The 71,733-nt window shown below is 46.0% G+C and overlaps 2 protein-coding genes across 3 annotated transcripts; one reads left to right on the top strand and one right to left on the bottom strand.

Moving 5' to 3' along the window:
- The first annotated feature begins 33,519 nt into the window (after positions 1 to 33,519).
- Ina (internexin neuronal intermediate filament protein alpha) lies at positions 33,520 to 44,031 on the top strand. Its single transcript, XM_052172266.1, has 3 exons — positions 33,520 to 34,641; positions 40,692 to 40,816; positions 42,920 to 44,031. Exons 1-3 carry the CDS (start codon positions 33,571 to 33,573, stop codon positions 43,233 to 43,235), a joined length of 1,512 nt encoding a protein of 503 aa, XP_052028226.1. The 5' UTR covers positions 33,520 to 33,570; the 3' UTR covers positions 43,236 to 44,031.
- An 8,313-nt stretch (positions 44,032 to 52,344) lies between these two features.
- Pcgf6 (polycomb group ring finger 6) lies at positions 52,345 to 71,325 on the bottom strand. 2 transcript variants are annotated; one of them, XM_052184314.1, is made up of 11 exons: positions 70,847 to 71,325; positions 69,853 to 69,952; positions 69,661 to 69,757; positions 68,265 to 68,320; positions 68,107 to 68,166; positions 66,006 to 66,114; positions 63,406 to 63,433; positions 62,768 to 62,785; positions 60,829 to 60,927; positions 55,709 to 55,795; positions 52,345 to 53,385 (listed from the first exon to the last, which is right to left on the bottom strand). In XM_052184314.1, exons 1-11 carry the CDS (start codon positions 71,204 to 71,206, stop codon positions 53,329 to 53,331), a joined length of 1,071 nt encoding a protein of 356 aa, XP_052040274.1. In that variant the 5' UTR covers positions 71,207 to 71,325; the 3' UTR covers positions 52,345 to 53,328. The 2 variants fall into 2 exon arrangements, with proteins under 2 accessions (XP_052040274.1, XP_052040283.1); XM_052184323.1 differs by lacking the exon at positions 62,768 to 62,785 and having other exon boundaries at positions 52,346 to 53,385.
- Between the last annotated feature and the right edge of the window lie 408 nt (positions 71,326 to 71,733).

The following is a 71,733-nucleotide window of genomic DNA, read 5'->3' as shown; positions in this document are numbered from 1 at the left end:
CTCATTTGTGGGAAGAGTAGGGTCCTTAGAAACTCCTTAAAGATCCAGGTGTGGAAGCTCACATCTGTATCCCAGCACTTGGGATCAGGACTGCCAAAGTCAGAGGGCAGCCTGGGCAACAGAACAACACACTGTGTTGTATCGGGTAGTTTTGGCCATGTGCTTTACGTTCCTGGCAAGCCGCAGGTACACACCCACCCAGGAGCTATCTCCAATCCACAGATCAGCGACACACACACTAGCTCATTTTCAAACTGCCTTAGTGGCTGTGACTGGGCTCTTACCTTCACTCCTAGCTCAACACCTCGAAATCTGCCCTCCACTTGATTGCCCAGTTAGCTTCTGGGAAGCTCACTGGTCTTCCAGTGACCCTTTCGGGCTGCCCTACCATGAGCCACTTCCCTGTTCTGCCTACATTTTGGAAGATCTCCCCTATAGCTCTGAGTCTATTCTCTCTCCCCCAAGTATCTCGATTTCCCTCTATTCTCTCCTAACCAGCGATTGATCAAGAACCAGTCAGACACAAGGACCTCCAGTGTCAGTACTTGAGGATTCCTGATTAAATCAAAACATCAGAACCACTCCTCTACACTGTCCCTAGAAAACAACACTAACATCATCCATGCTGAGACTAAAGGTGTGGCATCACCACACCTGGTTCGACTTGAACTATTTTGCTGCCCCCTGGCTTTCTTTGATTGGTTTTGGAGGTTTTGGGGGTCTTTTTGTTTGTTTGTTTGTTTGGTTTTGGTTTTTTGAAACAAGATCTCTCAAAATAGCCCAGGCTAGTCCCAGCCTCAGTGGTAAGGCTGCAGGCACATACCACCAAACCCAGCACAACCTCTCATTAATACACTCCAGTCTCAGTCATGCTGGTTTGTCTTGAAATTTTTTTCTGTGGCATGGTCAAGCATCCCAGCTTCACCTGAGTAGAGGTCTGACAGGAACTCGTCAGGCTGCTCCGGTGAGCAGTAGAGGCCGTATCTCCTCATCTTGCCGATGCTACCACAGAAGCTCTGAGTGTTCCTGGACACAGCAAGGGTTTTCACCAAATCTGACCGTACATGATCAAACGTCAAACGCAAATTGAATATCCTGAACTTAGCAAAATGAAGAACTTGCTAAACATCCCAGATAGTGAGCACCTCAGTGTTCAGAGGTGGGTGGACCACATAGGGTTGGAAGACATTTTATCTTCTCCTGACAGCGGATGAAAGAACAAGTTTAGTACTCTGACACCAAGTCCAAGGGGGACTGTGAGCAACCTGGCTACGCAGAATTCTGATTCTGTTGCTGGAAGTCAGTGTCCACCTGGACATTTCGAGGCTCCGGGTATCATAATTAAGGAGTTAAAATAAAGATTCGCACTCCTTGCAAAGTAGCAAGGAGCCTTATTTCAAACGCAAAGCAGTAACAGGATCAGGCCTGCTGTCAAGGGGGATGGCGGGTGAGTGGCCACTCTGGGCTGGGCCACTGAGGTGACTCAGAAGATAAACATGTCAGCTAAGCAAGTCCTGTGGTGTGAGTTTGATACCCTGAACCCACATAAAGGTCAAAGGATAAAACTGACTCAATAAAGTTGTCTCTGACCTCCACTCCAAGAATTCCAGGCCATATGCATCACAATGCACACAACAGTACTCAAGGGCTCTAGTTACTGGTTTAAGGGGAGAAGGAGCTTGTTGCTAAGGGGGATAATTGGAATGGTTCTATTTTGGTTGACAGGCTTGGGTTACATGGCTTTTTTTTTCTTCTTCGAATGTGCCTTCCTATGATACATCTGATTTTATTCAGATGTTCATCCCATTATGCATAGGTATAACATGATAAGTAGAGGTTTTAACTAAAAGTTCATTCAGAGGAAAGCCCACCTTACTGAGCACACAGCCCAAACCAGTCAGGCCAGCCCCTCATTCCTACACCTTGATGGAGAAGTTGTCCCTTTTTTTTTTTTTTCAGAAGGGACATTGTTGCCGGGTGTTGGTGGAGGCAGTAACGGCGGCGCACGCCTTTGATCCCAGCACTTGGGAGGCAGAGGCAGGCGGATTTCTGAGTTCGAGGCCAGCCTGATCTACAGAGTGAGTTCCAGGACAGCCAGGGCTATACAGAGAAACCCTGTATACAGAGAAACAAACAAACAAACAAACAAACAAAACAGAACAGACATTGTTATGAGTGTACCTATAGCACAAACCAAGTGGAGCTCCAAGTTGCTAAGGTATTCCCTATGCTTACCTGGCACCTGATTCAACTACCAACACTATAATTTTTGTTAAGATTCTTAGTAAAATGGAGACTAGATTCTATACATGTATTTGGTTTTTTTTTAAAAAATTTATTATGCCTGTCTGTCTGTTTGAAGAGGGTGTGCATGTGGAGGACAGACGAAAACTTTCAGGAGTCAGTTCTTTCCTTCCACAACGTGGGTCCAGGGATCAAACCAGACTATTTGACTTGGCAGTGAGTGCCTGGGCCCAGTGAACCACAGCACTGGCTCTTGTTCTGTTCTTTGAGAGACCCTTTCCTTCTACCTGACGGGAACTCTGTGGTTTAATACTCCAGTACAACTGGATTCCAAGCTCAAACAACAGTGCTGGGGAGGACCCAGGTCTCTCCTACCTGAAGTCAGCTGCTAGGTTTAACGTTCAGAAAGCCACGAACACTCTTGGAGCGCCTGCTTGGTGAGCCTGCTCTGCAAAGCTTTCAGCTAAAGCACCAGCAGGTGAGAGCAGTCTGGAGACATTCCACTCCCCAGCCTCCAGGGAATCCGACAGCTCCAATTTCTCCTGTCTCAGATCAGGAAGAAACCTTAGATCAGTGGTTTTCAATTATGTCCGCGAGATGGAATTTCCGAGGTAGCTTTTAAGAAACACCTGTGCCAGGCTCTGCCTAACTCACGGAAACGACAGTCTTTGGATTGTCATTTAGGGGCTGTGCTGTTTGCTGCAGTCTCAAATGGAATCTTGGGCCCCCATGCATTAAGAACAGTCACACTCTATCACTGAACAAACCACACCCCCCATTCTCTGCACACCAGTACTGGTGGGGACCGAGTCCTGTTTGTTTTATGGTAGTTTTTTGCTTGTTTTGAAGACACCATTTTATACAGTCTCAGTGACCTCAGTCTTAAAATGTAACCAAGAATGACCTCAGAGAGACCAAAACCGGTTCCTTGCTTCTGCCTCTGCAGTGCTGAGATAACAAACATGAACTTCTGTTGGAAAAGAATATGGTGTCTCAGAAAGAAACCCACAAACGAGGAGACAGTAACCTGGCATGGCACACACCACAGAACGTGCACACTGGGACCAGAGTTTACTTAATTTTTAATCTAATGAAACTGGTGGCTGTCTTTCAGGCGCTGGCGGGGGCTTTGTTACACAATTCTGTCTAGTCACTTAAGAAATTGTTTCAAATTCACCGTGGTAAAGGCTGGAATAGAGAGGGTATAGAGTTCAGTAGTAAACTGCTTCCCTATCACGCCTCAGGCTGCTTGCTGTTCAATGCCTCATAACACAGGGGGGAGTTTGAGGGGGGAGGGAGGGGAGGGGGAGGGGAGAGAGAAAGACATAGACAGACACACAAACACACAAACACAGACACACGCATGCACACACACAGTAAACAGCACAATAAACGAGCTTGGATAAAGTGGCTTGTCGTTCTGTGGCTCTCCGGCCTGCTACACTCTGTGTACCGAGCAAACTTTCCTACTGTGCTCAGGCAGGTGAATTCTTTCATTGCCAATCAATCCCTGGCCACCCTTTGGCGTTCTGTACGGGCATAAGAACACCACCTTTTCACTCCTAGTGTTTCCAGTCTCTAGACCTTTGGGGAGCTGTGCAGGCACTGAGGAGGCTGAAGACTAGTGGCCAGGGCGTCTGCATGGCTGGAAAGCCTCCATGTTGTCCTATGTGTTCAGCGCCGTCCTTGGAGGTGAAGGACCCAGTCTCCGGAGACCCTCGCTCTCCCTCATTTGCTCACAGGACTCTCGAGGATGGGGGTAGTAACCTCTGGACAGGACCATTCTCCAGGACAATCCAAAGTTTGCCCTGTCCTTGTGAACAGGTCAGGGGTGAGGGCCTTCCACAGAAGGAAGAGACTCAGTGGGAAAAGGCCTCCTCCCCTGGGAGCGGAAGGTCCTGGGCAAGGCGACTCAGGCTTGAGATGGGGTGGCCCAAGACTTAGTGTGGAAGGGAGGAAGGAACCCTTTTGTTCTCCTGTGCCCACTCAGTTCCCGAACAGCAAACGCGGCAGTGGCCCCTGGGCAGCACTGTGTGGGCTCTACAGTCCCTCTTCCCCGTGTCTTCGTGCCAGACCTCTTGAGATGACTTCATTCTCCTGAGGGCTGCCCCTTGGCACCAGTTCTAGCTCCTGATGGTACTTAAGCAAAGCTGTCACCTCTACCACAAAAGGTCCATTTCCTGGGTGGGGCACGGTGACTCATAATCCTAGCCCATGGGAGGTGACAGCAGGAGAAAATTCAAGACCAGCTTCAGTTATATAGTTAAGACTGAGGCCAGCCTAGGCTACTGAGGCCAGCCTGGGCTGAATGAGACCCTGTCTCAAAAAAAAAAAAAAAAGAAGCCTTAGTTCCCTTAATGTCTTTGGGATCCCCTGCTCAGGCCTGAGTCACCCCTACCCAGTTTAAAGAAAGTACTGGAAGAAAAACCTCTGAATTCCTGAGATTGGATCAGCTGCTCTGCTGGGGTAGGGGTATGTGTGGTGGTAAAGAAATGGCTATGATTGAGAACCAGCCAAACCTCAAGCAGGGGGAAATGTGACTGCCCCTCCCCCAAGAACCCAAAGTACTCCGTATTCTACCACAGAGACACTCGCTCACCCACGCTCATAGCTGCTCTACAACCATAGCTAGGAAATGGACTCAGATAATGAAAAGGTAGTACACGCGCACACACGCACATACACACACGCACATACACACACATGCACACACAAGCACACACACACACATAAGCACACACATGTACATACACACACAAGCACGCATATGTACACACATGCACATGCATGCATATGTACACACATGCACATGCACACAAGCACACACAGAGACATAGACACACAAGCACACATATGCACATGTACCCACACACACATACACATACACACAGATGCACGCGCGCGCGCGCGCGCACGCGCGCACACACACACACACACACAAGCACATGCACACACATGCACATAAGCACACACATACACACATACAGGATTTTATTCAGCTGTTAAAAAAAATGAAATTATGACATTTGTAGGTAAATGGAGAAAACTGAAAAGCTGTACACGACTGAGGGAACCCAAGCCTAGAAAGACGAGCGCTGCATGTTGTCCTCATGTGCAGATCCCAGCTCTCAATTCTTAGCTTTCTGCATGTCCTACCTATAGAGGTCAGAAAACCAGAAGAAAGCCATTGGGGGAGAGAGGACAGCTGAGGAAGGGAGGATGGTCAAGGTGGGGGGGAACAGAAATGCTTAAGGAAGGAGAGGGTGGGGGTGGGGACGCAAGGGGTTAGGAGGTTAACCAGGCTGAAGGAGGTATGAAAAAAAAAATCATAATATCCAGGAACGCAATTTAAAATGCAATTCCAGTGTTGGAGAGATGGCTTAGCAGTTAGGAGGACCCACCGTTCCTTCAGAGAGTGCGAGTTCAGATCCCGGCAGCCATATGAGGCAGCTCACAACTGCCTTAGGAGTCACTGCACTGGTGGGCAAAGGATCGAGGCCAGGCTGGGCAAGCACTGGCACAGCCTTCTCTCTTGATGGACTCTCGGTGGGAGAAGCTTACAAGATCAGCTCATGGCCTTGCTGGGATGAGAGACCTCTGACTTGGGTAGTCAGGAAAAAGCCAGGAGGGACATGGGAAGAGGAAGGGAAGGGAGGTGATGATGGGGGGGTGGGGTGGGGGTGTGTGCAGGGGTGGGGGTGCAGGGGTGGGGGGAAGTAACTAATATCCCCAACCCAGGGCATGTGCTCAGACGGGAGACAGTGAAAGAAGAGGGCCACTGCTGCCTTTAAAAAAATCATGCAGATACATGTATGCATGTTTCTGTGTGACGGTGCATGTGTATGCATATACATGTGGAAGCTGGAAGACAACCTCGGATGTCATCCTCAGGAATGTCATCTGCCTCCTTTGAGACTGAGTCTTCCCTGGCTGGGAACTCCTCAGTTAGACTAGGCAGCCCCAGGGACCTTGCTGTCTGCCTGTCCAACGCCGAGGTTACAAGGGTACACGATCATACCCAAAAGTTTTAAACAGGTTCTGGGATTGACCTCAGTTCCTGTGCAAGCATTTTACCAATTGAGCCATCTCCAAAGCCCAAGGCCATTTATTTTCAAAAAGAGATGCAGGCAGCCAGTCGTGAGCAGCTCGGGTATTGGGGAAGTAAGCAAGCTAAAGCAGGAAGTTCTGGCCAGAAACCAGAAGGCTGGCATTGCTGAGCTCCAGTGTCATGACAAGATCCGGGGTGTGCCTGCCTTAGGTGGCAGTCGCATCATCCCGTTAGAAGGTCAGGAATGCTGAAGGGATGAGTCTGGTATTTCAACAGTCTCAGCATGCGAGAAGCCGGAGCAGGGGACTGGTGTGAGTGTGAGGTCACGGTGGGACATGCAACCAAGTACAGGTCAGGACGGACTGTAAAATGACATCCTGCTTTAAAATATATATATATATAACCTAGAACCTGAAATAAATGGCCCTCAGAAATCAGAAAATAATGTCTGGTAAGTTTTGTCTTCGGAGAAACTAAAAAAGGACCCAAGTAGGGAAAGTGGCTACAACTTAACCACTCAGGTCAGGAAATGCTGTGGTTTCACTTGAACAAATAGTCCTCAAGCTACAGTCTCCACAACTATCCAAATGTGGATTCCCCAGCAGTGGCTGTGCTCTGGGGCTGAGGAGCTACGTTCTACATTCAGCTGGTCTGGGGTCCAGAAATCATGCCATTAATGAGTCTGAAGACGTGACTCACGGCACCAAGAAGCCATGCTCGACGAGGAAGAATGGTGAGCTGGCAGGAATTCTGGCCGGCTCTATATGGAGCTGAGGAATGCGGAGCTCAATTTACAGGCCGCCCCTGGGAATGAAAACACTAACCAAATGGGTTTTAGAAAGACAAGGCAGTTTTAATGAAAAGGGGTGCCACACCCAGAGCAGACCTGGGGTCTCCCCAAGGAAAAGTCATGGTGCAGAGAGATAAGACTGGCTCTGCATCCATTACCCAGCCGCACCCTCCTGAACTCCTAGGAGACAACTCTGCTGAGCAGATAAATAGTGTGGTTTCCAACAACCACACAAAAGACCTGCACAGAACGAGGTGGGAGGTGGGGGCACTGCCTGTTGTAAAGGCCTGCCTGAGTCACCCCTGACAGGAACCAGTTTCTCATAGCCCCTGGGGTTTGCTTCACTATCTGTGACTGGGCTCCCCCAGTCTCCAGGCAAACGAAGAAAGAATAAATATTAACTAAAGGTGCAGCAGTGGCAGGGTGCCCGGGCACTCCCCTCCCTTCTGCCTCCTTGCCCCCTGTCCCAGAGGCTGGGACCAACTGCTGGGCTCCCAGGTTCACGATCTGCTTGGCTGCTCCTGCAGAAAGAGGGGAGAGGTGAGTACTTCTCTGCATAGCCCTGGATGGGAACCAGCCACTCACGGGGGGGCGGGGCTAAGGAGATGTATATAAGGTGGGCGGGGCTAAGGTGATATAGCTAGGGCCTAGTGGACCCAAGTAGCTGACCCCTCTGAGTGCCAAGTCAGCCAGTGCCAAGGCCCATGATCCTTCCATTGTGTTACACTTTAGCAGTCGTTACGTTGTGTTACATTAACCAGCAGCCAGCTAAACACAGATCACATCAATCACCGGGTGGTAGGGGGAATAATTAGAGACCCAGTGATAAATTATTTGTTAAATGAGAATAATAATTAATACCTGCCTCACTCCTTGGCTATTGAATTAAAGAGATGTTAAAGAAATGACAAAGAAATAAGCTTGTAAATATATATTTTTTTAAATATCTTCCAGGCTGGGGAGATGGCCATGTGTTTGCCGAAGAAGCCTGAGGACCTACATTTAGATACCCAGAATCCACTGTAAAGCCAGTCACAGCAGTGTGCTTTGCCGAACTGCGTCCTGCCTTGCCGCTGGGGTGCCTGGGCACAGCTGGCATGCAGCTCGGGGAGGCGGAACGAAGCCCCCAGAACGGTGGTCTGCTGCAGGATCTGGAGCCAGGGCTGTGGTTCCCAGGCTCCTGTGTACCTGGGCGCCACTGGCGTACTGCTGGGAGCCAGGGAACAGGGTCCCTGGCCCATGCTGACCCTCAGCGCATCCATGCGCTGGACAGGAAGGATGTCGGGAAGGCAGAGCCCAGGGAGGGCGGACCCAGTCTGGTTCTAAGGGAACGGAAGTAGAGAGAGAAGGGCTTCTTCCGGAGTTCAGGCTAGGCTCTTTAAGGTGAACGCCTTCCCCACAGCGATTCTTAGTGAAGAGAGGATCCTTGCTTGTTCATATTGGTTTATTTGATGATGGAAATAGTGCATATACTTCACTGAGGGTGAACCAGGATTAAATACCTTTTGCGGGAAGGAATGCACAGGAGGGGAAGCTAATTGGCGGAACCCTCTGGGGCTTATCTAGCTACCTTGTTAGCGTGAAGTACTTCAGGTTTTTTATGCCACATGACTGATCACCATGGTCCTCAGCGGGGTGGTGGTTACTCTTCCAGGCAGGTAGAGCAGCAGGGAATGGCTCCACTCCTGCCGCTCTCAATTCTGAGATCCCTGGGATCCGAGCTCACTCAGCCTTACCATGTCACACGCCTGTCTGGTAACAAGGTCCCAAAGGCCCTACGGTGCATCCTAGCATTTCTACAGCAAGATGGACAGGAGAATTCCCAGAAGCTTGTGGGCCACCTACCCTGGTGTATGCACCGGGGAACAAGAGACCCTATTTCAAAAAGGTTGGGATGCTAGGACCAACATCCAAAGTTGTTTCTGACCTCTACATGTGCGCCAGGGAAGGTGTGTGCCCACACTCACAGACATGAAAATACACGTGTGCACACACACACAAACCCACTAGACAGACACATCGATATTTTAAAAAGAGAGTGGGGGCCGGGCGATGGTGGCGCATGCCTTTAATCCCAACACTTGGGAGGCAGAGGCAGGCAGATTTCTGAGTTTGAGGCCAGCTTGGTGTACAGGGTGAGTTCCAGGACAGCCAGGACTTTACAGAGAAACTCTGTCTCGAAAAAAAAGAAGAGGAGGAGGAGGAGGAGGAGGAGGAGGAGGACGACGACGACGAGGAGGAGGAAGAGGAAGAGGAAGAAGAAGAAGGAGGAGGAGGAGGAGGAGGAGGAGGAGGAGGAGGAGGAGGAGAGTGTGGTGTCTCATGCCTTTAATCCCAGCACTTAAAACACAGAAGCAGGCAGATCTCTGTGAGTTTCATGTCATCTGGTCAATGTGGCAAGTTGTAGATGAATCAAGTGCTATACATAGTGAGATCCCAAAAATTAAAAAACAAATAAATTGGTTTTTTTAACTTGAGTAATACACTTCAACTTCTGAGCTTTGGGGCCTGACACTTGCCACTCAGGCTGTGCTTGCTATTTATTGATCGAACTGCGACCTTTTGCTATTGATCACACTGTGACCTCTATTCAGTGTTCCAAAAACGAAGCTCTTGGCTCAAAGCCTAAGTTGGGCAAGGAACAAGCTGTTGGGCGATACTGCCCCCTAGCGGTACACTCACCAACTGCACAGAGACTCTGGTCACCCAAGTGTTTCTCTGGGCTCACTGGGGAACTCCTGGAAAACCATAAACTCCTTGCCCCCCCCCCCCCCCCAGCCCCAGGCTCAATCCCAGCCAAGAGCCAGCCTGCTCTCTGTGTGGCTTATGTCTTTGTATTTCCTAAGTGGTACTCATCCGTACTTTAAATCTGGTTCAAATCCTGACTTCTCCAAAAGAACCCTGACCCTCATCTGCCAGAATCTCCCCAAACTTTAATATCTCCATCACTGGGTTAGTTGCTTGTATGAGTTATTTCTAAACTATAGAGGCTTTTTTATATATAATTTCCTTGTTTTACAAAAACTGTTCAAACTGTTTTCAGAGCCTGAGCTGACTATAGATTCCTAAAAGCCATACTGTTTGAGGGCTTACCCAGCGCCAGACCCAGGGCTCGGTGCTTGCCCACACGTGCCCTCGACTATGTTTTGTTGTGGTAACTATTATTCTGGGGTTGCTAGACCCCCCTTGTTGTCTCTGAATATCTATTGGGGTTTCTACCCCACTTCAGACCATATTGTTCCCAGAAAAAGACACAGAAGGCCGGGCCTTTAATCCCAGCACTTGGGAGGCAGAGGCAGGCAGATTTCTGAGTTTGAGGCCAGCCTGGTATACAGAGTGAGTTCCAGAACAGCCAGGACTATACAGAGAAACCCTGTCTCGAAAAACCAAAAGAAAAAAAAAGACACAGAAGGTTTCAGATTTACAATGAGCTTAAGAGCACCAGAGTTGAGCAGATCCCAACCCTCTGTGCTGTTTTGTCTGCTTCCCTATGGGGTCCGTGTGCTCACAATGACCTACCCCTGGTGGCTTCCTCCTCCTCCTCCTCATGGTCCCTATCTCAGACCCCAAGCCCAGGACTTTGCTGCATCCCCTACCTTCTGCCTGGCCCAGGCTGCAGGCATCCTTATTATAATTAGTGATAACTCAGAAGAGATGGGGTGGGCAAGGTTTGCACAACACATGTGGTGTATGTGAGAATTCACTCACCTTGAATTCACTCACCTTAGGGCAACCAGGTCTTGGGAGCACTTGAATACATAGTAGCACCAGACCAACCCCCTATAACTTTCCATGACCATTTTAATGCAATTCTACTGCAAATTTGATACTATCTCAATTTATAGCTGGAAAAGAAGGAACCCTTGAAGAGGCTAAGTGCCTTGCTCTGACTGCACAGCTAGGGAGGAGTGCAGGTCTAAACTACACACCTAACAACAGGTGCAGAGAACCAGTCAAAGCCCTTGAGTCAGCTCTCACGGTGGGGAAAACCTGCCTGCAACTGAGAAAGAATTCACACACACACACACACACACACACACACACGCACGTTTGGTGAGTGCTGTTCCAGTCCATTCTGAATGAAGAAATGGAAAGATGAGCCTTTTAATCAGGCCCAGACTGCCTGAATTTCCAGGAAATGTTTTAAAAACTCCAAGACTTTACCCACAACCTCCCAGAGAGAAATGAGCATTCCAAGTAATGTCTTTTTTTTTTTTTTAAAAATAAATTTATGTGGGACAGAGAAGTGGCTCGGAGGTTATGGGGTCTTGTTTTTCTTTTTTTTTTAAAGATTTATTTATTAGTATATTTAAGTACACTGTAGCTGTCTTCAGACACCCCAGAAGAGGGCATCAGATCTCTCTGTGGATGGTTGTGAGCCACCATGTGGTTGCTGGGATTTGAACTCAGGACCTTTGGAAGAGCAGTCAGTGCTCTTTACCACTGAACCATCTCTCCAGCAGGGTCTTGTTCTTACAGAGAACCTGGGTTCAGTTACCAGCACATGTGGCTCACAACTGTCCTTAACTTGGATTTCAGGGGACCCGAACCCCTCTCCTAGTCTTCTCCTGCATCAGGCACTCACATGGTAGTGCATACACATACATATAAGATAAAATACATATTTTAAAAAGCAAATAAATGTATGTACTCTTTGGACAGGCGTACACACCTGTAACCTCAGCAGTCAGCAGGTGGAGGCAGGAAGATCAGGAGTTCAACGCCAGCTCCGGCTATACAAAGCCCTGTCTCAAAAATTAACAAAGCGAAAGAATGTATGTGAGCAACACTATAAATCACTAGGCATTCACTGCAGAACACTGAACTTTTGTAGCCACCAACAGAGTAAGAGAAGCAGCAACAAAGAGGGAATGGAGCGAGCGAGCGAGGGTCTCAAGTTGGAACAAACCCCGACCACGGCAGGTGGGGAGGGGTCTAGTTCTGTGTGAAAGAAAACTTGGATACTCAGAGCACTGCAGAGGACTGGGGAGGGTGAGCTGGACTATTGGGTCCTGGGCTGTTTCCTCTAGCCCAGGCCTGGCTCCGAGAACCCGGAGAGGAATTATGAAGGGAGAGATGGGCCTGGTTCTCGGAAGCACAGTTTCAATTTATTCAACTATCACGACCTGAACTGACCTGAAACCAGCCTGGGACCCAGGTGAGGTCGCTTACAATACAACCCACTTGACCACACGTGGAAGCCTCGCAGAGGCCGGTGCCGTTTTCTTCTCGCCTTGAGTAGTCTAACATGCCTGGCTCCTCACACCGAAGGGTGCGTTTCACTTTCAAGTGCTTCAGAGAGTAAACACATTTGTTTGTGGGTCTGTGTGCCTGGTGAGAGGCACGTGGAACTGAGTGTGTCTCCCAAGCCGCGTGTGCAGCTGCTGAAGACTCCCCCGAATGGGATGTGGTGAAGATCGGAAGCCTAACCGGAGGTGGAGGTTAGAGCGCGAAGAAGACCACAGAAGACCCTGTGGAGGGATGGGCAGGGGGAGAGGGCGAGGAAGAAAAACAAAGAAGGAAGGAAGGAAGGAAGGAAGGAAGGAAGGAAGGAAGGAAGGAAGGAAGGAAGGAAAGAAAAAGAGGAAAAGAAAAAGAACACCCCCCCCCCCAATATATCCCTGCCCCTGCGCACCAGCCTTGCTGCCCTGGGTTCCTGCAATGCTCGTGCTGGAGCCCACAGACACCTTCACACGCTCTGCCATTGTCTTGGGTTGGATGGATGGCTGAGCGGGTTTCAGCTAGCACCCTCCCTGTCACTACCATCCCTTCGCCCCAGCGCTCACCGGGCATTAACGCCCCCTCCTGGCAGTGGGCTCGCTTTGCCCATCCCCTACCAGTTATATTATTCAGGAAACAAAGACTCTCACATGAGGGGTGAGGAATGGCTGGCTCACCTCTCCCGAGATTCCATGACATTTACTTTTCCTACATTTTCCCATGACTTGCCCTACTGCACCACCTCCAGGCTGCAAGGATCCCCTTTCACAGCCCTGGCCTGAGGCGATGAGTGCCCCTCACCTCACACTCAAGAAACTACTGACAGGGTTCCAGAAAACCTGTTCCAGTTGGATTTGCCGCACCTCCAGTTACAGGAAAGCGGCTTTTCTTTTATTGAGATAGGGTCTTGTATAGCCCAGACTGGCCTCAAGTTGACTGTGAAGCCATGGCTGGACTTGAACTCCTGATCACCCGCTCCTCTGCTTTCTAGGTACCACCATGAAGGTGTGAACTCGGATTTTTTTTCTGACTCATACCCAACTACACAAAATCTCCCCTACCTCCTTTTTATTGAAAATGGACATTTTTCTCGTCCAATATATCTTGATTAGTTTCTCTTCCCTCTTCTGCCATCCTCACCCCACTCCTTTTCGGTCTTCCGTTAGAAAATTTCTAGGAGATAACAACAAAATATAACAAAATAAAACAAAACCCATCATATTAAAATGGGACAAGACAAACCAACAAAAGGGAAGGAGCCCCAAGAGCAGGCACAGGAACCAGAGACCCTCTTGTTCACACGCTCAGGAGTTCTATGACTGTAACACAGCTGCAGAGGACCTAGTGCAGCCACGTGGGCCGAGCTCGCTGCTTCAGTCTCTGTACCTCATAGGAGCCTTGCTTGGTGGGCTCAGAAGGCCTTGTTCTGGTGTCTTCCAGCCCCTCTGGCTCTCACACCCTTCTACCTCCTCTTCCATGGGAAGGGATTTGATGGAAACATCCCATTAAGAGCTGTGTGTTTTAAGGTCTGCCTCCCTCCCCTCCCCTCCCCCCTCTGGTTTTCTATGTATCCACCCACCTACCTGCCTACCTGCCCACCTGTGTGTACTGTCTGGCTGTGTGTCTCTATCTGTTCCCCTATGCTGCAGGAAGCGTCTCTGATGATGGCGGAACAGGCACTGGTCTATGAGTGTAATAGAATATCATTAGGAGTCATTTTATCATTACTTTTTTTCTTTTTTAAGACCAGTTGCATCTGGTTTTACCCTAGGTCTCTAGGCTGTCTAGTGTCAGGTTCTTGGTCACCCAAGCAGTGTCAGATATGGGTTCCATCTTGTAGAGTGGCACAAAATCTTTAAAGTCTAGTTCACACAGTCTAGAGAGACACTCTGGAAACCATTCTGAATTCCACAGCAAGAACTCCACTCTTACTTTCCAAACAGCATGGATTAGGATGAAAGTCATCATGGATGGTACTCATGGCACTCTTTGGAAGGCAACTGGCTTCCTGTGTAGCTTCCTCTCTAAACCATGGACTGTAGAATACAATGACTGGTTCCCAGAAACTTGCCATGGGTTCCCAGATTCACCGAGGTCCAGAGCTGTTCTGTTTTCGATCCTCACAGGCACAGTCAAAGGTGTGCACTAAGAGAACCATCATCACCACAAGGACCATCGAGGTGAAAATGGCCCAGATGATGAAGCCACTGTATGGTGTGATGCTGTGCTGTATGGCCCTATAACAACAGCCACTGTCTAGATGGCCACAGTCACCACAACCACTTGTCAGTTATTCATGTGTGTGTAGAACCAGAATGCATCTCTCGATTTCAACAACCAGTAAGATGGCAAGGCATGGTGAGGCACACCTTCCCTCTCAGCACCTGAAAGGCAGAGGTAAATAGATCTCTAAGTTCACAATCAGGCTGCAGTGCATGGTAAGTTCCAGGCCAACTAGCGCATAGTGAGACTCGGCTTTAAAAATAAAATAGCCAGTAAGTTGGCCACAGTTACCTGCAGGTTGGTGTCAATGAAGCCCTAATGGAGGGTTGTGTACCAACAGTCAGACTCCAAGTACTATCTTATGTTGAGCACTAGGTAGAAGAAGGCCAACCGCAAAAAAAAAATCAGTAGCAGCCCAGACTGGCCATTAGATCTTAAATAGAAAGTGGACACTGCAGTTTGATGAAGGGTTCCGCTACAACCAGAAGGTTGGCCAACATGAAGAAGTTGTGGCCCTGATTCCAAGTCCCATCGCCAGCTTGCTGGCTGAGTCCCCATCTGGAAAGTCACTTCCGCTAAGGTTAGGAGGGAAATGAACTCCCCACAGAAGCCCCGGGGCTGTCTCGGATGTGAGCTAGTGATGTGAACTCGCAGGACTGGAAAGAGGGGCAGCTGCCTTGGCAGGGCTGGGCTCTGGGCAATCACGTGGTCTCATGCTGCGGTGCCAGATACAGGTGCCAACACTTGGAGCCACCGATACCCAGATCTCCCTGCCTTCCGCGCTCCTTCCCCGTTTCTGATCTTCCCACAGTGCCTCTGAACCAGGCAGCCTGCAGGATCCCCGTGACTTTATGGATATCGTATGTTCTCTTCTTTTTGTAGACGCCCTTTACAAATCAAAGAAGTGCTCATCCCAGTGTTTTCATTTTGAAAAAGAACTAGATTCTGTAAAGCCGTCTTTTCTGGGTCTACTGAAATGATCCTGCATGGTCTGTTTCTTTTATTAACATGGTGTGTCACACTGGTTGATGCACCGCTAACTCAACAGGCTAAATCTCATTTGGTCACCACATACAATTCTCCTAGTGGGCTGACTGATTTAGCTTTCTAGTACTGAAGACTTCTGCATCAGTGTGCAGAAAAGGGGGGCAGTCTGCAGTTATCTTTTGGGTTTGTCTGACTGATGACATTGAATACTAGCCTCCTATAATAAGTAAGAGCATGCTCTCTCCTCTTTTGTGTTCTTTCCGAGAGTCTTAAATTGCTACTGATTTTCCTTTAAGCATTTAGAGAATTTATCAATAAATAATGTACCTGATATTTTATTTTCTGGAAGTTGATTATTGATGAAACTCATTGCTTAGTATAGGTATATTTAGATTTTCTATTTCTTCATGTGTCAGTTTAGAACTTCATGTGTGGTGAGATTTTTTTTTTTAATTGTTGGACAAAGTAGTAGCTTTTATACTGAGATGGTATGTGTACTGTGATACACGTTCAGGTGTGTGCTTGTGTGTGTAAGTGCGTGTGCATGCTTGAATTTGACTTGCTAATGCCTCAGTGTACCCTGTGCTCTGAATGTCTTCCTGTTACTGCAGATTTGGCAAGAGAACTGAAAACAGACGTTCAATCTTAGAGAAACACTCCTATCCAGAAACTCAGTAGGCAGCTAGATATAAGCTGAACATATTCCAAGCAACTTCAAGCTATGCATGACCATATGGCAATAATTTGTATAATCTAAAAATAAGTGTAGAAGTACTTCTGCAAGACATATCAGCTCAGATTCGATGTCTTTGCTCCCCAATTTTAAAGCTTTAGAGGCAAGTGAAGGACATAGGACTAAAGGACAACAAACAGCCTGGTGGTGGCATGGGGCAGCTGATGCACGGGTAACGCCAGTCACTGTCTACCCCCTGCACACTGCCTCATGCACAGGTGACGTCAGTCACTGTCTACCCCCTGCACACTGCCTCATGCACGGGTGACATCAGTCACTGTCTACGCCCTGCACACTGCCTCATGCACGGGTGACGTCAGTCACTGTCTACCCCCTGCACACTGCCTCATGCACGGGTGACGTCAGTCACTGTCTACCCCCTGCACACTGCCTCATGCACGGGTGACGTCAGTCACTGTCTACCCCCTGCACACTGCCTCATGCACGGGTGACGTCAGTCACTGTCTACTGTATGTAGTACACTGCCTGCTATGAGCTTTTGTCAAAGTGGCAGGTCTTTACCACGAGTGGCCATGCTCAACAGTATATGAATTCCCAGGCAGAAGGCCAAGGTCCAGCTAATTAACACGTATAGGCAGCTTTGGGGGTGAATAACATGAAATGACTGGATATTGATTGACAAGGGTCAGTCAATATCTTTTGCAATAGAACCAAAATCTTTTACAGGTTGTTGATTGGCACAAAGAAATAAAGACAACCTATCTTATGACAGAGACAGAGACTTAGCAGAAGTCTGGAGTTTGCTTCTGATAAGGCATGAAGCTGCTGGTGGTAAGTGCCAGGTCACACAGAAGGCGACCACCACACAGAAAGTCACTATGCTGACATGATGACCCAACATCAGCTACAACAACCTATTCTCATTAGGAGATATTCTGAAACATGAAATACTTTTGTCCCCTGCCTCTTGCCATACAGCTGTCAGTGAACTTCTAGGTATGAAATTTCTCCGCTTGGAAAGGTTGCTTACAGTAATCCCCATCACTTCTGGTGATCTGAATGAATCTCTCTCATTTGTAATTACAAGACCCTGTTAGGTCCCACAGACAAAGGGACGGCTCCTGAGCTTGGCCCCAGCAGGATCTCCAGTTGGGGAATGGCTGGGAAGGACTCGCAAGTGTGTCACTGGGGTAGGTTTTGAGGTTTCTAGAGCCTTGCACCATTCATTCCCAGTGTGCTCTCCACGCCCCACCCCCATCCCTGCTTCTGGACCGAGGTATGTGCCCTCAACCCTTCCTGTCACCATGCCCGTGCTCCACCATCATGGACTCCAAGCCTCTGAAACTGTAAGCCAGACTAAATGTTTCCTTTGTAAGTTACCTTGGCCACGTGTTTTGTCACAGCAACAGAGAAGTCATGAAGACATTGCAGTGAAGAGGCCGACCCGGAAAGACAGATACATGGATCTATATATACATTCAGTTGTAGAAGAGGCACTCAATATTCAAATGCAGGGCTATGTGAAGCAGATGTTTCCAGGGAGCAGAACTGAGAATGCAGAGCACTGCTTGGTGAGTAAAGGGTTTCTGTTTGCAATGATGGAGATGACGGAGAAGCTTTAGAAGCAGTGGTGCTATCCATACATCGCTGTGGGTGTAACCAATGCCACTAACTGGCAGCTAAAATGGTGGTGCTCGCCTTTAATCCCAGCTCTTGGGAGGCAGAGGCAGGTGGATCTCTGAGTTTGAGGCCAGCCTGGTCTACAGAGTGAGTTCCAGGACAGCCAGGGCCACACAGAGAAACTCTGTCTCAAAACAAACAAGCTATTATCATTATTGTAATAATAACAACAACAATAATAGTTACTACTAGCAGGGCACCTGAGTACCATGCATGCATGTGGAGGTCAGAGGTCACCTGATGAAGCTGGGGCCTCCTCCTCCCTTCACATGGGCTGTAGGGACCAAACTCAGGTCATCAGGCTCTAGCAGCAAGCACAGTATCTACTGAGCCGTCTTCCCAGTCCAGTCTATGTTTTTACTATTAAACATTATTTATTATTTGTTGGCTTTTTTCTTTAACTTTTCTCACTTGTTTGTTTATATGGAGGAGAGGATTAAAAATTTTTTTACATTTATTTATTTACTGGGGAGATGTGTATGCTACAGTGTGTGTGTGTGTGTGTGTGTGTGTGTGTAGGTCAGAGGACAACTTGCTGTGGTAGATTCTCTTTCTACATGTGAGAATACAAACTCAGATTGACAGGCTATCTCTCTAAAAGCTTTGCTTGCTTGCTTTCTTTCTTTTTTTTTTTTTTTTTTTTTTTTTTTTTGGTTTTTGTTTGGAGACAGGGTTTCTCTGTATAGCCCTGGCTGTCCTGGAACTCACTCTGTACACCAGGCTGGCCTTGAACGCAGAAATCCGCCTGCCTCTGCTTCCCAAGTGCTAGGATTACAGGCGTGTGCCACCATGCCCAGCTCTCTTTCTTTCTTTCTTGAAGCAGTCTCTTACAGTTCTGGCTGACTTTGAACTCACACTGTAGCTAGCCACATTCTCCTGCCTCTCCTTTCCCAAGGCTACAAGGCTCCAGATGTGCACCACCTGCACTACCATCTGGTTGTTCTGCTTTGTTTGAGACAGCCTCCCTGTGCAGCCCTGGAGGGTCTGGAACTCAGGTTCTGGGATCAAAGTTATACACTACCACACCTGGCTTGTTTGCATTTTAAAATGCCCTCCTGTCTTTATATTTTACCCTTAAATGTATTTAATTCTGGTTTTGAACTTTTCTATTATTGATAACTTTAGTTTTTGGTTTTTCTTCTTTTCATTTTTCTAATTTCTTATCTTTTCTCCTCCATAATATCCTTCTTCACACCTCTTCTTGTTTTTCCTTTCTTAAAAAATTAATTTGTAAAAACAAATTAATTTGTGAAGCAGGAGAAATGGCTCAGCAGTTAAAGCACCGGCGACTGTGTATAGGAGCAGAGTTTGGTTCCTGGAACCCATGCCAGGCAGCTCACAACCACCTGAAACTCCAGCTCCAGGGATCCGATTCTCACTTCTGGACTCTGAAGTCATCCACATACATGTGGCACACACGCACACACATACACACACACACACATAAATAACACCAACTCTTTTATGGAAAACTACAGTTATTATTAGTAGTAGTGTATATATGCGTGATCTAACACATGTAAACGCGCGCCACGGCACACAAGCCAGAGGGCAACTTTCAGGAGCTGCCTCTCAGATTCTGTGAAGCACTGGTTTTCCCCTCTAAGCCACCTTGCAGGCCCTTACCTTTGTCTTTATCTTTCTTTTCCTCTGGGCATTCCCCCAGGATTGGGAACAGACGTAGGGACAGACGTAGGGACAGGCGACTTGCTGAGGAAGGAAGAGCATCCCCGTGAATGCAGGTGAGCAGGGAGACTGAGAATAACCCCACAGGACCAGCTGTGGCGCTCAGTCCTTCCCAGGACCTCTCTGGTCCCCTCTCTCCCTTGCCCTTCATGGCCTTGTGTGTGTGTGCGTGCTTTGCTTGTTAGATGAAGGCTAGGCGAGGAGCAGCTTCCAGACCTCCTCTGAAAACTGACTTCTTCCATATAATAATCTTTTTTACAACTACTTATTTTTGAGGCACAAGTAAGCAGATCTCTGTGTGTTCAAGGCCAGTCTGGTCTACATAGCAAATACCAGGCCAGCCATGGTTACACAGTGAAACTCTGTCTCAAAACACATTAGCTTTTAACTATGCATGTGTCAGCCTGTGGTTAGTGCACTCCAGCGCAGCTGCAGGAGTCCAGAAGAAGTCACTGGATTCCCTGGAGCTGAAGTCACAGTGGCTGTGAGCCACCTGGCAGGGTGACAGGAATCAAACCTCCGTCCTGTAGAACAGGAAGTACTCTTATCTACTGAGGCGCCCTCTAGCTTCCTCCTCATTAATCCTGATGCTTTGTCCCAGGCCCTGTTCGACCACAGGACCCTGCACTACTTCACTCTACCTCTGGGGTCTGAAGTCAGAGCAGCTCAGAGAGCCGCACAGTCATGCCCAAGGCTACTGCTCATCACAGCCAGGAAGTGGGACCAACCTAGTGCTCACTGACAGATGGACGCATCAAGAAGATGTGGTGTGTCCGCACTAGAACTTTAGTCATCCATATCCATAAAGAAAAACCAAATGATGACATAGGCAGGAGAGTGGACACTACTGGGAATGATTATGTGAGCACAGTAAGCCAGACTCAGAAAGGACTGGAGAGACGGCTCAGGAGTTAAAAACATGTATTGTTCTAGCAGAGGACACAAGTTCAATTCCCAGTACCCACATCAGGCAGCTTACAACTGCTTGAACCACAGCTCCAGGGAAAGCCTATAACCTCAGGCCTGTACATATACAGACATACACACGTGTAGACCGGAAGAAAGGAAGGAAGGAAGAGCGGATGAACCAACTTTATTCATATGCAGAACCTAATTTTAAAATTAATAAATTAAAAATAGAAAGAGATTTTAGGAGAAAACCAGACAATGGAATGTATGGGACAAGAAAGCAGAAGGACTTAGAGAAGGAAGGGAACCAGTGTGGGGGCCATGGGACACGGGGGAAGGCAGCAGGGTAGGAACTAGTGTGGGGGCCATGGGACACGGGGGAAGGTGGCAGGGTGGGAACCAGTGTGTGTGTGGGGGGTCATGGGACACGGGGGAAGGCGGCAGGGTGGGAACCAGTGTGGGGGCCATGGGACACGGGGGAAGGCGGCAGGGTGGGAACCAGTGGGGGGGGGTCATGGGATACGGGGGAAGGCAACAGGGAAGGGAAACAGACAAAGGAAAACAAAGTACAGTGACATATATGTAGGAAAATGTCTTAACAAAACCCATGCTTTGTATGCTACCAAATAATTTAAACAGAGAGAGGGAAGAAAGGGCTTAGAGAAAAGGGGCTTGCCACCAAGTCTGACAACCTGAGTTCAAACACCACAACCTCCATGGTAGTGAGAGAACTTCAGTTCCCTCAAGCTGGTCTCCGAGTCTTCAATGCATCATGGCACATGCGCATTCACGCACACACGTACTTTTTTAATTAAAAACTGAAACTGTTTTTAGTTTCTCCTCCTTGCTTTGATTTACTATGCCAGGCAACTACAGGCAGCCAGAACTCACCTCACCTGGTCTCATCACATCCACAATCAGACAGCAGTCCTCTCCCCTCCACGTACACGGTCCAGGGAAGACACAACTTCCACCAGTGTCTTCGCACCTCAAACAAGGAAATCAAGACAATTCCCAGCAGGCACGTCATCTCCCAAGTGCCCCTAGAGTCGGACCACTGACACCGCCAGCTGTCACAGTCCTCGTGCGTCTTGCTCTGCCTCTGAGCATGAGGAAGCAGTACATTTCTCGTGTCAGGAAAGCAAAAGATACTGTCAAGTGTGTTGCACACATCTGTAATTCCAGCATTTGGAAGGAGAAGGCAGGAGAATCGCCATGAGACCAAGGCCTGAGTGGATAGCACAGTGAGAACCAGGCCAGCGGGGGACTACGCAAAGGGACCTTGTCTCAAAAAAAAAAAAAGAGAGAGAGAGAGAGAGGGAGGGGAAAAAGGAAGAGGAGGAAGAGAAAGAAAAAAGAAAAAGAAAAAGGAAAGATAATGGAAAATTTTTCAAAAAACAAAGAAGGCACAGGATTGTGATTTCACCACTTGGTAGGCAGCTTGCTGTAAATTTTAGGGCAGCCTGACCTACACCCAGTCACATAAATAATAACTTAAAAGTGTCAGGTGTCAGGGGAGGGGGGATGGGATAGAGGATAGGGAGGGTTTCCAAAAGGGAGACCTAGGAAGGGGGAAACATTTGAAATGGAAATAAAGAAAATAATCTAATAAAAAAATAGTCAGAATAAAAAGTATTAGGCATACCCTATAACTGTGTGTTCAGGGAATTCAGCGAGAAGCTGTAAAACTCTATCTGCCCTGAAGCCCTGGCCCCAAAGCCCCGCCCCCAGATCAGAGTGCCTGTCCCTCTCCAGCCTTTGCGGCTACCCTCATGCACTAATGCTCTGTCTGCTTTATTGTGTACACGCTACTAATGAAGGAATGTTTTCTGTTCAAACTGGAATTCTTTTCTACATCTGTTTACTTTGTGAAGGGCAAGGTGCATATATGCACCAAAGAGCACGAGGCGGTCAGAGAACACCTTTCAGGAGTCCCTTCTCCCCTTCCACTACATGGTCTCCTCACCCAGCTTGGTGACCGGGTGTCTTTTCTGTCCGGGCCACCTCACCAGTCTCCTCAGATCAGGATTCTTTTTAACCTCTCGGACTATCTGTATTCATTCTGAAAGATGTTTCTCTTCTAGCAACAACAACCTTGTAAGTCAGGAAAATCTGAGGATAGATTGGTCCTTGGATCCTTTGTTCCTTCCCCATTAACCAATTCATAATCCTGAACTGCCACAACAGGAAATCATTCACTAAGAATCAGCAAAGAATCTTTCCAGTTCTTTCTGATTCCAACTCTAAGAACCAGGCATCAGCACCACAGGGATCCAAAGTACAAATCCCTCAGGAGAGGAAGGAGGTGGGAGGAGAAAAGGGGCGGGGCGGGGGGGGGAGAGAGAGGAGGGATGGGAGAGAGGAAAGGGAAAGCTAAGGGCTGGAGAGACGGCTCAACTGTTAAGAGCACTGACTGCTCTTCCTTCCTGAGTTCAAATCCCAGCAATCACATGGTGGCTCTCAACATCTTGTAATGAGAGCTGATGTCCTCTTCTGGGGTGTCTGAAGACAGCTACAGTGTACTTACATATAACAAATAAATAAATCTATAAAAAAAAAAAAAGAAAGAAAGAAAAAAGAAAAGAAAGAAAGAGGAAGCTGAGCGGCCAGCCAGCGTGATCTGGAGCTGTCCAAGGTGCTGACAAGAGGCTGACCCAAGCATGTATCTGCCTCATCCTGGGGCTCAGACACTCGGGTGCAGCCTAGCTTAAACGTAGATAAATAAAGAGAAAATCCTAAAGATGAGAGGAAGGGAAGAGAGAAGAGAGAGAGAAAGCGTGTGAATACAGATAGGCAAAGCACCAAGAAACTGCCCATGCCGGCTGGTTTTACATCACCTGGACACAGGCTATAGGTATTTTGGATAAAGGACCCTCAATTGAGAAAATTTCCCACCAGACTGGTCTGCAGGAAAGTCTGTAGGGCATTTTCTTAGTGATTGATGTGGGAGGGCACAGGTTCCTGTGGATGGTGCCACCTCTAGGGAGGGGGTCCTGTTAAGAAAGGCTGAGCAGGCCAGCCAGGAGGCAGCACCCCTCCATGGCGTCTACATCAGCTCCCACCTCCAGGTTCCTGTCCTGTGTGAGCTCCTGCCCTGACTTCCCTCAGTGGTGGACTGAAGTTGCTTCTGGTCATGTGTTTTATCATAGCAACAAGAATCCATAATTAAGATCCTGCTGAAGTATAAAGACAAACACTTAGATTTCAGTTGACTTTTAAATAATAGGGGCTTGGAGAGATGGCTCAGTGGTTAAGAGCACTGACTGCTTTTCCAGAGGTCCTGAGTTCAATACCCTGCAACCACATGGTGGCCCACAACTGTCCATAACTCCAATTCCAGGGGATCCAATGCCCTCTTCTGGCCTCCATTGGCACTAGGCAAGCATGCAGGCTAAATACACATAAACATTTTTATCTCAAAAAAATAATAATGGTTAACAAGAAATTTCAAATACCCTATAAAAAAGCATAAAATAATTATGTATGTGAAAAAACTACACATCAAACAGTACAACTATAGAAACATAAATCTGTGAGCCAAACTGTGAACTATTACCATCAAGTGAGTTATTCAAAAGATTCACACAACTGGAGTGTTCTTAACAGGAAAAAACAAAACTAAAACAAAGAAACCTAGAGGCACCACTGAAGACCAACAAGAGAATCAACAAATAAAAGCATAGATATATAACTTTAACTTTTTTTAAATCTTGTTTTTAATGATGGTTTAAATCCTTTAACCTTCTTTGTAACCTACCACCCACCAGAGGTAGTGGGAAATAGAATACAGGGGATGTGGACCTGTTTAGAGAGGCTCTTTGGAGCAACTCCCACCTGTGTTGTCTGGAAGTCGGCCGTTCAGTTCACAGGTCAGCAATGGCCGCTCGATCTACTCACAAACACCTCACAGATACACCAGCAGTCCAGTTCGGGAGAGTTGGGTTAGCAACAGCAGTGACACAGCCTAGCAGAGACAGCCAGGCCTCAGTCTCAGCTCAGTCAGCAGGACAGATCAGGAGGAACACCAGAAGTTCTTGGCTGTGCCTGTCTCAGGGAAGTGAAGGTCAGTGAAAATGTGAGACGCACAGGGTTGCCCAGCTAGCTGAATGGCAAGCCAAGCTCCGCCCCCGTCACTGTCCATCAGAGTCGTATTTATACCCTCCAAACATCACGACCTCCATAGGTCTTTGCCTCAGCATGTGCATCCAATTAGTCCAAGTCCTTGGAATTGGCAACAAGCTACAGTACACCACAAGAAGTTTTTGGTGCGTCTCCCTATGGAGTCCAGACAAATGCAGTTCAACTACACAATGTAAGGCGGACCAATACACACCTGTCGTTAGCAAAGAATTCTTCATCATGTGTTCTTTCACATGCGTGCTCTAGCAGAACATCCTCTCTCCTGTGTCTGCTTCAGCGAAATGTTCCTTCATGAGTCTGCCTTAGCCTTTCACACCTGTGTCCGCTTTAATGAAACAGTCCTTCATGTGTTTGCCCCAGCAAAACTCCATCCTACAGACTTTCCAAAGAACCCTTAAGTTTCCTCTTCACATATCTATACATCTATATGTATATATGTATGTGTGTGTATAAATACTCCAACAAATTATACAGTAAGTAAAAAGATCCATATGACCCAAAAAATGTCTATACTTCACGAAATGAAAAGAAACTTATAAGGCTGGCATGGTGGTGCATGACTCTAATCGCAGAATTTGGGAGGCTGAAGCGTGATCTCCTTGAGTTTGACATGAGTCTGAAATGTGTGTGTGTGTATACAGTACAGTACAGTACAGTAAATAGTACGTTACAAGGCAATATTTATTTTTTAAATAAACCACTCCAAGAAAAACAATACCAGGGCTCAGCACCTATTCCAGATGACTACAAATGCATCAAGACACACAGCATCTCTTTAAGCTGGTACAACACTAGTGTGAGTTCCCATCTTCCTGTCACTCCAGAATAGGCAGGCTTTCCTGTTGTTGGGTAGGCAGGACTGGCAGAGGAGTTTACAGTTACTCCATGACCAGACACTGTCACACTGTAGGTTGCTGGATCAATCCCAGATCTGGATGATACTTTTCTTTTCTCTACTTTATCCTCCTACCTATCTATGTATATATTAATCAGTTTTCGGAACTTACCTTGAAAAAATAAACCCTGAGAAAAGCTGCAAGTTAGCTTTAACACAATAAACATATGTGCACTCCTGCGCTAACACGAACCACTAACTAATACACCAACCACTAACTTTATGTTACTTCTTTACCTCCTTTATAGGCGTGTGTGTGTGTGTGTGTACTATTTCTGCCACGCATTTGAAAGGGACACAGGCCCCATGACTCAAGCCCTAGCTGCTCCCACATGTGCCTATAAGAACATTTCCCTATATTTATATATGTCTCACTTTGAAATAGTGTAAGGCTCACAAGAGGTTTCAAAAATAGTACAGGAAGCTGCCAAGTACTGTTTACCAGGCTCCCCATGAAAACTTACATAACCACAGAACACCATCAAATGCAGGAAACCGGCAGTGCACTAACTCAGCCAGAGACCTTACTTGGAAAGCTCGCACTCTCTCCCCCACCCTCGCTTATCACCATGTATAATCTTTTAAGTAACAGAACTATTCCATCACACACAGAAACACTCCCTCACATTACCTAATGGAACAACCCTGCTGAGCCCTAACTCTGTCAATTATTAACTTAACACTTCCAGACTATAATGGAAATGGAATATCAACATTTATACTATTTTGAGTTTTTTTAAAGATTTATTTAATTTACTTCTATGAGTACACTGCTGCTGTCTTCAGACACACCAGAAGAATGAATGCATCGGATCCCATTACAGATGGTTGTGAGCCACCATGTGGTTGCTGGGAATTGAACCCAGGTCCTCTGAAAGAGTAGTCAGTGCTCTTAACCACTGAGCCATCTCTCCAGCCCAAATTTTTTTTTTTAACTCAACAAAATGCCTTTGTAGTTCACTCAAGTTTTTGTTGGGTTGTTTCTGAAATAGGGTCTCAATATAAAGCCCACAGAAACCTGGGACTTGCCTTTTAGCCAGACTGGCTTTGAACTCACGATCTTTTTCAGTCTCCCGGCTGACCCACCCAGGTTGTCAGGTGTAGCAATAGTACATTCTTTTCAATCCTGGGTAATATATATGGCTGTACTGAAATTTGTGTTTCCAGTCATCTGTGGGAACCTTGTATCACAAGCTGTTTTCTGTGTTAGTCTATTATAAATACAGCTGTTATGAACATCTGTAAACACGTTTATATGTGAGCATACGTTCATTTTTCTAGGCTAACCACCAAGGCATCTCTCTGGAGTAGCAGTACCATTTTGGGGTCCCCTGTTCTGACATTCTACACTCCAGCCACTGTGGCAGGTATGGAATATTACATCATTCTTGGTTTACTTTGTGTTTCTCTACGAGCTGGTGGTAGAGCACCTATTTCCATGTGTCCACTGGCCTCTAGAATATTCCCTTTGCTAAGAATATCTGCTATGTGTGAAGAGCTCTTCATAAATCCTAGATACATAGCTCTTCCTGTGACTTGTAAATATTTCCTCCCAGTCTATGGTTTGTCTTTTAATTTTTCTAACAAAGCCTTTTATAGAAAGCAAAAGGCTTTTAATTTTGATGAAGTCAAATGTATTGATTTTTTTTTTCTTTCTGGATTTCATTCTTGGTGTCAGGCCAAAGACATTCACAAGCATTTTGCTTTCTTTCTATTATACATTTAACAGTGTGATACATGTTGTGGGGTTGCTGTGATTATAGAATAATCACAGCAGATGATATGTAATCATGAGTTACGTTAGCACTGCAAAGGCTGTACAGATGGAGGACAGAGAAGAGAAGAAGAGCTTACAGGTGGGACAGGACATTTTACATTGTAGATGCCTAGGAAAACTTCATGGAGAAGTAACATCTGAGTCTTAATGATCCCAGCTAGCAAGTCTGAAAACCCAGCTTCCATCCCTGGAACCACATTAAAAGCTAGATGTGGTACACACCGAAAGTCCCAGCACTCAAGAGTCAGAAACAAGATCTCTGTGAGTCTGCAGCCAGCCTGGTCTACATAGTGAGTTTCAGGCTAACCAGAACAACATGGTAGGACTCTGTCTTCACACACACACACACACACACACACACACACACACACCTACACCTGTAATCCCAGTACTCTTACAGGGAGATGGGAGAGACGGGAGAATTGCCCAGAAGCATGCGAACTCAAAGCCTGACTTAAGCAATAAGAAGAGAGCGAGCCTACCTCAATAATGGGAGGAGACACCAGCTGCTGAAAGTTGTTCAAGTTGTTCTCCAGTCTCCACAGATGCACCACGGTACATGCACACACACACATACACACACACCCCCACACACACACACATACACACCCACACACACACATACATACTCCCACACACATACACACATACACACACATACACACACACACAAACACATATATACACACACATACATACCCCCACACACATACACACACACATACACAAACACATATATACACATACATACATACCCCCCACACACACACACACATACACAAACACATATATAGACATACCCCCCCCACATATACACACACACACATACACACACATACACATATACACACACATATACATACATACACAAACACATATATACACACACATACATACCCCACACACACATACACACACATACAAACACATATATACACATACATACATACCCCACACACACATACACACACATACATACCCCACACACATACACACACATACATACACACATACACAGACACATACACACACATACATACACACATACAGACACATACACACACATATATACACACATACAGACACATACACACACATACATACACACATACACAGACACATACACACACACACACACACACACACACCCAAATACATAAGATATGTAAAAGAAGCTGGGCAGTGGTGGTGCACGACTTTAATCCCAGCACTTGGGAGGCAGAGGCACAGAGGCAGGCGAGGCCAGCCTGGTCTACAGAATGAGTTCCAGGCCAACCAGAGCTATACAGAGCAACCCTGTCTCAAAAACAACAACAACACCACAACCAACAACAACAACAACAACAAAGAAAGAAAAAGAAAGAAAGGAAGGAAGGAAGGAAGGAAGGAAGGAAGGAAGGAAGGAAGGAAGGAAGGAAGGAAGGAAGGAAGGAAGGAAGGAAAAAAATGCAAAAGAAAATACTATAATGAGCCAGGCAGCTGTTGGAGGTTGAAGCAGAAGGAAGGAGTTCCTGAGAACTCAAGGCTAGCCTGGGGTACATAGTAGCACAGTATATCTAAGAATAAGTGTGGGGTGGAGGAAATGCCATAATGAACCCCACTACTTGTATGTTACATTTAGGTTTTCTTAAAGGGGCCGGGAGTGTAGCTGGGCTGGTGGCATACCCTGTGACTCCACCTGTGACTCCAGCACTTTGGAGGAAGCAGGAGGAGCAGAAGCTCAAGGTTATTCTGAACACTACATGATACATTTGATACATACATGATACATACATGATACAAACATGATACATTTGAAGCCAGCCTGGACTACAAGAGACTGTCTCAAAAAAAAATTTTGTAAAGTAGAGTTCCATCTAAGACTCTGCAGGATGGATCATTGATTGGTGAGTCAGCCATTCATGGCTGCATGCCAGTTACACTGATGTCATAGCATCTCTTACTTTCTGTACAAGAAGAATAAAAAGGTTTATAGATAAAAATCTCAACATTAAAACTCGTATTTCAGCAGGGTATACCTTTAATCCCAGCACCTAGGAGGCAGAGGCAGGCAAATGTGTGTGAGTTCCAGGACAGCCAGGACTACATAAGAGAGATCCTTTCTCAAAAAATAAATAAATAAAATGTATTGTGATAGTTGATAGAAGGAGCCTGGGGAGAAATTCCAGGAAGATAGAATCACATAAAATGAGGAACAGAGATGACTTCAAGGTCAAGGTCAGAAAGTAGGAAGAGAGACCCCAAAGGGGGATTATTTACTTATTTATTTGTTTGCTTATGTATTTTTGGTTGCTTGAGACAAAGTTTCACCATATAGTCCAGGCTGGCCTTGAACCTGCCACGTTCCCTCCGGCCTAAATCTCCGAAGAGCTGGGGCCATAGGCATGCTCCATCATGCTCTGCTTCGTTACACTTCTCTTAAAGAGGAGCTCACTGTGTCACCCCAGGCTCTGACTCCTCAACCCAGCCACTCCTCGGCCTCAGCACCCAGAATAGCTGAGGACTGAGGCATGAGCACCCTACGTAAGCTTGCTCTACCCTACGTAAGCTCGCTCTAGATGAGCATTCATGAAACATCCACCGGAACAGAAATAGAGAGAACTCAAGGTCACAGGTCAGGCCCTAGGTTACATCCTCCCCCACCCTCCCCCACCCCCCCCACCCTCCCCCATCCTGCCCCTGCCCCTTTCGCACCTGCTCTGGTGCCTGGCACAAGGCAAACAGTCAGCGACTACCTGCTGGATGAATGGATTGAAGTTGATAATTCTGAGCTCAGTGTTGATTGAACAGCAGCACTGTAGGCCTTGATATAGATATCTGCCTGGTGCACATAATCTCAACTAACACACACACCTCCCCCACCCCCGCCCCATCAATCTCTCAAGTGGTGAAGCCCGAGGATATGGTATTAAGTTGTCAGGCTATTCTAACTAACAGTCAGGTTTGGAGATAACCCACACGGACAGTTTTATAGATGAAGGAACTGAAGTTTAGCAACAGGGAAAAACACGGTCAAGGTAGCATGGCTACGAAGGGCCAAGACAACCTTACTAAAGCTCTAGCTGACTCTGGAAGACCTATTATATCAAAAACAGAGCTTGTGGGGAACGTCAGTAGAACTGAAGGGGAGGAGAGCAGTCAGCCTGGCAGGCTCCACAGAGACTGGATTAGGAGTGGGCTGACTGATCCAGACTCCGAGAGCCTGAGTGCTGATGGGAAGAGGAAGACACAGTCCTGACACAGCCAGGTACTCTATCAGGAACTCCGGCCGGCTGGAAGAAGCTGTGGAGGTGCAGCGCAGGTAACTCCCCTGTAGGACAGACCTGTGCTAAAATCCCTAAAGCCAAACCTCTGGGCTAGCATGGGATGTCCAGAACAGGAGGCAGAAGACGCAGGGGAAAGCCTAGCGGAGCTGTTGATAGAGTGCACAATGCAGCCACCTTGCCCTTCCCGGAGTGCTGCCCGTTTGCCCATCTGCCCATCAGCAGGGTCTTAAGCCGCCTGCTTCACCTGTCTTCTGTTCTGTACCCACCAGTGTCTTTGGGAGCAGCTCTTGTTGAAGCGTGGGAAGGAAAAGAAAGGTAGGAGCCCAACCAGAACACCAGTCAGTGCTAGCTAGCAGTGCTGAGAATCATGGCTGACGTGACACTGGAAGCTCTGATCGTGTTCCACTTTCTGCCATCGCGCACGTCAGGCTGGGCCACAGGCAGGGTTGGCTGTGCTCTCTCCCACAGGGCAGCCTGGAAGCCTGGGCACAGTATGGTTCATGATTGGTGGTTCATGATTCGTGGTTCATGATTCGTAGTTCATGGTTCGCGGTTCACGGGTTCATGGTTTGCAGTTCGCGGTTTCCTGTGGTCTTCAAGTTCTACTCAGGCTGTCTATTGTGGATGTGAAGCAGTTGTGGAGAAAAATGGTGGTGATGAGTCTGGAGGGATGGATGACTCAGTGGTTAAGGGCACTGACTGCTCTCCCAGAGGACACAGGTTCGATTCCAGCAGCCACATGGTGGCTCACCCCTGTCTTGTAACTCCAATTCCAGGGAGTCTGACACCCCTCTTGCCTCCAACGGAACCAGGAACCATTGCAAGTGGTGCACATGCATATGCATAGATATTAGAAAACGCAGATGGCGGGAATCCCCTTATCCAGAAGCAGAATGAACAGCACAGCCAGGTGCACTAACTCGGCCTCCCACCACCAGGAGAGGATAGCAGCGCTATAGCTCTTACACAGTGAATAAGGGAGGTCACCATTCATACCCAGCACCTCTCAGTCCAATGATCCTAGAATTATAAACCCAATCGATCATCTGTTATTGACCAAAATTCTCTGAAGCCCACTTAGCCCTTTTCTGGCTATGACAAGAGTCTCATGGAACTAAGAGAAATTACGTGTTGGAAAGAATGTATGCCTTTGCTTACTGGTGACCATGGGCCAGGAATGACAGCCATCTTGAAAACCGGCAGGAGGAAGGACAGTCACACTGAAGCGCTACACAGTGACTGCCACGCAGCCATTCCTCACCAGGGCTAATGTCTTCCACATCCCCATCTTTCAGAGCCCAAAAGACCCCAGCATTGTTTTTAGCTCGGGTTTCTGGCACATGGTAAGGAGATAGGACAGCTGTGGCACAAAGCCAGGCAATACGTTCCAAAGTCTCATCAAACTACTTTTCTCTTACTTTCAGAGTCCTGTCCAAGTAATACATCGCTCTCATGAAGTGAAACAGAATTTGTTCTAAAACCCCAAGATCATAATAGGTGATAAGAGCCGGCTGTGGTGGACCACAGTGATAACTGCTTCATCTGGGAGGCAGAGGCAGGAGGATTGTCAGGAGCTCAAGGCCAGCTTAGACTGAGAGCAAGACCAACTGAGCTACTGGGGAAGCAGAATGATAACCTTGTCTCAAAACAAGCAAACAAATGTAAGTTTGGAATTCTGAACTACAAAGCAAAGGGCTTCACAAAAGGCCTTCACATTTTCCCAAGTTGTGACACAGGCTGGAAGGTAAACTCAGACAACCGATCTAGCCATCATTCAGATTCCCACTCTGTCCTCACCACCGGGTGTGGCCAGGGAGGCCAGTTCTGTCGGCCCTGTTCCTCTGCCTCAACTCCTGGAATCTTTGATCCAAAGACTAATCCCCCGCAGAAAATGGTGCTCCTGGCCAATTCAGAATGGAATGTCAAACGCATGCAGGGCCAGACAGATAAAAAACAAAAAACAAAAACAAACAAACAAAGGGGGAAAAAACCGAAGAAGGGTGACTCTGAAGTGCTGGGAGCTGTGAGGAACAACGCACTTAAACAAAGGCACTCACTTCCGCCCTCCGCGGTCAGCCTAAACCTGCTTTCAGAGAGAGGCAGGGTCTGGGCATTAAAAGATCAAAATCAATCCAGTTTCTTTTTAAATGAAACCTCCTGACTAAAAACCTATTTTTGAAACGTTTTAAAATCTAATGTGTTTTGTTGTTGTTGTTGTTGTTGCCGCATCCTTTTCTACCAGCCTGCGGTCCTGGCATGCACCATGATTGGAGGTCTAGAGATGAATCTTGCTAATTCTCAACGCTTTGTCCTTTTCCAGACTTGGCTTCTTTCCCTCCCTGTAACCCTTTTGCACCCGTGGAAAATCAACCTCTTGTTCTTCACCAATGTCCCCGAGCATCTCACGCTCTCTGCGAATCCTCCTGTCTCCTGTGGTTGCGGAGATGACGGATGCTCTCTGAAGTGGACCCACTTTCTCCGAAAAGAACCCGGAGTCGCCTAAGCCAAGAGATAAAGGGGGGGAGGGTGTCCGCTCCCTCTGTAAAGGGTGGAGGGGAACAGGGCCTCACCCTTGGGAACTCTGGGATGCGGATGAGAACAGAGGACACCTTTGAGAAAAACCTAGTCTCCGAGGTGGATAAAAGTAGAAAAGGAAGGACAGGCTCTAAAGCCATCAAAGAGCTGAGTGCTCTCGGCTGGGAAGCCAAGGTTGTTTGGGCACTCCCTCCCCTCCGGTCATTCCCAAGGCGGATTCTTGGGGTACAGGCGCAGCGGATAGGGACAGCCCAGGTCGGTGGCGCGCAGCTGCGGTGGCACTGCGCTCTCCCGCCCCCGCAGGCCCCCCTTCCTCTCCCAGCTAGATCTGAAGATGAAGCTCCACCCCTAGCGCGTCGCCCCAGCACCGCGCCTTAAAAGCCCCGCACACCGCCCTGCCGCACCCAGCCTTGCCGCACCTTCGCGTCCTCGCCAGGTCCCGCCGCAGCCGCGCATCCAGCCCCGACCCCGGCACCATGAGCTTCGGATCCGAGCACTACTTGTGCTCCTCCTCCTCCTCCTACCGCAAGGTGTTCGGGGATGGCTCCCGCCTATCCGCGCGCCTGTCCGGGCCCGGAGGTTCGGGCAGCTTCCGCTCGCAGTCGCTGTCCCGCAGCAATGTGGCCTCCACAGCAGCCTGCTCCTCGGCCTCGTCTCTCGGCCTGGGCCTGGCCTACCACCGCCGCCTGCCTGCCTCCGACGGGCTGGACCTGAGCCAGGCGGCGGCGCGCACCAACGAGTACAAGATCATCCGCACGAACGAGAAGGAGCAGCTGCAGGGCCTCAACGACCGCTTCGCGGTGTTCATCGAGAAGGTGCACCAGCTCGAAACGCAGAACCGCGCGCTCGAGGCCGAGCTGGCTGCGCTGCGCCAGCGCCACGCCGAGCCGTCGCGCGTCGGCGAGCTCTTCCAGCGCGAGCTGCGCGAGCTGCGCGCGCAGCTGGAGGAGGCGAGCTCGGCGCGCGCGCAGGCCCTGCTGGAGCGCGACGGGCTGGCCGAGGAGGTGCAGCGGCTGCGGGCGCGCTGCGAGGAGGAGAGCCGCGGGCGCGAAGGCGCTGAGCGCGCCCTGAAGGCGCAGCAGCGCGACGTGGACGGCGCTACTCTGGCCCGCCTGGATCTGGAGAAGAAGGTCGAGTCGCTGCTGGACGAGCTGGCCTTCGTGCGCCAGGTGCACGACGAGGAGGTGGCCGAGCTCCTGGCCACGCTGCAGGCGTCTTCGCAAGCCGCAGCAGAGGTGGACGTGGCTGTGGCTAAACCGGACCTGACTTCGGCGCTGCGGGAGATCCGTGCCCAGTACGAGTCCCTGGCCGCCAAGAACTTGCAATCAGCCGAGGAGTGGTACAAGTCCAAGTTCGCCAACCTGAACGAGCAGGCTGCGCGCAGCACAGAAGCCATCCGAGCCAGCCGAGAGGAGATCCACGAGTACCGGCGCCAGCTCCAGGCTCGTACCATTGAGATAGAGGGCCTGCGCGGAGCCAATGAGTCCCTGGAGAGGCAGATCTTGGAACTGGAGGAGCGGCACAGCGCTGAGGTGGCCGGCTACCAGGTAATGGCTGGGATGCTGCATAGGAAAGGGTGCCCTGTCCTTTTCTGCACACAGATAACTTCACTCCCTGTAAAGTGGGACCTTAGGAAACCAGTGGAGGGAAAGGGGAGAGAGAGGAGCGTTGACTAGAGGCGTTGATCAACAAACAAACAAACAAAGCACGAAGTCTCACGCATGCAGCCGCAAATGTGGACTGTATGTGCCTGGAAGGTCTTCAAGCCCTTGATGTCTCCGCACTCTGCTTTCGGGTTGGGGGAGTTTTAGGCACAGAGCCCAAGTCCATACATATACTAGGTATATACTGTAACACGGAGCCACAACCCTAACCCCAGTCTCTTGTCTGAAATTTTCTAACAAAGGAGTCTTTAATCTTTCTAGGAGTCAAAAAAAATTTAATCATGCCTTCCTGTCACCAAGAGTACAGTCACACTAACAGAACAGTGCCGCCCCGAAGTGTCCCCAGAGGGAGCAGGTCACGGCCTCTGTGTGGGCAGATCCTTAAATATCTGGTTTGTTTAGTTGGCTTTGAAAAGCCTTTTCTGAGCCTTACTTAGAATTGATATTTATGGAGTATGATATTTATTTCTTTAGGGTTGAGAAGAGGGGCTCATTTTCTTGAGTTTTGCTCTAAAAAAGGAGTGGGATCTGGCATAATTAAGCTAGTGACAAGTGCCTTGCCCCACCCTTACACACACACACACACACACACCAAGAAAACTGCGAGACACACGTGCAGTTCCCTTGTCCGACTACTAAGCAATCTTTGAGCCAGTCCAACTTGAGACGGTCGGGGCGCTGTCCGAGGTACTGATCTCCTGTTCCTCCCACCGCAGAAATGTCTCCTGCTTCATTATGTTTCCCAACTGTCCCAGTTAGGAACGCTAGGCCTCAATGCAATTAACTGCCTTTTTTTTTTTAATTCTGCAACACAATCAGTCTTGGCTAACTGAGGTCAAAGCTCATCTTGGAGACAGCATCAATTTTGCCTCCAAGGATAGCTTTGCAGTTAACAAAAACCTCTTAATCTGCTCCAACAAAAACCCTTTAATCTGCTGTGAGGTCTCACGTGAAAATCTCCATTACCTTGACATCTTTTCAGCTTACAGGCACGTGACAGGCAAGTGACAGAGATGGTTTCTTTGTTATAGGTGACTTTTGTATTTCATCTTTCCCTGTCCTGTATGTCCTAGGAAGGTGACAATTGGCTCTTTCTTCACAACAAAGGCCACCGTGTCCTCAGTTTCACTACCTTGAACACCCTAGCTTGTGACTACAGAAGGCCTGGAGACAGAAGACAGGACAAATAAAAAATGTAGACTAAAACACAAAATTAGATGGTTTATGTACAAGGAACAATAAAAGCTCTTTGGAATATAATAATAATTCAGAAACTTCAAGTAATTTATTCTAGCTAGGATTGAGTTTCACATTTGATGAAATCAATGCATTTGAGGAACATTAATAAAAACAGAACAAAGAAATGGTATAATATTTCAAAAGTGCCATTTTGCCAGAAGCAAAAGAATTATCGATAGGAAGGTATTTACTGTCCATTAAGAGTGGCTCCCTTTCATAAAGGGAAAAGTCCTGTTTGAAATGTCTCGTTAGTCTGATACTACAGTCTTATTCAAATAAATATTCCAGTTTTGCTATAAAGTCTGTAAGTTGAACTTTTCAGTGTGTGTCCTAGGCCCTGGATGATCTGAGTTAATCACATTTAATTCAAATGTTGAATTAGGTAGTGTTCTTGAGGACTAGTATTTCTACAAAAAAGCGTAACTCACCCACACCCCAAACAGCCAGATCAGACTTTGCTGCACTCTCCTTGGCTTCCTAACCCCTTACACTCTGGCTTATTTGCTCTAAAATACAAGCTTTCGGTGTTAGAAAATAGTAGGGCTGTCTAGACACAGTCTGCACCAAAACAAGAGGCAGGAGAAACTGCAGGCTCTGCAGCTCCGCGCCGCCCTCATCAGCTTTAGCCCTGGGAGCATCGGAGGACCTGCTGAGGGAGTGGGGGAGGAGGCCAGACTGCACAAAGCTATTTCCTACCCCTTGGGACCCGCTGCTGGGTGGGGCTCACAGTTAGACCAGCAAACACTAAGGCCTGCCGCCCCTGGTTGTACTTAGCAATCTCAATGCCGGTTGAGGTGAAACCATTGTTTTCTTGCCCTTTTACCCAGCCCCCTCCCCACCCTTTCACTGCAGTAGTAATGGGAGGTGTGCTTTCCTAATGGTTCAGAGATGCATAGTGGGCACATTTTTTTCCTTCACAAGCATTCAGTCCTCTCAAAGACAAAGAAAGTACCTGTTAAAGTCATTTTCCCTGCTCCAGAGAGCTGATAGCCCATTCGAAGACAGAGCACTTGGTATACTTTCAAAAGGACAAAGACTGATTCAAGGTAACACAGTGAGCACACAATAGGAAGAACTGGGGTTGCTGCATCCCACCGAAGGCAGCCACTTCACATAGAAAAACAAGGCTTTCCTTTCCAGCAAACCACACTCTCTGGTCTCTACATAGCTGGGACACTGGATTAGAATTTCAGTTGTTCCTAAAGCAGTGCAGAGATAGACTCAGAGAGAACTGGCTTTCAGACCTGTGCTGTGGGCATCTTAGAAAGCCAGAGGTTTCCTTGAAAGACCTTGCTGAGCAGTCAGGATCACTGCTGGCTAATGTTCTCCAGGGAGGAAGCCAAGTCTGCCCTCCTCTCCAATATGAGATTGGAGCCCAGCCTAATTAAATAGCAGGAAGGGTCTGGCCCCTGGGAGCCCGGAGATGGCAGTGGCTACATATAAATCTATAGCTTGATAGATCCATTTCTAAAATTAGGGTGGCATGGGAGGAAAAAAAAATCTCATTTTTGTAAAAGCTGTTCCATCTGGTGCCTGCCCCACCCCCACCCACCCTATCTCACCCTATTGCTGACACCTGGACCATTACAATAGCTTCTTTACAGGGAAACATTTAAACCACTGATCTAAATTCCATGGCACACCAAGACCAAGGAGCAGCTTTTTAAAGGAGAGTTGTTTTGTTTTGTTTTCCTGAAGAAATGGATTCAGTATTTCTTAGGTAGGACCAGGAATATGTTTTTTATTTTATTTTGTGCAACAGGGTTTCCTTATATAGCCTGATCTGGGATTGAGTTTGCAATGCCCCTGACTTAGCCCTTCAAGCCTGCCCTATAGGCACGTCCGACCACACCTGCGTGGAATGTGTGTTTTCAGTGAAGTGCTCAACCATTTGTTCTCAGGCTGATTGTGGAGTGTACAGACCCAGACCACAGTTTCTAGGGAAGTACGATTTTAGAGGGTGACAGAAGTCAAGGATAAAGCACACACAGGACTGAGAACAAGGACATGTGACTCCACTGCGTGGCCATCCAGTAAAACCTCTCTCCAGTCTAGCTGATTCTGCATAGCAGTAGTTCTGTGTGGCACGAATGCAGCTTGTCTGGCTGAGGGCTCCCGTTTCTCCCCTGGACGGAAGGAAATGGGCACACCGTTTTCCCTTCTCTTCACTGCAGATGCGGGTGCAGCCCTGCTTTGTTGTCTAACCAACCTGCCTCCTTCCAGCCCTGGGCAGACGCCCCAGGACAGACCCCAGCTGGAGTAGGGCGTGCCTCCTCTCTCCAGTTCTCCAGGCTATGCCAGCAGCAGCTGCATGGTTGGGGGAGGGGCAGACTGCAGAGCTCTGCTCGCAGCTCCCACTGGAGGCCATCTTTGTCAGGCCTCGTGAAGGGCAGCAAGATAGCCCAGTGCAGGGAGGAGTGGACAAAGAGACCAGAGCGTAGTGGGCCGTCTGTGGCCGGCAGTTCAATCCGCTCCTTCCGGAAGGAGCTGGGTTATGCTTTTTTTCCAACTGTGATTCATAAAGGAGCCATGTGAAATGCATAACACTCAAGTGCAAGAAACTCGCCCGTCTAGAACTCAGGTCCCCGGCAGCCTCCTGTTCGGCAAACAGCTGTGAAATAAAAGTAGTGTTTAATAAATGATCAGATTAACCCGCTGAGCCAAATGTCTACCTCTAAACTACACATTGGCAAGCGGACCCCACTGATGGCCGCAGCCAGAGCATTCTTAACATGATTCTAAAGAGAAATGATTTTTTTTTATTGGGTCTCGAGCCTGCAGAGCCATGAGGACGGGATGGGAAGGCAAGGGGAGGCGGCCACAGGGAGGCGCTCTCAGGAATGCCCCCACCCCACCCTACCCCACCCTGTGTTGGGACCACTTTTCAGGACAAAGAGAAGCAATAAACGACAACAGGAAGACATACACTGTTCTTCAGAACCATTTGGGGTAGGAAGAGACACCCTGAATACATCTAAAAGATGACAGACATGAAATTAGAGAAAAATAACATGATCCTTGATTGCTGAAAAAGACTGTGTTTTGTTTAATGTCCAATGATAAATGGTATTAAAGGGCTTTAAAAGGCTTTATCCAAAATTATCATTTGAGGAATGTTCGAAAGACATCTCAGTGGGTAAGGCCCTTGCGGCCACCCGTGACAACCTGAGTTGATACCAAACCATACACAGTGGAAAGAAAAAACACACCACACTTATCCCTGGAACTCACCTGGTGGAAAGACAGAAACAACTCCTTCAAGTTGTCCTCCGTGTCTACATATCTCTTGTGGCACATTCATGCCAATACACACAAAGAACGAATAAATGTAAAATATTCAAGATTGTCATTTTTAAAAAAAAAAATCTGGTGCTCTGAGGAATATGTAATCACCTATCCAACATTAAATGTTTATTGTATATGGGGTAGGAGGGGTGGCCCAGCGGTTAAGAGTATGTGCTGCTCTTGGGGAGGACCTGTATCAGGAGGCTCATACTGCCTGTAACCGCAGCCCCAGAGTCCCTCTGTCCTCTATGGGCACCTATGCTCACACACACAGACATATAAGCATGCATATGGACATACATACATAACTTTAAGTATTTTATTTTCCTTTTTTTTAAAATTTTTAAACGTATGTGCATTGGTGTTTTGCCTGCATGTATGAGTAAAGGTGTTGGGTCTCCTGGAACCAAGCTCAATGACAGCTGTGAGCTGCCATGTGGGTGCTGGGAATTGAACCAGATCCTCTAGAAAAGCAGCCAGTGTTCTTGACTGCGGAGCCATCTCTCCAGCCCCAACATATACATAATTTAAAACCAAATCATTTTCATGTTTTCGTTATACACTAATAATGGATCTCATAGTCATTGGCTTAAGCAGTTATCGGTGGAGTCGCACACACTGTTCACAGTAATGAAAGCTGCTCACGTTTTCTGGGTCCTTCCTATGGGCTGTGACGTTCAGCTCACTTATTTAGCAGATGTTAGAACTCGAACACTGGAATGGCGGCTCATAACCTTTAATCCCAGCAGCTGGGAGGCAGAGGCAGGCAGATGTCCGTGAGCTCAAGGCCAGCCTGGTCTACTTATTAAGTTCTAGGCCGTCCAGGGCTACAGAGTGAAATGCTATCTCAAAAGCAAGCAAACAAAATAAGCAAGAAAGGAATTATGAATAAGAATTTTTAAAAATTCAGGTCCAGAGAGATGACTCAATGGTTCAGAGCACTGGTTGTTCTTCCAGGGGGCCTGAGTTTGATTCCCAGGATCCACTTGGCAGCTCACAACCATCTGTGACCAAAGCTCCAAGGATCAGACAGCCTCCTGTGGACTTGGAGAGTCCCTGAACTCATCCACCCATACATACGTAGTTAAAAATATTTATTTAAAAAAAAAAAGCACAGAAGGAAGGATCCATGAGCCATGTGTCTCTTGGTAGAAGTTCCTAATCCTCAGTGTGCATCTGAATTTCCCATGTGTCTTTAAGAGGAGAAATGCAAATGCTGAGTCTCTACCCCAGAGTTGAAGGAACCAGAAGCCAGGCTGGACACAGGTAGCTGTGCAAGCATGCTCTCCGTTCTTAAGAGGTTTGAGCGCGAGGTCGGGGTTGAACTCCCTGCCTTGGATAGTTGTCAGTGAGTGTGCTCCGCCATCGCCGCCTCGCTCTAAAAAGCGTTTTGAATGCGTACTTTACAGGACAGCATCGGGCAGCTGGAGAGTGACCTGAGGAACACGAAAAGCGAGATGGCGCGCCACCTTCGGGAATACCAGGACTTGCTCAACGTCAAGATGGCTCTTGACATTGAGATAGCAGCTTACAGGTACACAAGAGAGCATGGTTACCCTAGCGAAACACGTGTCACCCGGGGGCTGGGTTTGCTGCATCAGCGACTCCAGGTGGTCTGTTTCTGACCAGCAAGGGAGGGCGGGGAGAGCCTCAATATCCAGTCCCACCGTCCTTGCTGGCCCCTCAGTCCTGCTGATGGAGTATATCCAAGCTTCACCTTGCTAGTCCTGAAGTACCCTATGACCTATGCAGGGCACTTAAAAGGTAATGTGGGCTTCTAGGATTCAAAATGAAAGTCTGCCAGACTCTACATTTAAAAGTAAGGCTTGAGGCTGGAGAGACGGCTTAGTGGTTAGGAGCACATCCTGCTCTTACAGAGGACCTGAGTTTGACTCTCTCCATGCCCACATCCGGCAGCTCTCAACTGCCTATAACTCAGTCCCTGGGAATCTGGTGCACCGGTCCCCTCGGGCCTCTGCACTCATCTGCAAACCAACGCACATCCATACACAATTACAAATAATAAAAACGAATCTTAAAAATAAATAAAAATAGGGGGCTGGAGAAGTGGCTCAGAGGTTAAGAGCACTGGCTGCTCTTCCAGAGGTCCTGGGTTCAATTCCCTGCAGCCATACACAACCATCTGTAATGGGATCTGATGCCCTCTTCTGGCCTGCAAGATACAGGCAAGCAGAACGCTGTATACATAATAAATAAATCTTTAAAAATAAATTAAAAAAAACAATAAAAAATATGACTTACATAGAAAGTGTTCCAAGTGGAAGTTTTCCCTTAGATTCCTGTTCAAGGCACAGTTGAAGTGAGCATTTATCTTTAAAAGAGGAAAAAAAGGGCCCACGGGGCAGTGTTTTTGAATGACCGCTATGTGTCAGTGTTTCAGTATCATGGCAACCACAGACCATAACTTTCCCAAAGCCATGCTTTAACAAGCCGCAGCCTGCCTCCTCTAGCCTTGATAGAAGATGTGCCTAGTCTTACTGCAACTGGATAGGCCAAGGCCGGTTGACACCCATGGGAGGCCTCCCATTTTCTGAAGAAAACAGGAGGAGGATTGGGGAGGAAAGTACTGGGAGGACAGTAGGAAGGGGAAACTCCATTCGAGACGTGTGGTTGATTAATTGATTAATTAATTAATTTAAAAACAAATTAAATACAAGTGAGAAAGTGGCAGCCCTCCCTCCGATTCACCCTCAGGTGAGTGTGGAAGACTTGATGAATCTGCACGCCATCCTTGTGCCGGGCCATGCCGCTTCTCTCTTCTGTCATTCTGGCATTCGTATATATGCTGCAGAAGTCAACACATTTCCCCCCTTTTCTACTCTGTGTACCACCTACTTCAAAATAAGTTTCCCCAGAGTATTTAATAGTATCTTAAGTTGGCTTTTATTTAAAAGGATGATTAAAAACTGTCAAGAGTTATAACCCAGACATGGTGGTGCATAGCTATAATCCGGGGTGAGGGTGAGATAGCAAGGAGTTAAAGGCCAGCCTCGGCTACATGCCTTATAGCCTGGGCTGTATGCAACCCTATCTTTAAAAACCAAAGAGCAAACCAACAAGCAACAACCAAAACCCTATCAGAGAGACAAATTAGGGGGCCTCTCTGCTCTGGTGCTGTCTAGTTTACGCTGAGCGGAGACTTGGGTCTGAGGTTGTATCACTTAACGAGTTTGTTACCATACATAAGAAAGGCGCGGATCTCAACAGTGGGCTGCACCAGGCCGCTGCTTTCTCTCTCCTCTGTGTCTTCTCACTTCCTTCCCCCTGTACAGTTAAGGTGTTAATTAGGGAAATCACTTCTCTCCAGAGCTTTGAAGATTCTAATTGCCAAAAATGGGTGTATAATGTGGCCAAGGGAGGGTTGTATGCTCTCCTGCGGGAAATCAGACTGTGAATTGGGCAGGCTTCCTTTGAAACTACTTTAAACAGCATGGATGCTGGGGAGAGTGAGAGAATCCCTACATGTGGACACTAACCTCCAAGGCACTGGTCTCAGGCTCATGAGGGAATTGTATGTTCTTTGGAGTCTCTAAAATGAAAAGGCCCTGAAGGGTTAAGTTCTTTAAACCAAACTAGGAGCCTGATTGCTGAGAGCTTTTCTCTGTTGCATTCACAGGAAGCTTCTGGAAGGGGAAGAGACGCGGTTCAGCACCAGTGGAGTAAGCCTCTCAGGGCTGAACCCACTCCCCAATCCCAGCTATTTGCTCCCTCCTAGAATCCTTAGTTCTACAACCTCCAAAGTCTCATCCATTGGGCTGTCCCTGAGAAAGGAGGAGGACGAGGAGGAGGAAGGGGCTTCTAAGGAAGTCACTAAGAAAACATCCAAGATAGGGGAAAGTTTTGAAGAAACACTGGAGGAAACGGTAATATCTACGAAGAAAACCGAGAAGTCGACTACAGAAGAAAACACCAGTTCAAGCCAAAAAATATAATGCCATTGCTTTAAAAAAAAAATTGATGCCTAAGAGGGAATGCACTTGGCTTACTCACTGCTTACTCCTGAACCACACTTACCACCGCTATAGAATGTCTTCAAGGCTTCAATGTCATAGTCAGTACCGAATCCTTACTTTCTCCAGTAGGAAGGCCACTGTGTACACGGGAGCAAACTGCAGTCCTGCAGCAGAGGAGGAGTCCTCTAAGAACACAGCTTTCTCACCCACAGCCCAGGCTTCACAGTGACAGGTGACGCAGATGCAGAGGAAGTTCATTGAAGGTGCTAAATCTGGTCATCGCTCGCTTCGAGCTGAAACTGAAACATATGTTTATCCACTGTACCCCGCCAGGACCCAGCCATAGGACCTTAGGACTATAGATGCCTAAAAACACACATTCACTGCCGAGGACAAGCCAGTGCTCCAGTCACTGTTCCCCCGTCCCTCTCCAACAGAGCCGAGTCACAGACCACAGGCACCTCTCACGGGCACATTTCCCCCACTCTCCAATCCCATAATTCCTCTTCTTGCACCCAAGAGGAAGGAACAAAGTTTAGTGTAGTATCCCCTTCTAAACACACATAGACCATGTGCCCTTTATCTTTTCTTCACCCCGTGGGTAAAATCAGATGCATGTTGACCGTCCCTGTGATTTGTGTAACTCACCTCCACCCATTTCATGTCCTTCCACATCTGTAGCTTAAAAAAGAAAGAAAGAAAGAAAGAAAAAGATTAATGATAACGGCAGTGATTAGTTTTAAGGATTTTCCTAAAAATAAATAAATAAATAAACATAAAAGGATCTCTAGGCTTTAGGCTTTTAGCTTGTCCAGATCCACTTAATTAGAGGGGAAAAAAATTACCTTAAATGATGTAGCGTTTCACTTTAACTTTAGAAACACGGTGATAGTTACCCTACGCTGTGCTTAAGCTGACCTTAGACCTCATAGTGTAAGTAGAGGAAGAGAGTATTCTCTGAAGGGAAAGAACTGGGTCTCCTCCATGTTGGTTTCCGTGTAGTGGCGTAGAATTAGCTTTCTCATACCCTTGCCCTAGAATCTACATAGTTCCCTTCCCATTAGGATAGGTTCCCCAAGAGGCCTTGCTTTTTTAAGTATGCTAGGTATAGGACATTTTATCACCAGACACAATGCTACTGCCCAAAAGTGAAAAAATAAACCACTTCTGGTCAACCAGCACCACCAGCAAATACTACAAAACAAAAAAAAAAAAAAAAAGAAGAAAGAAAGAAAGAAAAAGAAAAAAAAAACCCTTTTCTCCCCAAAGGGGTTACATTGCTTCAGTTGGTGGGTGTCCCTCCCCTGAAGGAAAGGCAGAAGAAACGCTCAGGGTCCAGGAGGGGTATGCACGCTTCTTCCCACCTCACAGAGGCGGGCTGAAAGGTCGGCTCTTAGAGCATCCAGCTGTGGCATCCACATGACCTGTCTGCCTCAAGTGCCAGATTTGACGCAGGCAGGCTTTGCCCTGTCTCTGCTCTCTTCCACAGAGCTGCCGAGCTGTCTGTCCTGTCCCCACCCACTCCATCACAAGCTCTGTGCTGACAAGGACATGATGCTTCTTTCGAACTCACATTCTAGCACGTGCTTCCATAGCTCAAGGAACGGAAAGACACTGCTTCTCCTGACCCAGCCCCTCTCTCCCCCCTACACTTACTGTAAGACATTAGTAATATAAGACATTAAAAATCATTAATCCTGCATGGTTCGTGGTCTGTGGTCTTTATTAGCTCCCTGAGGGTAGTGGCCATTTTGTTTGGCAGGCTGCCTGGCCATGACTACTTTTTATTTTCTGTTTTTGATGAGTTGCCACTAATCACCTGGACCCAGAAAGGACATCACCTGCATCTTACAAGTTGTGCACAGTGGGAAATGCCTGTAATTCCAATGCTCAGGAGGCTGAGGGAAGACTGCATATTTGAGGTCAGCCTAGGCTACATGCTGACACCCTATCTCAAAAACAAGAAAAGATGGCTGGGAGATTGCTTGCTTGGTTGGTCAAAGTATTTGGCTTGCAAGCATGAGGACCAGAGTCTGAACCCAGAATCCCTGTATTTAAAAAAAGAAGCTGGGCGGTGGTGGCGCACGCCTGTAATCCCAGCACTCTGGGAGGAAGAGGCAAGTGGATTTCTGAGTTCAAGGCCAGCCTGGTCTACAGAGTGAGTTCCAGGACAGCCAGGGCTACACAGAGAAACCCTTTCTCGAAAAAAACCAAATCCAAAAAAACCAAAAAAAAAAAAAAAAAAAAAAAAAAAAAAAAAAAAAAAGACAAAAGACTTAAAAGCTGGGCAGTGGTGGCACACACCTGTAATTCCAGCACTTGGGATTTCTGAGTTCGGGGAGGCCAGCCTGGTCTACAGAGTGAGTTCCAGGACAGCCAAGGCTACACAGAGAAACCCTGACTCAAAAAAACCAAAAAACAAAAAAGAAGCTGAGTGTTGGTGGCGCATGCCTTTAATACCAGCATTCCAGAGTCAGGGGCAGGCACATTTCTGAGTTCAAGACCAACCTGGTCTATAAAGTGAGTTCCAGGACTGTCAGAGATTAAAACAAGAAACCCTATTTCCTGGGGTAGAGGCCCCAGCTGGCTGAGAAGCTAATAAGTGGTGCCAGGGAATTGCAACCGTTTTGTTTTTGTTTTTTAATTACCCAGACTAAGCAATGTATGCTTGTAATCCCTGGACCTGAGGGGCTGAGTCTGGTATGGATCCCCGGGGGCTCACTAGCTAGCCAGCCTACCTACCTGGTGTTCTTCAAACCAATGGGAGATACTGCCTCCAACCAAAAGGTGATATTGATGGATAATGCCTTTGGGCCCCTACACACATGTATGCATGTGCATGGACACAACACACACACACACACACACACAAAAATTTGTCTTTAAGAGTGCTTGCGTGGAATACATGAGGCATTGTGTTAAATCTAACCTAGGGATGGAGCACACCCACAGTCCCAGCACTTGGGAAGTGATGGCAAGAAGATCCAAAGGTTCAAATTAATCCTCAACTATGAAGTAAGTTCAGAGCTAGTCTGTCCCACATGAAATTCTGTCTCAAAAACAAAAAACAAAAACAAAAAAGAATCTTATGAATCTGATCAATGATTAAATCGGAGCAAGAAGAGAGGGGCTGGAGAAAATGGCTCAGCAGTTAAAAGCACCGCCTGGCCCTAAGTTCAGTTCCCAGCAACCACACGGTGGCTCACAACCGTCTGCAATGGGATCTGGTGCCCTCTTTTGGCATACAGATATATATGCAAATAGAATACATAAATCTCTTTTTTTAAAAAAATCAGAGCAAAAGGTAACATGGACAACATTCAGAAGCATTAGCAGAGAAGAGACAGGAGCAAGAGACAGCCACCTGCTGACAACAGGGCAAAGAATGAGTTCAAGTGGTAGTGGGAAAGCCTGTAGGCAGAGTGAGCAGTGATCCCCAAGATACCTTCCAGACTCCTTAGATAACGGGGTCCCTTACATCCTCAGATGCATGCAGCACATGTGTGCCCATGCATGCACGTGTGGAGGCCAGAGGTCTGTGACCTAGTCTTTCCTCCTGATTTTTTTTAAAGATTTACTTATTTATTTTATATATATGAGTACACCGTAACTGTACAGATGGTTGTGAGCCTTCATGTGTTTGCTGGGAATTGTATTTAGGACCTCTGCTTTCTGTGGTCAGCCCGGCTCACTCCAGTCACCCCTCTCGCTCAGTCCCTGATCGCTCAGGCCCAAAGATTTATTTATTATTATAAATAAGTACACTGTAGCTGTCTTCAGACACACCGGAAGAGGGCATCAGATCTCATTACAGATGGTTGTGAGCTACCATATGGTTACTGGGATTTGAACTCAGGATCTTTGGAAGAGCAGTCAGTGCTCTTACCCACTGAACCAACTCACCAGCCCTCCATCTGCATCTTAAGACATATCTGTTAATGCCTAATTAGTGTAATAAACGTCAAATACCACACTAGACAGTAAATACAGAAGCATCTCATTTAAACCTCTCCTTCATGTGTGTACTATACCTATTTTACAAGCCAAGTAAGAGAAGCTCACAATATGGCATGTTTCAGTCTGGATCCTTGTAGGCTGTCACACAGTAAGTAAGCTAGGATTTAGGTCTCTCTATGTGTAGACCTGGCTGTCCTGGAACTTGCTCTGTAGACCAGGCTGGCCTGAAACTCATAGAGATCTGGCTGCCTCTGACTCCTGGGTGCTGGGATCAATGCTTGTGCCACTACGCCCATTAAGGCTCTCAGGAGGAAGAACAGGCAGATCTCTGAGTTTGAAGTCAGTCTGGTCTATGGAGAAGGCTCCAGGTGTGTCTCAAACAAATAAATAAATGATTTCTTTTTATGTATGGGGGGAGCTGATGTACCTGTGTGTGTATATGTGTAGGCCCGAGTCTGATGTCACGTGACTTCTTTGAGAAGCAGGCTACAACCTGACCAAGTTTTTTCCCTGGGTCTGAGGGACAGAAGCAAGCACTCTACCCCCAAGTCAAGTCCTCGGTTCTAAAGGGATTGCCTTTCGTGTTATGTAAATTTAAACTCAATTCTAAAAACCCATCGAAAGGGAATTTATGAAATGATCAGGAAAAAAAAAACCTTCATCAAAGCCTACTGCACTTGTTCTGAGACCATAGTATACAGACACCTTCCCCTGGGCCCACCCTGGGGGAGAAGCAATCCCTGTAAGAGAACAGAAAGCAAATCCAGTAAGAGTATTGATTGACTTTAAAGTAAAGCCAGGGGGAAAGCCAGAACCCACCCGCCTGGGTGTAATAGAAGAAAATACACGGATCAATGTTGCTTCCTTCTGAGCACCCAACACTGCTTTTGAGTGTTATTTTCATTATAATATCATCAGACATCTCCAAGACCCTGAAAAACATCTAAATGCAAGATTACAACTTTTCTTTCTAACCAAATAAGCCCGTACACCTGAAAGCAAATCCAGTCATTTAAAATGAAAACAACGGGCAGATGCCCCTCATAAGCTGTTAAAACAGCACATATGTGCAATATTTTTCTTCCTAGAACCTAACATACAGCCTTCGAAACATTTTCCTGTTTGATATAAATCATGCATTTTTTTTTCAATTTCCAAATATCTCTCATGGATTTGCCATGAAATGGGAGGAAACACTCCTGAACCCAGCTGAACAAAGGACTGTTTTTATTCCGTTACCATGCTCTGCTGCGTCCTGAGAAGACAAAGGGAATGATTGCTCCGCAGATCAAAGGCCTTCTCCCCTCCTGCATCGATCTCCTAGAAGATAATTTGATTGCCCCCGCATTTTATGTTCATATCTTACAAGCTCGAGGCTGGGATGGAGATCGACTAAGATTTATAAAGACTTTCTCACAAAACACACACAAAGTACACACACACAGAGAGAGAGAGAGAGAGAGAGAGAGAGAGAGAGAGAGAGATTATATTTAAACAGTAAGCCATGCTGCAGATTTTTGAAGATTTATGCTTCCACAGGGTCTCAGTGACTCCTCCTAGCTCTGAAGACAAGGAAGACAATGAAGACTGATCGTGGAAGACTTCTCGTCCGTCTTCCTCATGGATCAGGCACTGGAGCTACCAGATGGCCACTTGCTTCCCTGATGGGGCAGGTGGCCTCTGTTCAATGTTTGGGACTTGTCATTCCAGCTCTCTAATGGCCTCTCAAGGGTTTTAGAGTACCCAGCAGAGTGGAACCCGGATCATGGCATAAAGGCTAGAAATGAGAAATATAACCAGTAACTACTCTCGTCTGTTGCTGATAACTGCACAGGGAAAACCTCAAAGGAGTGTCTTGCTGTTGTTGTTGTTGTTGGCTTGTTTAAGAACCTACATCTGGGGGCTCAGCAGTTACAAGCACTTGCTCTTTTTGCACAGGACACAACACACTCAGTTCCCAGAACTGACAGAAAAAAAAAAAAATGGTGCACCACCCTCCAGCTCCTGGGGAATCTGACGCCCTCTTCAGGCCTCTATGGGCACTGCACTCACACGCACATGCTTAAACCCCCACACTGACACACATGTACAATGTTACACAATAAATCTTTTCAGACAGGACCCCATAGCCCAAACTGGCCTAGCACTTGCTGTCTAGCCCAGGTTAGCCTCAAACTCAAACTCTTAGCCTTACTTCCTACATGTTAGAATTATAGAACTATGCCACCACATCAGGTTTGGGCCTATTTTGCCCAGACTGGCCCTCAACTTGTGGGTTCTTGTGATTCTTCTGCTTCAAATGCCCAAGTAACTGGGATTACAGGCTAAGCCACTAGCAGTGCATATTAAGACAAATTTACTTCATACAGATCCATCTGCTATATAAATCAAGGAAGAGATAAGCTGCCCATCTTTGATTTCCAGACAAAAGGACTCATACATGTTATAAAGAACTCCTGCCAGATGTGGTGGTGCACACCTTTAACCCCAGCGCTCAACAGACAGAAGTAGGTAGATCTGTTTGTTAGAAACCAGCCTGGATACACGGCAAGTCCCAGACCAGCCAGAATATAGAAAGACCCTGTCTCAAAATAAATAATCAGCCTCTTTCAGGGCTAATCAATCTTCTTAGCTCAATGAAATAAGCATCTCTGGCACCTGAAACTCTTCATGGGGCACTCTAGTCCAAGCATAAGCACAAAAATTGAGGTTAGAAATCCAAGAAAAGCAGAGTGCAGGAGGTGCTGCCCCCTGGAGACTCCTGGAGATGTTCATCACCAGGGATTTCACCGCTCCCTACTCGGTGATAAATGTAGTGATAAATGCAAGAAGGAAAAAACCAAATGATTCTATATCAAGCCCTTAAGGTTAATGGATATATCCCCCTATTAATTAGGAAGGAAATGACTTACCAGGCACTGTGGTACAAACCTGTCATCTAAGTACTCAGTGGAGTGTGAGTCTGTGCAGCCTGGGCTGCAGTGACAGCCTCCTCTAAGAGCTGAAGTAGGAGGACTGCCAGGTATGTAAGTGCTTGGCAGGCTTTCAGGAGATCAATATGGCATTTCATTTGTAAAAGTCTATTAAATCTCTGTAGGAAATTAACTCCTATTTCCACAGTTTAGATTTGAAGGGAAGCCAACAGTCACATTCATTTGTACACCACCACATTCAACAGATAGAGTCTTATTCTTTTTAGAGACAAGGTATCATGGGCTGATGTCTAACCCTGTCTCAAAACAAAACAGTGGCAGGCTGGCAAGATGGCTCTGTGGTTAGAAGTAGCTGCTGTGCAATCCTCAGCACCCAAGTTTGTAGCTCAGCACTTAGTAACTAACCAAACCTCTAACAACCATCTGTAACAACCATCAGCTCTGAAGGATGCCCCACCCTGGCTTCTACCTGCACACGCAAGTACACATGCACAGAGGCACAGCACAGATACTTCTGGGGTTCGCGTCATTTTGTGTTTTTAAGATAGGATCTACGGCCGGGTGGTGGTGGCGCACGCCTGTAATCCCAGCACTCTGGGAGGCAGAGGCAGGCAGATTTCTGAGTTCGAGGCCAGCCTGGTCTACAGAGTAAGTTCCAGGACAGCCAGGACTATACAGAGAAACCCTGTCTTGAAAAAAGCAAATCAAAAAAAAAAAAAAAGATAGGATCTACGTAGTCCTGTGGCTGTCCTGGAACTTGATATGGAGGCCAGGTTCCTTCTGTCTCTGCCACCCAAGTCTATAGACATGTACCACCTGCCTGACTTTTACCTATTTTAGAATCAGAATCCCTGGGCTTAGGGAGATAGGTCAGCAAATTGCTAGCACTGGCATCTGAGTTCTGTCCCAGCTCCCACATACCAACCTAGTAATGTGCTTGGTAGGCAGAAGAAAGATTTCTGGGGTCTGCTGGCCAGCTAACCTGTCCAAATCAGTCAGTCCCAGTTCACAGGGACAACTCCTGAGGAAAACCAACTGAGTGGCCTCTGACATAAATACCCATACCCAAGTCAGATTTTCTTTTTTAAATTGTATGTGAGCTAACATGGCAAACAAGCAGAAGTAGGCGATGGCTCTGTCCTTCTACCATGTGGTTCCAGTTTCAAACTCAAGTTGTCAGGATAGGCAGCAAGGGACACTACCCACTGAACAAGCAATTTCTCTCTGGCCCACAAATCAGGATTTCTTTTTTTTTTGGGGGGGGGGTTGGATTTGGTTTTTTCAAGACAGGGTTTCTCTGTATAGCCCTGGCTGTCCTGGAACTCACTCTGTAGACCAGGCTGACCTCAAACTCAGAAATCCACCTGCCTCTGCCTCCCAGAGTGCTGGGATTACAGGCGTGCACCACCACCGCCCGGCAGGATTTCTTGTATGTGATAAAGTGTTAATTCATCAGACTTTGATTATCTGTGTATACCTGAGATTTGGGGCCATATCATAAAGTTTGTGCTAACAATGTAACTTACTTGTAGGCAGGTTCTGGGGTGTGAGTAGTTAACCAGAGCGCACTCGTGCCTACTCGATTCCCAACAAGACTGTGAATACTTACAGTGACCTTGATGGCAAAACATCCTTACACCAAAGCACCAATACCTAAGAATTAAACACGGTCCCTGAATGACAGTTAGAATACGACAGCCAGAAACTCATGCCTGCTCCTCTTGCAAATTTTCACTGGCATCTTCTGGCTTTGATAACTCCAGTTGTAAAAGCTCTGAGTCCAGCAAGCCCTCCAGGCACTCCCTGAAGTCTGAGTGGATGCGTCAGTTAGTATCAGTGAGAAGGAAGCTGAAGTGACAGTGGACTCTATAGTTACCTATGTCAGCAACAGCTGCAGGGCACACAGCATCAGTGAGTGCAAAGAGGCCGGATCAACACCTATCTATGGCAGTGTCACTTTAATTCAGACACCCTGCCTTTTAAGTACTTTGTTTTTTATAAGCCAATCATGACTCAGTGGATAAAGGTATTTGCCACCAAGCTACCTGAGCTTGAACCCAGGACCCACATGTAGAACGAGAGAAGTGACTCTTACACACACACACAGAGAGAGAGAGAGAGAGAGAGAGAAAAGAATATGTCAACACATCTCAAAATTGGCTAAAATAAATTTTTATTAAATGTCAGAAGTTCTATGTACAATTCATAAATTCTTTACAAAAACAATTGCCAATTTAAGTCTAATTTTTAAACTAATTTTTAAAATTTCTGTACAGATTTGGAAATTTTGCTATGAAATAAGTCTATAAAATATTTATTTTAGAAAGCATCAGGATACTAATTTTAGGCAAAGTAAAGTTTACAATTAAGTCTTTGTGAAAGCAAGGTTCTCAAAGGCTCTGATTCTATATCCAAATGACAAGAAAACAAAAACATTAAACACGGAACCAGATAATCTAAGTGACTGAGGAAACAATAAGGGTTCTGTAAACTTCTGGAAATTCACCTGAAATTTGTTGCTACTGTTAGAAGCAGAGCCATTATCAACAGCCACACTGAGGGAATTTTGTGACACCTGTCGCCGTGGCACTGATGTATGCAGATAAACCACCATAAAGAAGCACCTCGTATGTAAGGGATGTTAAGAAGAGCCTTTCTAACAGAAACAGTTTCTCCAGTGCTTTAGTAGTATCATTGGAATTTTTCTTTTTAAGTTCAGAATAGGACAGGAACATGTAAGTGGCCAGTAGTTTTGGTGCTGAGGGCACCTCGAGGCTTAACAGACTGGCTTTGAATTCAAAGCAAACTGCTGTGAGGGACACCCACCCAACCCATGCAGCTGGAGGGAGGGCAGATCCCAGTTCTGGGAAACTGACCAACCTGCCTTGATGATGGGAAGCAACCAGTAACTTCCTCATATTTGGAATCACAAGGAATTGTAAAGTTCAGTGTTTTCAGTTTCTTCCCCTGAGTTATGAATATTTTTTACATAGTCTTTAGTGTAGCAAATACATTCTATTGTTTCAAGTTGTACACACAATGCTAGGGTTCTGGTGCTGAAAACAGAAGCTAGCTCGGAATAGCATAAGTAGTGGCGGTTACATGCTTAGTGGGATCTTTGGTTTGACGTGGTCCTGCAGAAGCCTCTATACTGGGTTTCTTTCCTCATACACCCTGTATCTTCAAGTTATTTTCAAAGGAGAAACCACAAGACCATAATGAAGAACAAGCAGGCCATCCTGAAAAGGGGAAAGGGGGCTATTTTTAGTTCTTTGAAAATAAGTTATGTATAATATAGGATCAAACCAAAACTGGCTTATTTTTCATAATCTAACAATAATGAGAAATTCTTTAATTTAAAAACATAGAATACAAGATACATATAACTTCTTTTTATTAACATCACCAAAAACTCCTTATCAATGTCTTTCTTTCCTTTCTTTCCCCCCCTCTCCCTCTCCCTCCCTCCCTTCCCCACCACTCTCTCTCTCTTTCTCGTTTTTTGGATTTGGTTGGCTGTCCTGGAACTCACTCTGTAGACCAGGCTGGCCTTGAACTCAGAAATCCGCCTGCTTCTGCCTCCCAGAGTACTACCATCGGCCGGGAGGCATGGGCATCCGCCTTTCTCTTTTATCACACAGACTCTTCCTCTATGCCCAGGCTGGCCCTGTACTCACACAGCTGCTGAGATTACAGGCCTGCAGCTCCAAGCCTCCATCTCCTCTTCCCTGACTCGGAAGAGAAGGTGCATCCCCTGGAGCTGGAGTTGCAGGAAGGTGTGAGCTGCCTAACATGGGTGCTATGAACCACACTCTACACGGGCAGTCGCTAAGTTCCTTTTTAAGATGGCCAAGAATTTCTGAGCTGAAACAATTCTTTTGTCCCAGCCTCCGAACAGCTCAATCACAGGTGACCCACCCCAAACAGGTCAACGTGTTGAAGCCCATATAATTATATGTAACTAAGGGCATGCATTTATAACCAAAAGCAACTGAGAAAAGACCTTTCTTTGTCCACACACTACAAACTGACTGAATACTAAGTCTATCCAAAAAAAAGACTCAATTTCGGTAAGTCATAACAGATCTGTTCAAGAAATAAAATATTGGAATGAGAGTGGTGGTAAACCCTTTGATCCAGTGCTTGGGAGCTGGCTGAAGCAGACAGGCAGATTTCTGTAAGTTTGAGGCCAGCCTGGTCTACACAGAATTTTCTAGGGCAGTAAGAGCTACAGAGTAAGGCTCTATCTCAAAAAACTAAACAGGATAGGCACAACTTTCATTCCAGCACTTGGGAGGCAGAGGCATACGGGTCTCTGTGAGTTCGAGGCCAGCCTGGTCTACAGAGCAAGTACCGGGATAACCAGAACTACACAGAGAAACCCTGTCTTGAAGGAGAGAAAGAGGGAGAAAGAGAGGGAAGTGGGGGAGGGAGGGAGAATATAAATGGTAGACCATATTGGTCCATGAACCATCATCACATCTGCTCTAAACTAATTAGCATGGTCAAAGTGAATGTCACATAACACAGATACAAAGATTCCATTATCAGATTTATATGCATACAAATCACAGTTTCGTATTTCCTTGTTATAAATGCAGAGTATATTAATAGCCACATATAAAACTCAAAGTGTGGCTTCTAAGCTGTTTCAAGATTTCAAAATTACTTCAGTGTACATGTAAGAACACATTTTAGAAAATAACTCCTTGTAATATAAGCATAATTTAGATGTGTACATTTATATATTCTACATATATATGTAAGCATCACTTGAATTTATGTTTCCTATTCATATCTGTGTTATAGTCCTAAACTTTTAACTGTATGATGGTTAGCCATGGTTTGCCCTTCACAGGTGCCAATGCTGAATTCCTAGTATAGAGTATTGAAGATATTGGACATAGTGGAAGGTAATTAGATCAAGGGTCCCACAAATGAATTAATGCATCTCAAGAGAACCAGTCAGGTCTTCTGAGTATTAAATCTGTATTAATTCTGAGTGTGGGTTTATGCTTTTTTTTGGAGACAATGTCTCAGCAGGTCTCGGATTAACTCTATCGTCAAGGATGGATGGCCTTATCCTCCGGATGCTCCTGTTTCCCCCACTTCCTGTGTGATGGTAACTGTGAACCACCAAATCAAGCAAGATCAGCTGTTTCCCCTGGCACTCTTGAATAATAAATCCAAAGGTTTTGGCTTGTTTTTAAATCTTTTTGTTTGACACAGTCTTTTTTTTTTCTTTTTTGATTTTTCGAGACAGGGTTTCTCTGTGTAGCCCTGGCTGTCATGGAACTCACTCTGTAGACCAGGCTGGCCTTGAACTCAGAAATCTGCCTACCTCTGCCTCCCAAGTGCTGGGATTAAAAGCATATACCACCACTACCTGGCTTGACACAGTCTTAATATGTAGCCCAAGGTCCTCAAACTCAGCCTCAAACCTAGGTCCTCAGCATGAACAGGCAGCACTCCTATCCCTGAGCCATTTCTTCAGCTCTCCCGACACACAACTTTTATAACTCATTAGTCTATGTGTTCAGCATAGGCCTGATAAGAACCTACCTGCATTGCTGCATCACCTATCGCACGTCGGATTTCTCGTAGAGTTTGGTACCGCTCCAATAAGTGATCCCCACAGATGATATCTACCTGCAGAAAAACAATCAGTTATCAGACCACTTTCCTGCTTCAAAACATATGAAGTGGGGAATTAGCATGATTACTTAAAGATTATATTTAATTATTTCACAGTAGACTTTTTAAAACCTCTCACTTTCTAACGGGTTTTCATGGGGCCTGGAGCTCACTACCTGCTTAGGCTCAATGGCCGCTAAGCTCAGGGATCTACCTATTTGTGGCTTTTGCTAAGGATCTGAATCCAGGTCTGTGTTTGCTTGTCAAACTCTTCTAATAAAACATTATCAAGAAAAGTTTCTGAGCCAGGCATGGAAGCATATGACATTGGCCCCACTCAAGAGGACTTTAAGCAAGAGGAGGGTCAAGAGTTGGAATCCAGCCAGGCAGCGGTGGTGCATGCCTTTAATCCCAGCATTTGGAAGGCAGGGGCAAGTAGATTTCTGAGTTCGAAGCCAGCCTGGTTTACAGAGTGAGTTCCAGGACAGCCAGGGCTACACAGAGAAACCCTGTCTGGGGTGGGGGTGGGGGTGGGAGGTGGAGGGAGTTGAGAGCTAGCTTGGGCAATTTTGCCAGATTCTCTTTAAAAATTTGGGGGACTAGAAAATGACTCAGTGATTAAGAGCACTTGCTATTCTTACAAAGTACCTGGATTTTTTGATTGGTTGTTTGGTTTTGGTTTTTCAAGATAGGCTGTCCTAGAACTTTGTAGACTAGGCTGGCCTCAAACTGCCTGTCTCTGAATTCTGAGTGCTGGGATTAAAAGGATATGTCATGGCCAGCCAGAGTACCTGGGTTTAATTCCAGCATTTACAGTGGCTTGCAAACATCCTTAACTCCAGTTTTAAGGGAGCCAATGCCCTCTGCTGACCTCCACAGACAACCCTGGGCAGAATATATATGCATAGTACACATACATACATGTGGACAAAACATTAATACACATAAAAATTTTAAGTATGTAAATTTTTTAAATAAATGAAAATAAAACTTTGAAAAAGCTTGGGACAGACATTATGGCACACACCGGTAAACCAAGCACACAAGTTGAGGCAGACATACAGGCACGAAGTCAAGGCCAGTCTAAGATGCACAATGAGACCTTAACTAACAGACAAAGCAGGCAGCCTTAGTGGCACAGGCTTTAATCTCAGCACCCAGGGATGGGGCAGAAGCAGGTGGATCTCTGAGTTACAGTGGAGACAGCTCAGCAATTAAATGCAGTGGCTGCTCTTCCAGAGGGCCCAGGTTCGATCCCAGCACCCACATGGTAGCTTATAACCATCTGGGTACTGTGTGCAGGTAGTGCACAGCTATTTGAAGGCAAAACACCCCCACACATAAAAGTTTTGAAAAATTTAAAATAAACATAAAACAAAAAAAACGGCTGCAGATGAGCTCAACAGTATTGCCTAGCAAGTACAAAGCCCAATCCTGCAAAAAGAAACAACTGTTTATTATTTACCGTCTCTAGGATTTGGAAAGCTTAAACAAAGGCAGGAGTACAGAAGTCTCCATATTTAATAATCTTTACCATTATTTCAGTATTTTGAGGAAAGTGTTATGAATATCACACGGTATATACTAACAGTAAGGAATATTTACCTACAGAACTAAAAGCTGTCAAAATTAAAAGATAAAACAAAATTTAAACCGTTTCTTTTTTTGTCTGTTTGTTTTTTTGGATTTGGTTTTTGAGACAGGGTTTCTCTGTATAGCCCTGGTTGTCCTGGAACTCATTCTGTAGACCAGTCTGTCCTGGAACTCAGAAATCCACCTGCCTCTGCCTCCCAGAGTGCTGGGATTACAGGTGTGTGCCACCACCACCCAGCATTTAAACCATTTCTAAATGCTAAAACTCTTGAATGTTGTAAGGGAAAAGTGAAGCTCGCCTTTAAAAGTGGACTGCTGTATGTGTGATGTGCCTGTCTGTGCCACAGTGAGTGTGATGTACCTGTGAGTGCTACAGTGAGTGTGTGATGTACCTGTGAGCGCTACAGTGAGTGTGTGATGTACCTGTGAGCGCTACAGTGAGTGTGTGATGTACCTGTGAGCGCTACAGTGAGTGTGTGATGTACCTGTGTGCGCCACAGTGAGTGTTTGAGCATGATGTGCCTGTGTGCGCCACAGTGAGTGTGTGAGTGTGATGTGCCTGTGTGCGCCACAGTGAGTGTGTGAGTGTGATGTGCCTGTCTGCGCCACAGTGAGTGTGTGTGATGTACCTGTGAGTGCTACAGTGAGTGTGTGATGTACCTGTGTGCGCTACAGTGAGTGTGTGATGTACCTGTGAGCGCTACAGTGAGTGTGTGATGTACCTGTGAGCGCTACAGTGAGTGTGTGATGTACCTGTGAGCGCTACAGTGAGTGTGTGATGTACCTGTGAGCGCTACAGTGAGTGTGTGATGTACCTGTGTGCGCCACAGTGAGTGTTTGAGCATGATGTGCCTGTGTGCGCCACAGTGAGTGTGTGAGTGTGATGTGCCTGTGTGCGCTACAGTGAGTGTGCAGGCCAGAGACTACTCTGCAGAGGAAGCTCCTCCTACAACTTTGTTGGTCCCCACAGACTGAGTTCAGAGACCAGATTTACAGCAAACTCTTTACGTGCTAAAAGCCGTCTCTGTGTATCAAACACACTGTCACAGATCATCACCAACAGGCACTGAGCCCTGCCAAGAGAGCAGTGTTTCTCTAGTTTTCACAAAGCACATTAAGCTGGAAGAGCCTGGCCCAATGCGCAAGGGGACCGAATGCTCTTCCAGAGGACCAAGGTTTGATACCCAGCACCCATAGTGTGACTCACAACAGTCTGAAACTTCAACTCTAAGGAATACACCTTTTTCTGCCCTTTGCACAAATGTGGCTCACAGATATACACATAGGCAACCACACCCATCTACATAAAATAAAAATAATTTTGTTTTTTTTTGGTTTTTGCTGGGTGTGGTGGGGCAGAGGCAGGTATCTCTTTGAGTTCCAGGACAGCCAAGACTACAGAGAAACTCTGTCTCCAAAACCCATAAGTAAACAAAGGAATAGATTAAAACAAAAAAAAAAAAGGTTGGGAAAATGTCTTAACTGATAAAAGTGTTTGCCAAGCAAGCCTGACAACCTAGGTTTGATCCCCCAGAACCCACAGTGGAGGTAGACAACCAATTTCCAAAGATCTCCCCCTAACCTCCGTAATGTGTTCTGTGCATGTGTTCATGCAGATACACAGGGTAAAACAGTGAAATTAAAAATAAACAAATAGGGCTGGAGAGATGGCTCAGTGGTTAAGAGCACTGACTGCTCTTCCGAAGGTCCTGAGTTCAAATCCCAGCAACCACATGGTCACAACCTAAGATCTGATGCCCTCTTCTGGTGTGCATGAAGACAGCGACAGTGTACTCATATGCATAAAAAAAAAAAAGAGAGAGAAACCTAATGCCAACCTTGAGCTGTGGAGACATCTGTACATGGGGACTGTGGCAAGCATGGCAGGGCTGGCCGCCCGTAATTCTAGCACTTAGAAGGTAGGGGCAGCATCTGGAACCCAAGGTCAGCCTTGGCTCCACAGGGAGTTTGAAAAGAGTCTGAGCTACAAGAAACCTTGTCACAAAACAACAAAAACTAAATAAATAAATACAACTGTACTCTGATCAAAATTTATCATAGAAGGAGCAACAGATATCCTAGAACTGGCCCACCTGGGTATCACTTCCTAGATATAGCACACCATATTGTACAATGGTTCCCCCTCTTCTAATTTGTTATGTAAAAAATGTCTCAATGGTGGTCTGAGAATAGAGGGAAGGAGGGAGGGAAGGACAGACGGATGGACAGACAGATGGATAGATGGGTGGGTGGGCAGGCACACATATACCAATAGATATTAGTGCTAAAAACAGCATAATTTCAGTTATTGTTTTAATATATGTATGCTTTAGTCAACAATATGCAATATATTTAGAAACAAATTTATATCAAACTTTGCATAATAGCTAAATCTGATGAATGAAAAAGCAAAGCTATATAAAGGTACATGTTCAGTTGACCCATATTTTATTTTTTGTTTTTTTGAGACATAGTTTTTCTGTGTAGCCCTGGCTGTCCTGGAACTTGCTCTATAGACCAGGCTGTCCTCTTATTCAGAGATTCACCTGCCTCTGCCTCCTAACTGCTGGGAATACAGGAATGCTCCGCCACCACCCAGATTTATCTTGATTTTCAATAACATGCAAGGTTTGATGTTTTCTAATTTACAAACAAGAAAATACTACATATGTAGGAAATATTTCTCAATCCTTAAAAAGCTAACAGGGTCTATATTAAGTATTTCAGTCTTCTATGTATTCAAGTTTCCATGTTACACTTGAACAGATGTCTTTTAGTAATTTCTAGTTCTACTACCAACTGCAAAAGAACTGGAATTTGGGCCTAGAAACCTCTCAGCATTTCCCACATCTCTAGTTTACTCTGAAATCAAGACATGGTCATTAGTGCAATAAGAAATAAAGGCTGTGACTGATGGGTAATCTTGCTATTAACTGGACTATATCTTGAATCAATGAAAACAGGCAGTTGGGAAAACATGTGAGAGTTTTCTTAATTGGATAATTTGAGGTCAGAAGATCCACCCTAAACATGGGTCACAGCTTCTGGTGGCAGCCTGTCTCATGGGCTCTGGTCTTAGTACGGAGACTGAAGACCAATTGTCTTAGCCTCAAGTGCTGAACATATACCAGATTCTTGACCTTTGCATCAGGAGACAGCCATTGTTAAGACTAATTGGACCACAGCCTGTAAAGCCTTCTAATAAATCTTTTATATATTATATGCATATTTAATACATATATTGTATATATATTCATTACAGTTTTGTTCTTCTGAAGAACCGATTGATATGAAGGGTTGGGGCTGGAGGTGGGAATCACAAGAATGGACACCGAATTAACAGCCACAGTCATCAACATCATAAAGAAGCCGCTGGCCACCCCAGAGACCGTTCTTCCTCCATTGTCAACAGTCATCTCCCAACCTCACCTTTCCTTCACACACCCATACTGTACCTGACAAGCTGGATCAAGACCCATTTTTCTTCTAAGAAATTTTTCTACATGCCCAATCGTTGCTTCTCCTGAAACACGCACAAACTTCTTTTCCAATGGCTACAAAAACAGATAAGACTTTTCAAATTATGTAAATGTATACATACATAAAATGTACAAGCTTTTAAGCAAATTTTAAAGCAAAAATAATTTATGAACTTGAATCAATTTGTAGTCTAAAAAAAAGTAGGAATTCTGTAATTCTTTTAGATACATATCAACAAACTTTAATAGAAAGGCTAGTCAGTTAACTTTAAAAGCTCATATAAAACAAAACATTGGGCACAATGGCACATGCCTGAAATCCTAACCCTTGAGAGGAGGAGGAAGGAGGACTGTAAATTCAAGATCAGCCTGAGCTGAGGGCTGCCATCCTATTCGAGGCACTGTAGTGCCCGCATGTCCTTCCAACTACCCGGGAAAGGCAACACAGAGGATCTCTGGAGTACTAACTCCACAGCAAGATAGTGCATGTCTGGAGCTCTGCCTACGTGAGAAACTGAGGCAGGGGGTTTAGGAGCTAGTCTAGGAGCTGAGACAGTCTGGACACTTGCTTTTTAAGCAAGGCATGGTGGCTCACACCGATGATCCTAGTACTCTAGGGGCGGAGACAGAAAACTGCTGAGCTAAGAACAGCCTAAGCCAAAGGCCTATCTCCAAAAAGAAAAGAGAAGAGGAGGGGAGGGGAAAAGGAAGAGAGAGGAGAGGAGGGGAAGAAAGAGAGAGGAGTGGAAGAGGAGAGGAGAAGAGGGGGAGAGAGAGGGAGAATAAGAGAGGAAAGTTTTTCTTTTGGCCTTGAACTCAGAGATCCACCTGCCTCTGCCTCCCAAGTGCTGGGATTAAAGGTGTGCACCACCACTGCCCGACTTCTTTTTAAATTTTAAAAATGAGAATAAATCTAGTCACAGGTGGCTTGAGTTACAGGCAGTGTGATGTTGGGAACCAAACTTAGTTCCTTGGCAAGTGTCCTATGGGCTCTTGAATGCTGAGCCAGCTCTCCTGCCCCTTGCTGCCATCTCTTACAATAATATCCTGTTTCAGAATCCCCAAAGGCATCTGAGGTCTCCAGTAAAAGGGCAGTCACCTTAGATTTCTAGATACAGCAGAGCCTCGGACAGATCACTCCATTGTGAGAACATCTTCAGCCAGAAAGAATCATTTCAAGAGAACTGAACTATCTCCTCAAACAATTAAAACTTCTCTGAACCACCTTGAAGGGCCAGTTAAGATAATGATCTATCAAACCACAATTTGACCAAATTTGACTTCACTGTATATTCTTGCCTCCTGCCCCAGTTGCTAGGCATGGTGACTCACACATATAATCCTGGCACTCAGAGACTAAGGCAGGCAGACTGCCACAGATTCAAGGCCAGATGAGGATACATGAATTCCAGGTTAGCCTGGGTTACAGAATCAGAACCTGTTTCAAAAACACAAATAACAACTACCACCACCACAAAAAAACTATGCCAGTGACCTGAAGACAGATTTGAGTCACGGAACCTCTTTATCTGTTCCTCTTCCTGCTGTGGCAATACTGACTAAACCTCTTTTTAATGCTTCTCATCAATATATTTTTTCAGAGTCTCATGTAATCCAGGACTTGGTATGTATCTCCCAAGTGCTGGGCTCACTGAACAGTATCTGCACCACACTGCACACATGCTAGGCAACTCAGGTACTGTATGACCTATTCATCTCCTCAATGCCACAGTGGGGTGGGTAGCTGAGCCTTGTGTTGCAACTCCTACAGATACCACAAACAAAACAACCCTGACCTCTCCTTAATAAAGGAGTCTGTATCACAGAGATACATCACAGAGACTTTACTTTCATATGTTTCTAGATTGCTATTTATCTCAACAACTGACAAAGTATAATACAAAGTAGTTCTTACCTCAAATCTCAGTGAATGCTTGAAGTGACAAGTTAAGGCAGGTTAACTTCAGCCAAAAATGTTAAATATACAAGTTTAAATTCATTTTAAACTCTAAGCACCAACTACACAGAAGATACTTTGTTTTGTTCTTTTGAACGGGTCTTACTACAATAGCCCTGGCTGGCCATGAATTTCTCATCCTCTTGCTTCAGCCTCCAGCGTAGTAAGAATACAGAGTTATACCACATCTGACTCTTAGAATTTTTTAAATTAACACATTAAAATCAGGCCTAGTGGTACATGCTTGTAGTCCTAGCACTTAGAAGGTAGAAGCAGGAGGATCAGGAATTCAAAGACATCCACGGCTATAAGTTCAAGGCCAGCAGGGACCTAAAAATTAAAATATAAAAAAATAAATTACCAATCATTTGGCTTTGTAAATTAAGCAATTTTCCTTACTTCACTTGTTTGAATCAGTAACAAGTCCCTATTTAATGTTTCTTACCCTGAGAAACTAATATAGTAATACTGTTGACTCTCAGTAACTTACTTGTCATTTATATTATAACTGATGATAATTCCTACTTGGTTGCTAATCTAATTCAGAATTTATATCTACAGCATTCTCTTCTAAAGTAAACAAAAAAATGAAATACCTTAAAATGTCCTGTGTCTTCATTAGCACTGAAAATAAAGGAAAATAAAGGAAAAGTTAATCAAAGCTTAATATTTTAAATTACATGCTTAATCATAAAACAGAAACAAAAGAAAAACAATATAAACATCTCATATACAGCAATTCATTTAACTCAGAACAAATTTTTTGTTTGGTGTGTGTGTGTGTGTGAGAGAGAGAGAGAGAGAGGGAGAAAGAGAAAAAGAGAGAGACAGGTTTTCTCTACATCCTGGAACTCCGGAGACCAGGCTGGTCTCGAACTCAGATTCCTTTCCTTTTCGTCCCGAGCTCTGTGATTAGTGCGCCACCTTGACTGGCTGTAAACTTTTTCCCATCTATTTATTTATAATGATGGTCCTGTGCTGCTTCTGTGGAGGTCAGAGATGACTTGCAGCAGTCAGTTGTCTCCTTCCATAAGTTCCTGGATCTAACTCAGGTGGACAAGCTAGGCAGCATGGACCTTTCCCTGCTGCGCTGCCTACTGGCCCCATTTTTTAAATCATGTTTGAGACAGGAGCTCATGTCTTGGGCTTGCTTGGAATTCATAAAGTAGTTGAGGCTGATTTTGAATCCTGCCTCCACCTCTTGAATACTGGGTTTTTATGGTTGTGTTCCTGCACCAGCATTTTTTTCTTTTTCTTTTTCTTTTTTGAGAGGTGGATGGAGGCTGAGTCTCTAGAGTAATCTGGCTGTCCTGGAAGTTCACATTTAACCAGGCTGGCCTCAAACTCAGAGATCTGCCTGCCTCTGCCTCCCAAAGGTCAGACGTGCGCTACTACACCTGGATATTGTTTTAGGTAACATAAGGTTACCTAAAGCTTTGGTAAGAAATATAATTGTCACTTCTGCCACCTAGTGGTAAAACACAGGCAGTTTAATCCAGTATTTTAAGCTTTCCAGACTTCATGGGGGGCGGGGGAGGGAGCAGGGGGGGTGGGGGGAGCAGATTTGTTTTATGAAACAGGGTCTCACTATGTAGCCCTGGCTGGCTTGGAACTAAAAGCAAGTGCCAGGCCCAATCTAATTTTAAGCTACAAAAAAGAAGAGAAAAAAGACCTGCCTTGCTGCCTTGCAACTAATCAGGAACTTCTGAGCCTTCGGTAACCAAATGGAAGGCTGCAAAGGGATGAATGGCACCTAGTCTTTGAGGAGGGGCTACAAACCCTGATGACAGGGACAAACCATCATACAGGAGAGGCTTCTGCTGCTACAGTTACAGTGGCTTTCTTTCTTGGTTGGTTTTGGTCTATTAGGAACGGCTTTGGTCAGATTTGCCTTGAGGGATGGGACAGTGAAAGCAGGCAGGGCCTTGATATACACCCGACACTAGCCTTGAATACAGAGATCTTCCTCCTCCATGTGGGGACTGTGTGCTACCGTGAGGTAAGGGTACCAGTGGCTACTATGTTAACATTTTTCTCAATCTTAAATAGTCTATAACTTATTATTTCAGAATTGTTGGGCTTGATGTGTTTGCTTATCGAGGCCTGGTGGCACAAGCTTGCATTTTGGGAAACCCTTGGACATGAGGATTTAGAATTTAAAGTGAGCTAACCACAAAGAAATTGCAAGCCTGGCTGTGGTGGCACATAACTTTAATCTCAGGTAGACTAGCCTGGTCTACAGAGTAAGTTCCAGGATAGCCAGGGCTACACACGCACAAAAAATATCCTGTCTTGAAAACCAAAATTTCCAGGCAATTATGGGCTAAAGAAACGGTCTCAAGAAGAAAATCACTACTTTAAAACTATTTTTTTTTAAAGAAAAAAAAAATTAAATAGTTCACCAGTTAAAAGTACTTGTTGCTCTTACAGAGGACCTGGGTTCCCAGCACCCACACAGCAGCTCACAGCTGTCTATAACTACAGTTACAATGGATCCAATACCCTTCTCTGATCTCCTTGAACATCAGGCATTTGCATGGTACACAACGTTTATAACATGCATGCAAATAAAACATTCAAACACACACACACACACACAAACTTAAAAATAAAATATATTAGCCAGGCGGCGGCGGTGGTGGTACACGCCTATAATACCAGCACTTTGGGAGGCAGAGGCAGGCGGATTTCGAGGAGTTCGAGGCCAGCCTGGTCTACAGAGTGAGTTCCAGGACAGCCAGCGCTATACAGAGAAACCCTGTCTCGGAAAAAACCAAATACAAAAAATAAATAAGTAAATAAATAAATAAATAAATAAATAAAATATATTTACTTATTGTGTATCCTGAGTGTGTGCATCCTGCAAGCACATGGAAAGGCTAGAAGGTGAAGCCAAACCCTCTGAAACTGGAGTTACTGACAGCTGTGAGTTGTGAGCCGTATGACACACATGCTGGGAACTAAACCACCATGCCCTCTGCAAGAACAGCAAATGTTCCTAACCACTGGGTCATCTCTCCAGCCCCAAAAGGTGATGAGAGGCTGGCCCAGCACGGTGGTTTACAAACCGCATACCAAACATGAGAATGACTATCAGAGGGCTGTGTCAAGTTCAAGGCTAGCCTAGGCTACAATGTAAAACCTTGCTTCAAAAGGCCAAAAATTAAGCAAATGATAAAATTTTTAGGTCACTCACCCAATGAACTCAAGTAATAAAGACATATCAAGTTCAGGTGGGATACGGAACACTGACTCTAGGACTTTCTTAGTTCTTCCTTTGCTTGAAGGGACTGGCTGTGCAACAGCTATTTGGGATGGAAACAAAGAAGCCAATGTAGGATTAAAGTTTCACAAATCAAGATCTTTAAGGAATGAATCACACAAGTATTACAACTGTTGACTAAGTTATTATCAAGTCCTGATCAAGTCTACTTTCCCATAAAAATGTCAGTTAATCTGTCAAAAATCAATGATTTTATGCCAAGCCTGAGTCTTTCCCCTGGGACATACATGGTACAGTGACGGAGTTTTGCTGAGTGGATGACTGTATAAGAAAGCACAAACACACGGGTACAAACATACACATGAGTACTCTCTAAATAAATATAGACAATAAAGTTAGCTCTAAGCTAAGGGGCCACAATGGAAGGCAGACCTGACTCATTCATTTATCAGGGACACAGAGTTCATTAAAACACTACAGCACTTAAGATAATACTTTACAAATACCATGTACTATTACTGACGTTAGAACATTGCATACACTCTCATGTAATCCATATAAATATGTACTACATCTATACTTCTAAAAAAAACTGATAAAGAAACTGAGCTTTAGTAGATTAAACCTTAGTAGATTTGCCTAACTAAGGTCACAACGAAACAGAGGAACCAAGATTTAAACCCAAATCTACCTAAGTTTCATGTTGCTACTAAACATAAATTACTTTGTGCCCAACATTAGTAAAAGTACCAGTATAGCAGGGCAGTGGTGGCACACACCTTTAACCCCAGCACAGGGAAGCAGAGGCAGGTGGACCTCAGTGAGTTTGAGGCCAGCCTGGTCTACAAAGCGAGTTCAAGGATAGACGAGGCTACACAGAAAAATGATGTCTCAAAGAAAATGTGTTTGTTTAATAATGTCATCATCTCTATTTTATAGATGTTTGTTAAAGTCACCTAACCTTATAGTGGCAGCGCTAGGAACAAACTCACAAAATCTAGCAACTGAGTCTGTTCATCTTTCTCTCTGTCTCACACACACACTTTTTAAAAAAAAAAATTTACTTATTTTATTTACATATGAGTATACTGTAAGCTGTCTTTAGACACACCAGAAGAGAACATGAGATGCTATTACAGATGGTTGTGAGCCACCATGTGGTTGCTGGGAATTGAACTCAGGACCTCTGGAACAGTAGTCAGTACTCTTAACCACTAAACCATCTCACCTACCCCACACTTTCTTTTTTTAAATAAAGTGTTTCATGTTGCCCAGGCTGGCCTTGAGCGCACAGCAGTCCTCCTGACTCAGTTTCCCCAGTGCTGAGATTACAGGCTTGAACTCCGATACCAGTCAGACCTCTTTTTTTTTTTCTCTGCTCACTCTGGCCTGCTGGAAGATTTATTTTATTTTTATGTATGAGTACACTGTCGCTGTCTTCAGACACACCAGAAGAGAGTGCCCATTACAGACACTGTGAGCCATCATGTGGTTGCTGAATCAAACTCAGGAGCTCCGGAAGATCAGTCAGTGCTTGTAACAGCCCCCAGCTGGCCCTCTTAATTCTTACAAACTATTACTTAGGTTATACTGAAGCATTACCTTCAAAATATTTCTCTTTGATAAAATAACTAGGCATTCCCCCAAAAGCTCACGTGAGGGTTGTCTTCATTTTCATTCCAATTGACATAACAATTGAGAATCACCTGGGAAGAGCCTTACAGAGGGATTGGGAGCCAGCCTGAGAGGAATTTCTTTATTGCGTTAATCTGCCTAGGAAGACCCACCCTAAAGTGGCAGAGGCGTTCCTAGGGTTTGACTGTGGGAGAGACAGTGAGCAGGGCAGTAACAGATTCTGCTGGAGCACTGTTACTACAGTTACACTGTTACTAACAGTTACTGGTTCTCACTGCCCAGGCTTCTCTGATGTAACCTGAGCTGTGAGCTAACTAAACCTCTCCTCCCCTAAGTGGCCTCCACCCGTCTACTTTGTCACAGAACAGGAATGAGGACAACACCTCAACAGTTTTGTTCTTTAATCTATGAATGAGGAACAGAACACATCCAAACTTACCAGGCTTAGGGACTTCTAGACCTCTTTCTTTATAGAAATCATGCATTTGTTTTTTTTCTCCTAAAAAAATGATAAAACACAGACTAAATTACACTTACAATGTAACTAACAGAGTTGGAGACTTTGGGATTCACAACTATGAAATAAAAGAAACTTACTTTCCTCTAGATTGATCACTAATTTGTATACTATGTCTTGTAACTGCCGGTCCAACCTAATAAAGGATAAAGAATGTCTCAGAACTCAAAAAAATGAATTTAAGTACAAAATGAATTCACTGTTTTTCCTCAAGAGCAGGTATCCTTTTTCTTTCTCCTTACTTTTTCCTTTTCTTTTTTTCTTTGTGTGTGTGTGTTTGGCTTTTCAAGACAGGGTTTCTCTGTGTAGCCCTGGCTGTCCTGGAACTCCCTCTATAGACCAGGCTGGCCACAAACTCACAGAGATCTGCCTGCTTCTGCTTCCCAAGTGCTGGGATTATTATGAAAGCTACCACCAATGGGTTAGGAGCCAGACATCTTGATTCAACAGAGCAAATCAGTACTCACAGTGCTTAAAATACACTTCATTTCGGAAAACCAAAGAATTATATGTAATTATAAGTATTCACTGGGTGGTAGTGGAGCATGCCTTTAATCCCAGCACTCAGGAGGCAGAGGCAGGTAGATCTCTATGAGTCTCAGGCTAGCCTAGACTACAAAGCAAGTTCTAGGACAGTTGAACTACACAGAAAAACCCTGTCTCAGAAACAACAGAAGTATTCAATAGACTCTTGAACAGTTCACTAACTGTTCCTTAGTCTTGTACACTTGGTTAGAACGTGAGCTTGAGGACAGACTACATTTTAATTATTGCGATCAATCTCATCTGGAGAGATGAGATGCACTGGCTGATCTTCCAGAAGACCATCTGTAACTCCAGATCCAGGGGATCCAATGTTCTCTTCTGACTTCCAAAAGCCCCAGGTACACATGGGGTACACATGCGCACATAAAAATTAAAAACAAAACAAAACAAAACAAAAAACTAACAACCAACAACTATTAAAGCTAGGTGCTGTGCTCTACTAATCCTTTAATCCCAGACTTGGGAAGCAGAGGCATGTGGGTGCAAGTTTAAAGCCAGCCTGGTTTACAAACTGTGTTTTGCTTTTTTTTTTTTTTTTAAAGATATATTTATTTATTTTATGTATGTGAGAACACTGTGGCTATCTTCAGACACACCAGAAGAGGGCATCACCAGATCCCATCACAGATGGTTGTGAGCCACCATGTGGTTGCTGGGATTTGAACTCAGGACCTCTGGAAGAGCAGTCAGTGCTCCTAACCGCTGAGCCATCTCCAGCCCCTGTGTTTTGCTTTTAAAGTCTCCAGCAGACCTCACTGTGCCTGATAGGTAGTAAATGCTCTACACATACTTATGCAGTTCCCTTTCTTCTCATTTTGATAGCATTCAAAGGTCTTACTCCCCACTGCACAATGTCAAGATCTCAGAAGAAAAAAAAATACTTGACAATTGTTCTAAATGTGAATACGTCTTAAATGTGTATATTCTTACCTTATATTATAAAGAGGCTGAGTCTGGTGGACAACTATGTTGCATTTTGGGCATCTGTTGCTATAGTAAAAATGTCTCACAATGCAGCTTTTACAAACTAGTGGAAGAGAAAGCGTTTAAATTAGTATGGTTTAAAAGACATCTTCAAATTATTAAAATACTATCCAGAAATGTGAATTATTATATGCTTACAGGTATGAAGACATTCTGTAATGGTAGTTGCATCTATCAAGTAACCTTTGCAAATGGAACACAAGATGTACGGGGTCAGCTCAACAAGGTTAATCAGGCGCTGTAAATGCAACAATAACCGTTTTAGAATACAAGCCTTTTCCTTCTCAAATTCATAACCCAGCTGGATGAGGGAGTCTAGTGCCTACATAGTCCCACGTACTCTAGTCAGCGAAGACATCTGAGCCCAGGGGTCAAACTCAGGCCAAAGTCAATGCCAACACTGCAAGGCCACCTTTCAAAACAAGTTAAGCCACAGTATCAAGATTTCATTATAAGCAATGTAACTTAGTTGCACCTCCAACCCTTCAATATACCCAATATAAAGAAAGCTCTGTTTCTAAGCGATCCCAATTCTCTGGCATATAGTGAAAGGAACCTGCTCTTTTGTTGGTTTACAAAAAGCTCCTAAACCTGCTTGGTCTCCCCACATTACCAACGATGACCCTGACCTTGCAGCCTCTGCCTCCCGAATGTTGGTAGTAACGGTATCACAAGTGTCCACTACCACATCTAGTGTAGACAGTGCTGAGACTCGAACTCTGTGCGTCCTGCAGGCCAGTGATACACTGTATCAACTGGGCTACACTCCATCCCCGGAAGCCTTTCTTCACACATTTGTTATTTTTTAAATGGGGCGAGGGGACGACACAAATCCTCTCAACACCCTGCAGAAAGAGTACACCCCAGTAGGCTTAGACATCTAACACCCTCCACGTCACGCAAAGACTGTTCTACAGAATGAAAAGGCGGGACCCGGAGTGCCCTAAGTGATCTGCAAGGACTCCACAAAATAAATGAAGCGGGAGAGAAGCCCCGCCTGAGTGGGCGGGGATGGAGGTCTACACAAGTGCCGCGAGCTCCGTCGACAACGGCAACCAGAGGTCTGCGCCCCGAGGGGTCCCAGAGGCCGCTCTGGCTCGGGCGCAGCCAGGTCGGGCAGGGTCGTTGATACCTCCTCCTCGTCCTCGGAGTCCGCCCGTCCCGACTCCAGACGCAGAGAGAAGTGGCTCATCTCTTCCTCCTCCTCTTCTTCCTCCTCCATCTCCTCATCCTCTTCCAACTCTTCATCGTAGTCCTCAAAGCGGCCTCTTAAGCGGCCCAGGCTGCGCTCGGGCTCCAACGCCGGGGGCCGAGAACGGGAACAGCCGGGAGTGCCCGCCTGGGCCAGGGACGCCGGGCCCTCCTCACCGGCCGCGGGCGCCGGGATGAGGGCGGGTGGAGAGATGGGAGGCGGAGGCGGTGGCATGGCTGAGGCTCGCTTGGCCTCAGAGGCGCGTTTGTTTTCCGTAGCGTCCGTCTCAGCCTCCTCCATGGCGGGGACCAGAAACCTGGCGAGCTGAGCGCGAGGCGAGGGGAGGCGAGTCGGACCACTAGCGCGCGAGTTGAACACGAGCCCCCTTTCGTACCAGTGCGCAGGCGCCGGCGCTCCGCAGGGGCCACTGGGAAATGTGGTTCACCTAGGAACTGCCTAGGTGAGGCGGAGCTGCTCAGGTGGGGGCGGGGCGCGCGGGCCACGCCTTAAAGGAAGCTCACCCAGTTTTTCTGGTCGAAGCCTGCAGTGCACTCTTCAGGAAAGTCTAAAATACTACAGTTTCGGTATTTTACTTGCACCAGTTTATTCACAGAGCATTGAACTCTACATGCCATGTGATCTTGAATTAGGAATGATGGTTTCAATTTGAGGACTAATTATGGTTTTCCTTTCCTTGGCTAATGGCATCTATCTGCTTAATAAGACCTTTTCTCACAATACAAACAAACAAAAACCCTAAGTTGACTCAGCAGGTGAAGGAATTTGCCGCCAAGCGTGACGACCTGAGTTCAACGCCCATGATAAGA

This window comes from Apodemus sylvaticus, chromosome 1 (assembly GCF_947179515.1).
Source record: "Apodemus sylvaticus chromosome 1, mApoSyl1.1, whole genome shotgun sequence".
Lineage (NCBI taxonomy): Eukaryota > Metazoa > Chordata > Mammalia > Rodentia > Muridae > Apodemus > Apodemus sylvaticus.
The sequence above is the reverse complement of the archived record's forward strand: the minus strand, read 5'-3'. Positions and strand labels throughout refer to the sequence as shown.

Coding starts and splice junctions, on each gene's coding strand:
- Ina (XM_052172266.1), top strand. CDS start 33,571: ATGAGCTTCGGATCCGAGCACTACTTGTGCTCCTCCTCCTCCTCCTAC. Junction 34,642..40,691: donor CTGAGGTGGCCGGCTACCAG/GTAATGGCTGGG, acceptor CGTACTTTACAG/GACAGCATCGGGCAGCTGGA. Junction 40,817..42,919: donor ATTGAGATAGCAGCTTACAG/GTACACAAGAGA, acceptor TTGCATTCACAG/GAAGCTTCTGGAAGGGGAAG.
- Pcgf6 (XM_052184314.1), bottom strand. CDS start 71,206: ATGGAGGAGGCTGAGACGGACGCTACGGAAAACAAACGCGCCTCTGAG. Junction 68,321..69,660: donor CAGCCTCTTTATAATATAAG/GTAAGAATATAC, acceptor ATCCTTTATTAG/GTTGGACCGGCAGTTACAAG. Junction 66,115..68,106: donor TCTAGAAGTCCCTAAGCCTG/GTAAGTTTGGAT, acceptor CATCCCAAATAG/CTGTTGCACAGCCAGTCCCT.